This window comes from Canis aureus, chromosome 26, assembly GCF_053574225.1.
Source record: "Canis aureus isolate CA01 chromosome 26, VMU_Caureus_v.1.0, whole genome shotgun sequence".
In the NCBI taxonomy this organism is placed as follows: domain Eukaryota; kingdom Metazoa; phylum Chordata; class Mammalia; order Carnivora; family Canidae; genus Canis; species Canis aureus.
Genome location: NC_135636.1, coordinates 6682873 through 6754961, shown reverse-complemented (window position 1 = coordinate 6754961; position 72089 = coordinate 6682873). Strand labels below are relative to the sequence as shown.

Below are 72089 nucleotides of genomic sequence, written 5' to 3'. Positions count from 1 at the left end.
TAGGTAATTTCACATTAAACCAGATACAGGGGCACCTTCTATAGATTGCAGTTCATAAGTGTTAAATTATTCTTTAAAATTTACAGGAGAAAAATAGAACAGTGAGAAAAACAGATTTTTTTTTTTTTAACACAGGGCTTGAACTCACAACCCTGAAATCAAGACTTGAGCTGAGAGTAAGAGTCAGATGTGTAATGACTGAGCCACCCAGGTGCCTCTCAATTGGTATGACTTTTATGTGACCCAGGAAAAAAGGTCACCACTGAAAATAAGAAACAACAGAAGCCCCGTGTCCAGCTTGGGGACCACTAGTCCTCAGGAAGAGGAGTCTGAGAGATCAGCGCTGGGCCTGGCCCCTGCTCACCACTGGAGAGAAGCTAAGAGGCAGAGAATTGCAGCCCTCTCCTGGAATTCCCTGCTGCTGCCTCCAAGCCTGTAACCACTGAGGTCCCACCGGCCCCGCTATAAATGCCCATCAGAGAAGCAAGTCAGTGACTTTTGTTTTAGATTTTCTCATTTCCTTTTTATACAAGTCACCCACACTTTTTGCTATACATTTAGAAAATGCAGGTAAACAGCAACAACAAAATAAAAACAGGTAAGTTGTGAACATACTCCACTGATACCCCACCACAATAAACATTTTGTAATTTTTGTGCATACACATTCTCTGGGTTTTTATTTTTGCATTCCTGCCTTTCTATGCCAATTAACACATAGCTGCATTTGTGTTTCTCAAAGATGTGTTCCCACCACATGTGCTGCAAATTTCCTGAAATGCATTTTAAAAATGCACAGTCCTAGACTTTTCATTCTACTGAATCAAAAAATCTTGCACAGTATGGAGCCAAGAATCTGTTTTTAACAGAATTTTGGAGTGATTGTTATATGCACTACATGCTGACAGCCATCATCTTTGTCATGTCCCAGAGAATTCCAATATATATTCCAGAGCCTGATTTATTTAGTCAATGCCCTATTGATAGACACTGATGATTTCTGATTTTTTCCCCAAAGATCTCTTCTATATCAATGCACATATCTTTACACATTGCTTTCTTTGTACACATTTTGAAAGTGGGGTTAGTGGATTATGGGGCTTAGGCTTTTTGTGCCTGTTGCTAGTGCCTGGAGCATGAGTACTGATGTGTGGTGCCCCCACCCCCATTTCTACCCCAAAGGCACCCGCATAATGCCCAGAAGACCCAGAAGGTAGCCTGCTGAAAGTTGGAGGCTGCTGAGATGAGGACTCCAGTCTAAGAGCCATGGAACCCAGAGATGAAACTCTGGCATATCCCACCTTGCCTTAGACTGTGTCCTTTGCAGGAGCTGTCACTTCCCATGGTGCCTACACCTGCTGCCCAGAGATGGCCCCAGGCTGACCACTTCCACAGGTCATCTGATGGCTGCAGAATGAGTGTATCTCCAATGGAGGGACTTGGGAAGGGGGTCTTTTGAGTCCTGCACCCCATTCCGATTTGTGGATTTCCCCCACACCAACAAGCAATTCTTGGGACACCAGCTGGGTATCCTACAATTTAATTCAATTCTGACACTATCTTCCTGGAGGTTAAAGGTTTAATCCTACAAGACTGCCCCACCCACTCCCCACACACTTCAGATCTCAGTTGCAAGCAAGTTCAAGCTATGACCCGTTCTTCTGACCAGAGGTTCCCAAGACCACCTCCTCAGGATTAATTAATTTGCTACAGCAACTCACAGAACTCAGAGAGACTTCTTGCTTAGTAGATCATCCCTTTGTTATAAAAGGATATAATTCAGGAACAGCCAGATGGGAGAGAAGTACGGGGCGAGGCGTGGGCAGACGTGTGGAATTTCGATGCCCTCTCTGAGCACGCCACTCTCCCCAAATCTCCGATGTTCACCAAGCCCAGAAGCTCTCTGAACCCAGTCATTTCTGTTTTTTATGGAGGTTTAATTACCTAGGCATGATTGATTACATCATTGGTTTTTGGCCATTGATTCAACTCCCAGCCCCTTCTCTGCATGGAGGTCAGATGTGGGAATGAAAATTCTAACCCTCTAATCACATGGTTGGGTCCCCTGGCAACCAACACCCCCCCCCCCCCATAAGGTCACCTCATTAGCATGACAAGAGTCACATTTATATCTTTCATTCCTTAGGAACATCCAAGAGTTTCAAGAACTCTATACCAGAAATGGGGACAAAGACCAAATACACATTTCTTTTATAAATCACAATACCACAGGGGTCACATGGGGAAGGAGAGCCACTCCCACTGGGAGTTCCCTGGTGGGCTCACATTCCAGACCTGGTGTAGGTTACTGAACTTCTGCACACCTGCCCTTCCATCCCTTCTCCATTCAGCTGACACCATTATATTGCCTGCCTGTGTCTGCAGTCCCAGAGGGGACTTATTCCCTGACCTGGAGTTTCTTACACTCTAGCTTAGGAGACAAATTAGTGAACAACCAGAATTCCCCATGTGTGGAGATACACCAAGGTGTGGCTTGTCATCCAGGGAAGAGGAAGGAGCTGGGATCCCCTGTGAAGTCATCAGACAGGTGACCATTTCTCTATTATCTAAAAGGGAAACCTTTATTATGAGAGGAATGCACCATTACCATAAAATCTGGAGCACATGAAAGCACAGAGCAACTATGTGTATATATATATATATACACAATTAAATATAATGATATATAATGAAATAATACTTTACTGACTCACTAAACTGGTTTTCTCCCTCAAGATTATGGCATGGTCATTTCATGTCAATATATTTTTGACCTCCTTTTAAAATTATTTCCATGACTATTGAGTTGTCTACATTACAGATCCACGAGGTATTCAAGCTTTGGCGCACATCCTTGTTTCAGATCAGTAGTGTATTACAGGTTTTGTGGTCAGGCTCCCCTCCTACCTTATCAGATATCCCACCTTGAGCTGCCCTCCTGGACGCGAGTTCCCTCATCAACACCAAAGTGTCTCCTCATGAAAACTTAGTATCTTAATAGACTGTTGGATTCCTGAATATATTTTCCTATAAGTAAACTTGGAATGTAAATACCAGGAAAATTAAGGGTTATTAATAGCCCCACTAATGCTATAGGTGAGGAAACATTTTTCTGAAGAATGTTCTAGACTTAAAAATGTTGGCAGAGTGGTGGGAACTGCCGCTCAGGGCGCTGACTACTACTGACCTCTAATGGCAGCCTAAGGTACTACATCAAAAGACCCTTTCAAAGCTGGGAAGTTGGTGTTATTTGTAGTAGATCCAACCCCAGTTGTAAATTCCCAAGGTCTTTGAATAGGTGCCAAACTTGCTCATAATTAGAGGTATTTTGACTGAGTGGCATGACATTGAGTCATGCTTCAAAAAGGGGCCACTAATTTTTTGGCTGGAGCAGATGATGATCATTGTCATGGATTTATAATGTTGCATATAGTGTAAAAGTATACAACGCTGAAATGTTTGCATTGACTCACCCACTGGTTATATATTGGGGTCATCTTCATCCTATGGCTTTAAAGCTGCATTGATTTCAAGCACACTTCCAGCTGCAGTCCAGAAATGCCTGTGATCATTCATTGCCTGTCCAGTTAATTTTCCATTCTGGTGGGGATGTCTGGCAGGGGCCTTAAGGCCCTCGGAAAGGCCAAACTGACTTCTGAGGTCAGACATCCCCGGTGCCATGCACCAAGGCTCAAAAGCTCAAGGAGACCTCATTCCGATCAGACCTCATTTCCTTCCACTTGGGAGGAAATTGGCAATAAGTACTCATGGATGTCAAGTGACCTGAACTTGGATGGATCCAAAGCGCCTGCAAAGTTCTCAAGGTGGGTGACTTGCCATGGGACCTGCATTTGCACAAAGACACCAGACAAGTGGAGATATCAAACCTTGGAACTGCATCATATTCAGCTGAAGGGAGGAGAAGAGGAACCAAGAGAAGGTCTAGAGATAAGGCTGAGACCATCATGGAAGCAGAGCCAATAGGAACTGCTCAGGTGAGCAAAGGAGGAATACACAATACATTTTCATAAGATGAGATGGTATTTTAGTGATGTGGATTCTGCTCTAAAAGTTCAGGGTGAGACTACCTGATTTTGTGGTCTGAGTTTCTGTATTCTTTATCATTAGTGAAGGGAAAAGCAGATGGATTTCACCGTGTAGCATTTGAGTGCCACATTTGGACTCCAGAAAGAAGCTCTCTACTCTTCACGTGGCTAAACAAGGCACTGACTGACAAGGAGATCTTTCCCTCCAACTTTGATGAGTTCCCTTCACCTTTTGGCACAAGGGCATGGCCTTGATGTAATCAAAAATTAAGGTGATGCTGAAAGAAACAAACCTTAACGAGTTATAATTGCCATTTTTCTATGTATTTTTAAATGGGACTTTGTATGCTAGACTATGTACTCACTGTAAAAAATTTAAGTACTACCTAAAAATCTAAAAGAATAATTAAACCACTCAACCCTACTACATGACAATAATAACATCCAATATTCTGATATTTTGATGCGTATTTTTATAGTTCTCTTATTTTATTGTTTTAAAAGATTTATTTATTTGAGAGAGAGAAAGCATGAGCAAGAGGGGCATTGGGAGAGAGAGAATCTGAAGCAGACTCCTTGTTTAGCACAGAGCAGTGGAGCTTGATCTCATGAACCTGAGTTCATGACCTGAGTTGATTTTAAATTATTTTTAAAATTGTTTATATCTATTTCCACATTTCTATCTATTTCTTAATCCACACATATATGTATTGAATTGAGAATCAAATCATCTATAGTGTTTTGTTAAACTGGTTTATTTGGGTTAGCAATGGTAAAGATGCTTATTCTTTGTAATATGATTATATATGATTTTAAGGAATGTACAATATTACATCGTGAACTTGTAAAAATTTACCTATCATTTAAGTTATTTCCAGGCTACTGAAAAGAAGCCTGCAATGAACATCCAATAAGTCTTCCTTTGTTTACTTGTTTTATACTTTATTAATAATTCTGTTAGTGGATGAAGATATTTCCATTAAAGGCAATGAGTGGCTTTCCCAAGGTGATATAGAAGTCAGTTAGGGTTATCAAAAATGTTGTTTCAAATGTAATCATATAAGATGACCAATAGGGAGGTGAGAAAGTGCTTTTCATAGATTATTTGCCTGCTACTCTACTGATATTGAACTTGAGAAGGGGGAGTCCTATTGAAAGATGTGATGAAGCTCCAGGTGAACTGGAAGGGTCCATATCATGGCTGGAGGCCATTCCACACCTCACTTCACTTCATCCTCACAATACACCACTTGGGCTGCTATCGATTTATTTCACAGATAAGGAATCTGAGGACCTGGGGCAAAGAAAGGGTGCCCAGGAACAGAACAGAGTTCATGCGCATACATGCCTAATACTCAAAAGTATGACATTATGAGAGGGAAGGACATCTTGGAGATCAGGAAGCCTTTTCATCCACCACCCTCTTTTTTTCCATCATGAACCAGAGGAGAAATAGCTGATCAAGCCCATAAAGCCCAAAGCAGTGCTGACAACAGAGAAGGACCAAGTGAAAACTAAAAATTAGGTCCTCTCCAAAAGATCATCAACCACATCTGGCTGATTTGAATTTGCAAAATTTTGTCCCTGACCCCTTTATTCTCTTTTATGTATTGTCCTCAACCTTAAATTTAGTTAGAAATGCAAATAAGAGGGAGGCCTGGATGGCTCAGCAGTTTAGTGCCGCCTTCAACCCAGGGCCTGATCCTGGAGACCCGGGATCGAGTCCCACATCAGGCTCCCTGCATGGAGCCTGCTTCTTTCTCCCTCGGCCTGTGTCTCTGTCTCTCTCTCTCTCTCTCTGTGTCTCTCATGAATCAATAAATAAGATTTATTTATATAAATCTTTATAAACAAGAAATGCAAATAAGCTAAATAGATGTTAAGGATCTATTTAGACTAAAGTGTGAATGACTATTCAAACCATTGAGTATGCTCATTTACAAAAATTAATTTCCCCATACTTTTGGAGAAAGACTATTTATCTGAGATATTTGAAAAACTGAGATTGTTGGAAACTATCCATTAATGGTGAGGATCTAACTATAAGAAAAAGAAAAAAACTTAGTAAGGACTAAAAAACCAATATAAATGTGAACCAATAAGGAACAATCAGAAATGGGAGACTATAATCAGATAGGAAAAGGGTGGAGTTCCTAATATGGAATGAATTGATAGGCAGCCAATTGGAAAGAACAAACTATGTAACGGGAAATTGAAATTACTACAGGATCATATTTGGCATTTATCGGTCAAAATTCTTTAAAAATATTCCATGAAAGGGACAATCAATGGGATTAAAATTTGCTTATGGTTTTTCCTGATGATAGAATTACATATCTTAATCACTGCAATACCAAATTAATATAGCTGTGATACTCCTTATTTTCATGACCTATGATGCCACGTACTTTATATTGTAATAGAATAAATATTGTTGATAAATATCTTCTGAATTGAAACCGAAATTCACATCTGTGGGACACAAACCTTATTTCATTAAAGTGAATACATATAGCATATTTATATAAAATATAGCATAGTGAGAAAAATGCAAGCTGTGAATTTAGGTGGATTTGAATTCAATACCGACTCTACTATTTACTAGCCAGAACTCTTGGTAAATTACTACACTTCCATTAGTTTCTATCTTGGATTGTGCAATCTAGAAATAATAGAGCATCTACTTTGCAGGACTGTTGTAAAAGTAATTGGTAAGGTGTGCACAGTATTACACAGTACACCATTCATAAATTCATAAGATATTACAACTGAAAGGAGACAATTGCCCTTTCCCTCATTGGATCTCAGGGATTTGGAAGTAAAACTCATCCTGGTATTTCATGGTAGAGTTGAGAACACTCACATAATCCAAAATAGACTGGGTGAAGATGCTGAGCACAGTGTTCCTGATAGCTCCTGAGCAAGAAGAGTCAGCTACAGGCTTTCTGTACAAGCCTCCAACTCTCAAGGAGTAGGGGAAGATGGCCACATTCCTGGCTCTCGTCCCTGAACACTTCAGAAGCTGCCAAGGTGTTTCATTCCTCATTAGCTGGGACTGATGGGATTAATGAACCTAAGGCTCTTTGGCCATTGGCTCAAACAGAGCCCTGTGTGCACTCATCAACCATTTTCCCTGGCAATGGAGATGTGTACTGTCCTTGTTCCAAGTCTCCTTTCGGCTGCCTAAAATTCCTCAGGCTTAAGAACCATTTGGAAAAGGAAAGGAAGACATCAAATCTTGTGACATGTGAGGTGCCTGGGTGTCTCAGTGGGTTAAGTGTCTGCCTTTGGCTCAGGTCGTGATCCCAGGGTCCTGGGATGGAGTCCTGTGTCAGGCTCACCACTCCCTGGGGAGCCTACTTCTCCCTCTCTCTGCCTGCCACTTCCCCTGCTTGTGCTCTCTGTCAAATAAATAGAATCTTAAAAAAAAAAAAAAACACTTTGTGACATATCTGTATACACACACACACACACTTAAATGGAGTGTGAAACATGCAAATGGATAACATTCTGTCAGAATATGAAACCAAACCCTTGGCCAATACTGTCACCCACAGAAGTGAATCAGCAGGAGTTAGCAACACAATTCATCCTCACAATTAATTGTTTGATTTCCAATAGTGAATCTGTTGTATGGTTTCCTTAGCAACACAGGGGCATGGTAGAGGTAACTGTTTTTCTCAAAGCATCTCTGAGAATGAAGCCAGGTTTATGGACTGCCATCTCAACTTCTTTTTTTTTTTTAAGGTTTTATTTATTTATTCATGAAAGACACAGAGAGAGAAAGGCAGAGACATAGGCAGAGGGAGACGCAGGCTCCATGCAGGGAGCCTGATGTGGGACTGGATCCTGATACTGTGGATCATGCCCTGAGCCAGGGGCAGGTGCTCAACTGCTGAGCGACCCAGGCGTCCCCCATCTCAACTTCTATGTGGGGGGATAAAGCTAGAAAAAAAACATGTCCACATTCACAACTGGATCAGAGCATTCAAACACACAACTATAAAACACTCATCAGGATTTAATCAAAATACTGTGGAAAAAGGAAATTCAACTGAGTACATTAGAAGATCTCATTAACTTGATGAAGCAACTCAAGCACAAATCAAGCCATATCCACCCAGCAAGTAGAGAGATGCTTCCTTTGTACAAAATGGAAGGTTTTTATAGGAAGGAGGATGGGGCAAGAAGTGACAGGCAAAGAAAAGAAAGGATTGTTTCAGGCCAGGACATCTTTTTGCGGGGAAGGGAAGACAGGCTTTTTATCATGCAGATAATCTCACTGGTGCTGATCTGGAAATTTCAGAGTGACTAAAAAGGTTCCAAGCCTGGGATAGGTTGAAATCCAAATTAAGTCTTAGTTTGCTGTCCTGGGGGACAAATGACTCCAATTTGGGCTGTGTCTTCTGTTATAACAATTCTATATAGTTGACTAAATTAACCAATAAAAACTGAGCAAAGTGACATAATTGCTCCATAAATAGACTTAACACATGCCTGAAAATACATATTACATTCAGTGAAAAATTATTCAATTTTACTGTACATTAGGGCTTGCTTGCTTTTTGAATACTGCAAATAGGCTACAGAGCTTAAATTTATTTTTTTTAATTTTTATTTATTTATGATAGTCTCACAGAGAGAGAGAGAGGCAGAGACACAGGCAGAGGGAGAAGCAGGCTCCATGCACCAGGAGCCCGACGTGGGATTCGATCCCGGGTCTCCAGGATCGCGCCCTGGGCCAAAGGCAGGCGCCAAACCGCTGTGCCACCCAGGGATCCCTTAAATTTATTTACTATGTACCAGTTTCACTGAGACCCATGCAATCTTTAAGCATATAATTTTATATTTTATACCTTCTGTTTCTTATTATCCAAAATTTATACTATTTCCCATTAGCGAAAATTATAATTTTCTACTGAATTCCAGCATGCAGTCTACTGTAAATATATGAACAAAATTAAATCTTTTTCCTTAATGACGAAAAGAACTTTCACTCTTTTCCACAAAAAGAACATGCCTACATGGCAAATTAACAAATATATTTTCTTTATTGGAAAAATCAAATTGTGCTTTCTCGTGTCACTTGAAGTAGTGACACCAGTGCACTGCTTTGGAACAGCAAATAAACTTTGGTATGAAAAAGTTAACTCCAAAGCAGGTGGTGGTGAACTACAAAACCTAAACTCTTTGTATCTTAATGCTGAACGAGGGGCTCTCAATAAATTACAACAATCATAAAAAGTCTTTTTCTCCTTTCTCTTTGTCTCTCTCTTCTTGTTTCCTTCCCTCCCTCTCCCCTGTCCCCTTCTCCCTCCTCCTTTCCCTCCTCCCCTTCCCTCTCGCTTCCTCTTCCCTCCTCCCTTCTCCTCTCCTTCACTCTTTCTCTACTTCCCCTTCCTCCCCCCCACCCCTTCTTTCTTTTCTCAACCATAACATGCATGGCACATCTCTACTCCTGCTAGAGAGAGCAGAGTTTTAGAGTGAAACCACACATCCCAGATCTTGAACCATGTGGTTGCAGTGGGAGCAGTCATGTTTATAAAATAAGACCTTCCCCTCCCCCACCTGCACTGATTGGACCAGAAAGAAGCACCTGACACAACCTAGGCCTGTGATGCTCTGCATCTGAAACCAGCACTATTGGGAATGGGAGAGTGCATGCTTGCCTGGCTGGCCCTGCAGGACTACCTTGAGTTAGGAAGGTTTTGCCAGTCAGATGTTGCCAGGAATGTTTCTCTCATTGCAGAGTGGGAAACCAAAGGTTTATCAGCGACAGAAAGTAGAATCAGCGACCCCTCAGAGCCACAGAGATAATGTCCTGGGCTCCCGTCAGCACTCCAGACTGTGATTTATGCAGTCCAGAGACCTGGGGCACCCTTGTCGATGATTCCAAAAGCTCCCATCTCCTGATAGCCAACCCCCATCTTTTTATTCCCAAAGCTACCCCTTGGGTTTTTTCCTATGCATACTCAAGAGTTCTGACTGCAAAAACAATACTAAATCTACTTATTTTAATTCCAAAAAGGTTAATAAAACATGTGTAAGGTCTAATAATGAATGGCTGTCCTGCAGTTTGAGGGGCAGAGATTGCAATAGTAATAAAGGCAAGAGAGATTTTTTGTTGAAGCATTTCAGCTCCACTCCATCCACACTGTCATCTATTCCTTGTAATCACCCCATGAAGGTATATGTCATTCAAAAGATGGGGCACTTGGGTGGCTGGCTCAGTGGTTGAGCGTCTGCCTTTGGCTCAGGTCGTGATCCTACATGGGATGGAGTCTCACATCAGGTTCCCCACGGGGAGCCTGCTTCTCCCTCTGCCTGTCTCTGCCTCTTTCTGTGTGTCTCTCATAAATAAATAAATAAAATTTAAAAAAATGAGGCCATCACAAAATTACTTTTAGAACAAGTCATCTGAAATTTTCCCTGATTTCAACATTTGTCTCTCTCCTTATTATGGGAAAGGTAATTATGAATCTCTTACCTCAGCCTTTAGAGCAATTCCAGGATATGGGTATATTTTCTCTTATTTTGGAGATAAAGGAAAAGTGGTTTGCAGAATTCAGTTGCCTCAAATCACACAGCTAGTTAGGGGCAAAGAAGAAATTTGGACTCCATTCTTCCCGGTGATTAAGCAGAACACTTTCGTTTCTGACACATTGCTCTTGCTTCTGTTTGCTAGACAAGTCACATTCCATGTAAAAGTTATCAAAGTGTTTCATGAGTAATCCCATCACTATATGGACCATGATCTTCTTAACAACATAGCTGTAATATGTGGTGTCAGTTGTTATGCACACAGACACAAACATTGATATAAAGAAGAGTTGATAGCTTCCATAGCTTCCATAGCTTGGCTATTGTAAATAATGCTGCATTGAACACAGGGGTGTATCTTCAAATTAGTGTTTACCTGAAACTAATATGACATTGTGTGTTCAACTATACTCATAAATTTTTTTTCAAAAAAATGAATGAATGCTATGAGTATATATATGTATGTATATATATACATATATATATATATATCCACATATGGGATTTGCTATTGGATTATATAATTAAAAAAATCAAAAGCCAGTCACTACCATGTGACAAACTAGAGCCTGTGTTTCTTCCAATATCAGGTTAATGCAGCATTATTGAGTTAATACCACAAGAAAAAAAAGCTTTGATGGCAAAGCAATGCCACATGTCTGAAGCATATAATACTTATCCCAGTGAGTGCTTGAGATGAGTGGAGATTGGGTGCTAATGGTCACACTTCTTGGTATGTTGCAATGTTTTTCTCTCAAAATGTGTAGCTCCCCAAACAATAGTATGACTCAAAAATACTGTAGATTTCCAGAACCCACACTTATGCAAAAAGTGTGACCAATTTAGTCACACAACTGGTGAGTATGTGGAACAAATCCAGTGATACCAATTATATGTTACCATGCAGATCATCCAAACATATAGGCCACTACTGACTTTTCCAGTTAGAATACTGTGACTTTGCAGGTAGAAGAAAAAAAGAAGAATCTCCTGGGAACCCATTTTGCCTCTTGCTCAGAACCTATACAGTGGACAATCTAGTAAAGCAAGAACACCCAGGAGGCTGCCCTCTGTGAGGATAAGCATCAGTTCTGCTGCCTTCTAAATGAATAAGCAGGTCACTGTGTTGTGTCCCTATAAATGGGCAAGGCACAGTGAGAGGTGTGGGTTGGGTCATGGAATCACAGATTCATTACATAATGAACAGAGATCATCACAAGGATGGAGTCTGTCAGAAAATCCTGGATTTTGGTCCTAGATGGAAAGGTAGCAGGGCTTCATTTAAAACAGCCTTTGAAGGAGACTTCATCAAAACAAAACAAAACAAAGCAAAAATAGCTCTTTTTGAGTATATATAAAATATTCACTTGGGAAAATGTTGCCTTTGAACTTTATCTTGAATGCTTTTTGCTCCACAGCAGAGTAAGAGTCTGCCATGAAATGGGGACTGCCCACTGGTATGATCAAAGGGTGTTGCTGGCTATCTAGAGTCACAGTAGAGCTGGCCTGCCTTGCAAGGGCAGTCACTCTATTTCCTCAGCAATGCTACCCATATTTTTTGATGAATGTGCATCTCACTAATAAAATAATTACAAATCAAACAGAGAGGGAAGCATATGGAGACTACTTATACTAAAAAAAAAGAATAAAAAATATTTGTGTTTATCAATGCTATCATTATGACTAATCTAATAGGGAACTCTTCCTTCAAGAATGTAGTATTTCGGTCTCACAAATTTTTTTTTTATTTTATTTATGAGAGACACACAGAGAGAGGCAGAGACATAGGCAGATATAGGCTCCTGCGGGGGAGCCTGATACAGGACTTGATCCCAGGACCCCGGTATCATGACCTGAGCCAAAGGCAGACACCCAACCGCTAAGCCACCCAGGCATGCTGTTCTCACAAAATTCTTAAACCCATGGTGTTTGTGAGTACTTCTATAGTATATTAGGTTTAGCTGTTTTCACTGTTGAGTTGGCTGGCAGCTGTACTGCTAATCTGGGGCCTGGTCCTGCCCTGTCCTGTTAATAATGCATAGCCAGGCTAATAATAAGAGAAAACTTAAATAATGGAAAGGAGTTTTCCCCAGATTGGTGTTCAAATCCATCTGACCATGACTTTTTGGAGGCAAAATACATGACATGACATGACCTGACAATTTCGAAATAAGGAAGCATGGTGCACAACAGCCCACTCCACTCAAAGCTGCATGGATGACTGAGTCATCTGCGTTTTATTCAGTTTATATGAAATGCTTCCTTGATGTTTCTTAATTTGAACTTCCAGCAGGATGTTGACAGTTATGCTGTCTTAGGTTCATAAGAAAGCAGATAGGTAGCACATCACGTGCAAAGCATTTGTATGAAGACCTTCCCTCTGCCCCCACCACCCTTCCCCCCGGCCCACCCCCCCACCCCCCCACCCCACCCCCGTCTTCTCTCCCTCTCCCTCTCCTCTCCCTCTCCCTCTCCGTCTCCCTGTCCCTCTCCCCTCCCTCTCCCTCTCTCTCTCCCTCTCCTCTCCCTCTTCCTCTCCCTCTCCCTCTCCCTCTCCTCTCCCTCTTCCTCTCCCTCTCCCTCTCCCTCTTCCTCTCCTTTTCTCTCCCTCCCTCTCTCTCTCTCTCTCTTTCCTTTACTGTTGGCGACCACCCATGCTTGAGCGGTGTTTTGGCTACTTTCCCACTGATGACTTTTCCAAACCCTGTCAGTGGTGGCTAACAGTTAAATATGCTGCCACCAACTTACAGAAAACACAAGTTGGGTTGCTTTTTTTCTTTTTCTTCAAACTTGCATGTTTATCCTTCTTCACCTTGATTCCTGGAAGAGTCAAACATCTGATCTTCAAGTGAAGCTGGAAGGAAATGGTTGTCCCAGCTGAAAATAGCCTGGATCCCAATTTGCTCTTGAATGCTCTTGCTCAAGATCAATGTTTAATATATTCTTTGTGTGAGGCAATGTCTCTTAAAAACAAAAAGAGGAGTTTGGCTTGAGCTTTAGAAGGTCCAGGAAGCAGCAATGTTCAGTGGAGAGAATATTATTCCATTTGCATGTGCCTGATGAAAGAAATAATTCTGACATTGAATATTTAAGCACAGCTGTGGCGGGAGGACAAGAGGAGAAATGAGGGATAAGTAGGCTGTTCATCCAAGCAAAACCACTCGCCACCAGGCAGTTAACTCCAGATAATATCATGCTGTTATTCCCTCTCTCAGGAAAGATGCTTTACATTATTTAATGAAGAAAGGTAATATTTTGAACTCCAGGAAAATAAAAATGTTACAGCTTTGAGATTTTTATTTTTTATTATTTTTTTTTAGTCTCATAGTATTTGGTGAATAAAGCTAAAAAAATTTAAAAAGCTACTTTTTTAAAAAACTAAAAAGAGAAGTTGTCTCATCTTTTAAGAAGGCAAGTCCAAACATTTGGTACAGATGAAGGCTGGTCTAGCATTTAGCCAAATAATCTCAGTGTCTGATGGTTATGTAATAAAAGGTATTTGATTCAAAACAGTATGCCATGTTGGTCAGCAATATATGCTTCCACTAAATAACTGAAATACACAAATTGAAATAAAGTGAAATTCTTTTTCCAGAGTTAATGAAAGGTTCCTGTTTGTGAATTTTAGGCTTTGAAGTCCAGACCTTCCCGACAGCAGCAAGAATTTACTGGTGATTTATCTCTATTTGGACAAGTGGCGAACAGAGCGTTACTCTATGGAAAGCTGACATTCCCTACCTGTCAAGGCAGCTTTCCTAAAACCCCTTACACCGGCTCCCTTGGCTGCAGCTCCTCCTTGGGCTGTGCTCCAGGTGGGGCCCAAATGGGCAGTGGGGTTTGGCCTGGCATCAGCTCTCCTCTGGGGCCCTCCCCCTTTCATTGCTGTCACTCTGTGCGCGCACCCTAGGTTTGGGCAAAGCCTTATTCCTCTGTGTTGTCTCCTCTGAATCTTTCTTTGTGACAGTCAATACAGGAACTAATTCTAAGGCTAGTTTTGCCTGCATAAATAAAAGAGGCTTTTTCAGACCCTTCTAGAATTTTCCCAGGGGTCTATTCCACATATATAAATAGTGGCTGAACTTCCTTCCCCATCTTTAAGTGCACAATGTCTATCTGGGAGAGGACCATGCACTGGAACTGTCAAGACTGCAGAAACTGTTGGAGACCAGAGAGCTTCACTGGGACAGGTGGTTTCTGGGAAAAAAAACGGGATCCAGTGTCCACAGGTACAGGGACACTGACAGCCATTGCAGGGTAGGATCCAAGCCAGAGACTCAGGGTGGAAGTTAGACTGTGTTTGGACACTCCTTGCATTGGGGTGTCTAGCCAACCCTCCTCCCATATTCCACTACAGTGCAATCATAAAAGAAAAAAAAAACTGATCCAGTCCATTCAGCAAAGCTAATGTGTGTTACTGGATTTTCTTTTCTTATTTTGATACTTGCCTGGAAGCAACACAATTTTAACAACCATTGATATAAGCTAGTGCCAACAAAACATGGAATGATGAAGTTTACTTTCCTATTTTTTGAGTCTCTGGTTTTTATCTATCCTGAATGACCTTTAATCTCAATCAGCTGACATTTCTGATACATTCCTGCACAAATCCTTTTGTGAGGTCGTATCCTGGATGCAGAGAAAGCCCAGGACAAGAACCATCAGCAAGGGCTCCTGGGTCAAGTTGGAGATACATGAACAAGTTAAAGGAATCATGAGCGAAGTTGCTGTGGAGGACAGAAGCACCAGAAAGAGTTGAAGAGCTGGCCACTGGTTGGGGGGCATCAGACCCTGGCTTTGTCCTTTACTAAACTATATGGCTTTGATACAATGGGCAATGACTGGAAACTCTGAGCCCTGGTTTACATGTCTGAAAGGTGAAGATAATGTGACACCTACCTCACAGGTTGCAGGGAACCTTGAATGTGATGACTGTGCCGTGCTTAGCATTCTGTCAAACGTATGGTAGATGTCCATAGTCACCAGTGCTGGAGTGTTCCGGAGTCATGCAGAGGAGGCTTGTTCATGGGACAGGTGTGATTTTAGTTAGGAGGAGAAGAAAATGAGTACAACCTCTTCACCTGACTACATGTCCCAAAATTACATCTTGTATTCAGGTCGTTTGGAAACATTTCTCATTGAAGAGGGGAAAAAAGAAACATATTTGTGCTTTTGGTGGAATATTTCAAATCAGAGGTACCATGCACAACTTTGTTGCATACAAAAAGCCTAAAAGAGAAGAAGAGGAGGGACAGAAAAAATGTTGTTTGTTTAATTTGAATGGAGAGTGAAGGAAAGAGTGATCGTCAAATAGTTTAGAGTCCTGTCATTTGGCTGAAATTCATTTCCAAATAAAACTCTCCACGGCATCATCTCTGCCTTTCCTCCCCTCCCTTCCTGCCCTAACTCACTCTTCACCAGACCGACCATCTCCTTTCCCAAGGCAATGTCAAAAAAACACTGCACTTTTGTATTTCTAGCTGACTTCCTAACTAAAAACTTGAATCCTTAGAACTGAGCTCTGAGTGAGGATTCCAAGCTCTAAGACATGTTCTGAAATAACCAAGCTCGTCAATGACTTATGAATAGTGTTGATTATAACTCAACTACAGAATGGGATCAGGACATTTGAATATAAAATTGACCTGGACGTTTAAATTTGAAATTTATGTTTTCATGATGCCAAATATTTGGAAAGAAAGGTTTTTCTAGAACAAAGGGATGTTTTTTCATTCATATTAGATGAGTTGGAAAAATTCTGAAGATTTCTTAAGATGTTGGCTAAGACACAGAAGAGCAGACATTTGGTTCTACATGGAAATTTGGGTGAGGCAGAATGCATCTACAACATGGTACTCGACCGGCCCCTTTCCAGATGTTGTGTCTGGCTTCACTCTGAATGTAAACGATGAACGCTTTCAGGACTCACTGCTAAGTGAGATGTGCTAATGCCTCAAAAGCACTGCTTACTCAGCTGTTTCTGCACAAGGTACCTGGAACTCTGAGCAGAGTTTTTTTCTTTTTGTGCATCTATGTTGTTATTTTTATTGCCATTTCTGTGGATTATCCCAAGAGATAAGAAGTATGCAAATTAAAAGAAGAAGAAGAAGCATGCAGATTTTGAGCAGGCGCTGCCTCAAGATACTCTAATAGTTGTGCAGGAACCCAAACCCAGCTTGAAGAAATGATAGAAGTTAACTCTGGGATGGTATATTCCTGATCAGAGCATTCATCACCAGTGGCATTCCCATCCACTATTTTTCTCCCAAGATTCTGTTATTCCTCATTAGGACAAAGGCTTCCCAGGAATGTCACTGGAACATCTGGTGGGGCTACAGACCACAGTGTCATTGCAGAAAAATCTGTTGCTGTCCTTGTAAAGAAAATGTTAAATTTAATAAGTCTGGAAAAGTGGAAATGTTAGGTTGACAGTAGAATTCTGGAAAGATTTGCATAGCTGATAATTGATGCCATGACTGTGCATGACATCACCGAAAGAGTAAACAAGGACAGAGAGAAGATGTTCAGGTAGGAAATACCAGACTTGAAAATCTCCAAAATGTCAGATATGGCACTATGTCTGTAATGGATTGGAGGAATAAGAGCATTGGAGAGAGTCCAGCAAGTCCAGCATCAGATACTGTAGGGGAAAGGGTGGAATTGAGAGAAAAATGTGAATTTGGACATCTGTTGACCCTCATAGGTGTTGAGGTGAGTAGTGCTCTGCTGCCTGTATAGAATCTATTCAATTTGTGCTTGGTCATCTCCAGAACACAACTTGAGGGCTTGAAGCCATGTTTCATTTCCCGAGGTGGCACGCATTTCTAATAATCTTTAGGACTTCTCCAGGAAAGTCATTCAGAGCCTTTGGAGGTCAACACAGGAGGTTCATATTCCAGAAAATTCGAGCAGGTACATTCTAAGCCTGATTTAGTATGTTACCAAGAGCACAAACCACAGTTTCTTCACTATGGCAATTTCACATTCTGCGACCATGTTTGTCTATTAAATGCTAGGTGTTTCTGAATCACAGTGGTTTTTTTTATTTTAGACCATGTACCAAAAAATAAAAATAAATAAAAAGTTTATTTAAGACTAATGAGAAAAAGAGAAACTCCTGCTAATATCCACAGTTTATGATATCCCAAAGACATTTTTGCCTTTATCTGCTCATAATTTGAGCCCTACCTCTTCTAAGGCATTGGCCTCTCAGTATTGCTGCAGATAATTCAGTGTTGGCCTCTTATGGTCGTGGCTTCTGAACTCACACTCATCTACAAGCTTGGAAAATTATACTGAAGCTGATGTCTATCATCACACAATTTGGAGATTCCATATCATACTCTGCTACTACCATTAAAGACTTTCACATTGACACAAATGTTTAGCTACTTCTCTCTAATGGTTAAATTGCAAAATAAACCACATGTGGACCTCTGTCTTAACTTGATGTCGAAGGAATAGCTAGCTAGTGGAGGGATTGTTGGATGACCTCGAGTCACCCACCAACATGAATCACCTGTTTTAAAAGATAAGGCAGTTGCATGCCGGTTTCCAAATCCAACTTCTGTTTTGTACATCAGACATCAAGCAGAACACCTGGGGAAGGTCTTTCTAGAGGAATTGTCCTCATTGTTGATGTATCAGCCTGGTTGTGTATCAGAATCACATGGAAAAGCTTGTTTAAAAGTATGGAACCTCTGCAGTTTCCAGTTCAAAACATTTAGCCCAGAGCCTGGGAATCTGTATTTTAACCAGCATTGCTTATCCATGGCTCTGGACTCACATTTAATATGTAGGATCTTACAGTAGATATGTCAAACCAGAGGAAGCATGCACGTGGGCTCACAGACACAAGTCTTCTGTAAATGATGCAGAGTTCCATCACCTGCTTAGGGTTGCATTAATGACTGTCCTGTGCAAAGTCACTGGTCACACATAATTTCCTGGATGTGATCATTACTATATCTACCTCAGTTGACATTAGGACCCTAAAAAATGGCCTTATTGGAACTGTTTTCATTATTCTCTAAAACCTTCAAATAAATGCTAGCTAGAAAAATCAGAGCAGGGATGCCCGAGTGGCTCAGTGTTTGAGCATATGCCTTAGGCTCAGGGTGTGATCCCAGGATTGTGGGATCGAGTCTGCATCCGGCTCCTCTCTCTGCCTGCATCTCTGCCTCTCTCTCTGTGTGTCTCTCATGAATAAAATAAAAGCTTAAAAAAAGAAAAGAAAAATCAGAGCAGGTACCTATGAGACCCTGATATTCTCAATGTTTACCATAAAGTAGCCCTTCAAGGCTGCTCATTTCTTAGCCCATCACTTTGAACTCAACAACCGAGTCCATCTTCTGTTCAGGTAATAACATCCTTGACGTCTCATGGCTTGCTTTAACCAACCCTTCAAAACTGGATGAGCAGAAAAGGAGTGTTCTAAGTGTTGGCTTGGCTTGCTCTATTTATCCTTCTTCCTAATAGGATCTGTTGCCTTTGCTAATAGGCTTGACTCATCTGGGCCAATACCATGAGATCTTTGACATGAGTTATCCAGGTGGGTTGGGCTGATGTCACTGGGTCAACCTAGGAGAAGTGTGTTCTTCGCACATTGTTTTTGATGACAGCAAAACCATTAAGTGCACCTCTTCACAGTAGGGTTTTTCAGTGTGTGGCCCATAGACTCCTTTGCATTAGCATTCCCTAGGTATTTGCTAGGGAACACTCTTTTTTTCGGATCTCTATCCTGGCCCACTGAATCAGAATTTCTGCTGCTTCTGGAGTCTGTATTTTTTTAACAATCTTTTTGGGTAAGTCAAATATACAATAATGTTTTGGAACTAGGGCTCTAATTACGGAGTCACAGAATGAAGGAAACAACCATCTGCCACCTTTCACCGTGTCCAGCTCTGGAATAACACAGAGAAAGCCTTGGAAAGAAGTGTTCCGCTCAAGTGTGTAACTGTTAGTTTAAGGCTATTATTGCCAAGTCCTAAATCTGCCACACCTTCCAGCCCAGTAACCTCAGTAAAAGGTGCCTCCACTCCTCACAGACATCCTTAACTCTCACTTGGACCCAACATCCAGCATTCACTCAGAAATCCTGCCAGTTTTATCACCTTCTCCAGCCTTGGCTATTGCAATGGCCTCTGATGACCTTTCAAACAGTCAAAGTGTTTGTTTTAAAAGTACAAGTTAAGATATGTGGCAACTCTCCCCAAACATGTAGATGATTCCCAATCTCACTAAAGAATAAACTGTAAGATCCTTCCTGTGACCCCCAAGCTCCTATTTTGGGCCACATTGACCGCTCAGCCCAAACCCCTGCCTTCCTTGCTATTCCTGAAGTGCATCAAGCATGCTCCCTTCAGGACCTTTGCATTTGCTGTACCCTTTGCTCTAATGCTTTGTCCCCAGATATCTTCCTGACTCAGTCTCTTGTTTCATTCAGGTCTCTGCTCAAATGGTATTGCATTGCCTCATCCCTGCTGGCCCATCTGGGGAACATAAAACCTCCTTCCTCCTTACCTTGCTTTGCTTTCATTCATACCAACTGCTCTGACATGTATTTTTATTTATCATCCTTTCCCTCACACTGGAGTATAAAATCCATGGAAACAAGGTATTTTTCTATTTTTGTCATTGCTATTTCCTCCATGCCCTAAACAGTGACTGGCACAAATGATTGAGTAAATAAATAAATGAATGGGTGCTTGGACACCATATTTTCAAATTGCATTCCTGGAGGACTTCACGAGGGAGGCACTGAGTGTGGCGGCTGTGCCTAGATCATCTTGCTAATGTGCAGTTCTTGTTACGGTCTCCATAGAGACAAAGTGATTATGACCAAATACTGCCCTTGAAATCTTCCCTCTCCCTTTTGCTTTGCTGATGTTCCTGGAGTGGTGTGTAACAGAGATTGAGAGTTGAACCTGTCCACAGTACATCATACAGCAGTGATCAAGGCCCACCCACCTGGAGGCCTTGGCTCATCTTTTGCCAGCCTTATTTCCACCAACACCACAGATGGCATTTTTCAGCTTATTCCACTCCTAAGCTCATTTCCATGACTCCCTTTCTCACATGACTCATGCTTTCCACTTCCCACTCTGCATTCCTGACACTTTACACCTGTATCATGAGTTCCTTGGTCAAGGGCATCCATATTCCTTCTTCCCATACACTGGTCTCCTCTATCACTGGTCCTACTTCCCCACCTTTACAGCCATTTGCTGAAGCGATTCCCCCACTAACTTTCCAGGATCTGTTCTTTGCTAGGTGAGAGGTGCTCTGTGTCCACCTGCAGGGCCACCACTCACGAGCCATGAGCAGGAGCACTGGTTGTGGAGTATGTAGCTTTTCCAAAGGTTCACTTCTGGGACTGATTTTTAAATCCACTAATTTTAAGTTGCTTTGGTTGGCTTGGACATGTTTTCCCATTTCTAACTCAAGACTCTTTCTAGCACAGGTTTCTGTGCAGCCTTTACCAACATACTTCAGGATATTTAAATTGAATATTTTATTAGGTTATGTAATTTGAAAAAAAATTAAGGAAAAAGTGTGAAGTGGCTTCCTATAGTTCCATCTGTTCTGATTTGCTAAGAAGGAGATAAGATCGGTTCCTTTTCCTCCTCTGTTCCTAGTGTTTGGCCTATGTTCGACATTCCCAACATGAAATGCACTCCGTTCTGCCTGTAGAAACCCAGAACCATGCCAAACAAGAAACACAAACGTGGTTGTGGTGCCCGAGGTCCTAGTCTGTGATCTTTCCCCACAGCTGGCATGTTCCCTCTGAGGCTCTGAGACATTCCTCATTAGCTCAGAATGGGGACTGAAAGGCATATCCAATTAAAGAGAAGGATAAAAGGCCCTCTCTTCTGCTGGTCTTCAAACCAAGTGCCAAAGAATAACCTTTGTACAGAGCAGGATGGGAACTCCTGTCAGGAGCCAACCCCAAGTCTCCCTGGAGGCAATGCCTGCTGAGGCTATGCACCTTACCTGTCCTCTCAGCAAAAGAGCATCTAGGTGGGCCTGCCCAGCATGGTGGCAGCACGAAATCTGGAGCCAGAAGCACAGAGGAGCAGAAAATTCTAGGTAGGGCTAGCAGTCACTCCCTATCCCCACTTAGCTGCTATGCTTCAAGGTGCGTGGGTAAATTTGCAATAGTGTGGCTGTGAATGCTTCTGGTGATTGTTAGTGGTGGTGGGAGCGGGAGTGCTGCTGCTGCAATTTCAATCTTTGTGATCTGACTCAGACTTAGCAGTGCAATGTTTAACTTTTGTTTGTGGGAGGACTGTAAAGGTACCAAACAAACATAAAGGCTATCTGACCTTCAAGAGTGAGGACTGTACTAGTACTCTTCATCTAACTCTACCTACATAGCGCCCATCCTTTGATTCATCATGTCTGTGATGCATGTGTACATGTGTGTGTGTGCATGTGTGTATGTACATGCACACGTGTGTGTATCCCTGTGCACCAGTGTGCCTATGTGCCCATAGGTGTCATCTGTTATGTGCCAGGACATGTTGCTGGAATCTTCTTTTGTCTATCAATACACAAAACACACATATATACAATACCCGTATACATAATCCCCATCCACACAGATTTCTCCTGTCTATAAATCCCCATAAAAGAGATTGCTTTGTTTTATGGCTTGTGTTCTATTCAAGTTATTTTTAAAAATGTGTAAGCACATCTATATTTTTTTAGTTTTATTTGTATTTTTAAAATTTATACTAAGTGTCCCAGCAGGCAATACCACAACACACAGAAGCAAGTATCTTGTGGTTTCTTGTGTTATGATATCCACTCACAGCTTGATCTGACCACAGGGAAAAGGAGTCAGCCACATTTTGGGTTATACACTGCTTTGACATCTACAAACATGACGTTTGGCTATCTCCATTATGTGATTCTTAGGGTCTGGCCTAGGACTTTAGAGTCAGTGAGAACGGAGACCAACTTACTTATTATTCTTTATTAACTCATTCTTTGCACAAATACTTATTGAGTGCCTACTACATGTCAGGTACTGTGCTTCCAGTAGGAAGCAAAAGCAAGAAGTTCCTGCTATTGTGATAACTAAATGCCCCTGCCTCCAGGTAGACTAAGGGAACCACTGTTGGGTTATGTATCCATCATTATTAACAGCCAATGAAATGCAAAACATGATCTGAAAATTTGGTTTTTATAATACCAAAGAGTTAAATATTGAGTCACATTTTAGTTTGTTTTTATTTTTACATCTTATATTGGTGGCTTTTCTTTTCATTTCTTATCGAATCTTTCATTCAACAGATGTTTCTTGCACATTCACTATATGCTGAATCTACAGTAGTGAACAAGCCACATATATATCTTCTATCCTTTGGAGCTGTCCAAACCAATATTTAAATGTTAATATACCACAGAAGCAAAATCAAGGCAAGCACAAGAGCAAGTGTTGTCTATCTAGTGCTTAACCTTTAGATCAGATTATCTGAGTGGGGAATGGGGCATAAGATTGGGAAATACATAAGTGAAACAAGATACCGCACAAATCTTCAGAAAGGCTGAGTCTCAAAATGTATTAGGACAGAAAGATTAGGGAAAGATGGGGGGGGGGAGTTATAGGGTGGAAAGAATCCTGATTTCTGTCAGGGAGCATCATCTTCTATTGGTCAAGGAAAAGAATTCCAAAGCACAGTAGAGGTTGAAAATCAATGTTGATAATGAATAGGTTATAGTCCTCAGGAGGAAAGAAAGCTGGATTCAAAGGCAAAGGCTTCTCATTGAGAAGGAAAGAGATCATTATTCCTTAAATATAGCAGAGAAGGATGGAGTCAGTAATGATAAAAATGATTTGAACTGGAAATAAGCAAAGTTGAGAAAGTTCAAAATAAAAAATAAAAAAAATAAAATTTCAAACTTCCCAGAAATAATAAGCTCATCTTCTGTGAAAAGGGGCTTAGAAATGGGGACCTGAGAAGAAGGAAAAATCTGGTCCATGGCAAACTTGTAAATTGATCACATCAATTATCTGACAAAATAGTGACATTTTTACATTTCACAAATTAAAATGTCCATGACTCTGAGCCATATCTAGCTGGCCTTGGGAAGAACTCACATGATAAAAAGACACACCTAGGACAATCTGCAGGAACAAATGCATATCATAGAAAAATGCACATCATAGCCAACACCAACACATGATTTAGAAGAGCTGGATAAGCTTCAAGTCCCATTGGTAGGGAACCAGAAGCTCAGTGTAGTAGAATGGAAAGATCATGGACTTGGACTCACTCAGACTGGGTGAGAACAAGTTCAGCCATTCACCAACTGAATGACACTGGGCAGAGGGCTTAGTAGCCACCTATCTCCTCAATGAATATTATAGTGCTTACCACATGGGCTTGTGGAAAGAGCTAATGTGGTGGTGGAGTTGAAGCATTCAGCACCAAAGAAGCACATTACATTACTTCTTTGTCTACGATTTTTCAGATTTTGTTATAGGGCAGAAGATGGCCATCAGAAGATGGCTTTAAGTTCAGATTTGTCATTGTTCACAGTAGCCCTGTGAAGACAATGCCTTTACTAATAGTCTATGCTGTACATGTCTTAGATACAACCACTACAAGCTGCTCTGCCTACAACTTAAGTTTATTCAACGTGTCTATCTATCTATCATCTATCATCTATCTATCTATCTATCTATCTATCTATCTATCTATCTATCTATCTATCATCTGTTATCTGTATGTGTCAGGGGTGCTTATTAATGGTTATTTCCCCGATTTGATTACTGTTACACTCTACCTTCTCACTTCCTCTTAAAAAAATAACCATTTTCTCCCCAGGTCTCAGTAATTATGTAAATGAATTATTAAAAGTATAGATAGTAAGCATGTGTTTATAAGCTTCCATGATTGCTGTATTACCCATAATTTACTTTATAATACTTGAGCACAAAGAGAGAAAGAGGGATGTAAAATTATGTGCCTGTTGCTTGGGTTGAGTTACAATTCAAGTACTCATGGTGCTCCCACCAAGGAGCCACACTTCCCTTCCATTAGAGAGGCAGCCAATCTCCAGAGACAGTGATAACAAAAGCTTCTTTTATTTACATTTCAAATACTATCTAAAGCTGGTTATTATAAGTGTATTTTCAGTGAAGTTTGTGGCCTGTTAGTAAGCTGATACACATTAAAAATGTGTTCATATTTGGTGAAATTGAAAGTAACCAAGGTATGTAGATTGGCAAAATCTTGCAGAGGTGTACTCCTGCATAAACAGGGACATGCAACCAGAGGACTGACAATTCTGAGGCTTGACCTTTTTTTGTTCTATATGCAACTAGGGATCCATAGGGTTCTGTCTGCCTGAAATCAGCCACATTATTAGCAAAAGCTTGTCTGTGAGACCTTGGAGGGCCACTTTACACAAACCTTCCAAGTGAGGCTGTGGTCATATTACCTCAAGGACAGAGAGTGAGAAATTCATTGAGCAGCATAACAGCTTATAGGAGCTACTTCTGGGCTTGCCTGACAATAACTGTTTATTTTTAAAAGTCTGTATGTGTGTCAGAATTTTATCTGAAACTGATTTTCATTGTGGCTAGGAGCCAGGTTGTAGGAGGAGTCATCCACATCTAATTTTTTTGGAGGGTACCATTTTCCATCAAAAGACTCCTAACTTCTGCACAATAAAATCACCTAAGGTCAGCTGACAATACTCATAAAGTTAAGTAATAATAACAAAAATAATCATGAAAATACCACTAATCCTACTCGGGTAAAAGTCCCCCTTGAATTTCAGATAGAAAGAGCTTCTCCAATAAGATCAACATTTTGGACAATGTACAAGATCCTTTCACATTCAGGTGTCCATGACCATCAGAAGATTTCAAATTGTTACCTTTATGGTTTAAGTACATGCTACCTGAAATGTGCTTTTGCTTTTCCTTTCCTATCATCTTTCAATCTAGATGGGAACTGCCAGCTAAATGAGAGCCCTGGTTTGTTTTAATATCTGACATTCTCTGTCCAAATCCCTGCTGCAGAGATGCTGATTTGAGTTCTATGGGGGAAGACACAATGACTTTTTTGTTCATCCTTATATTCTCCATGTCCAATATGGTCAGATCCATAAATAATGCTCAGCAAATATAGGTCAAATGAATGAAAGAAATAGTAAATAAGTGAGTATTTTTCTGTCCTTCTCTTCATACTCTTGGGTGGTTGGCTAAATATCTGCTTCATGGGAGTCTGTAGGGGTGGGACCTGACAACTGGATGCTGCAGCCGAGTGCAACAGCGGGATATTGCAGGAACCCCATCTTGAGCAAGTCACTGTTAATGAGTCTTCTCTCTAGTTAGGTCTCCACAGGTTCTTGGACAGAATTTCCCTGAGACTTACCCAAGTCACAGATTTAATGACTTTAAAGAAAATGTGTAGTCTCTGGAAATAATGATGTACTACTTTAAGGGGAAAAACTGAAATTATACAGATGAAGAGCTGCTTAAAATAAAAATAAATATAAGAAAATCCCTATTCCACTCAGTTTTGGAAGTCAAAGCTTTTGTTCATACTATACAAAGAACCAAGGTATGATTTTTCTTGTGGCTTCTTCAAGGAGGGCACAATTTGAAAGGCTCCTCAGGATGGCCCTATAAAATCCCTTGAAGAATACTGTCTCCTAAATCAGAGGTGGCAAATTTATGATGCCTGGCCAAACTCAGCCTGCTGCCTGCTTTTGTAAATAAAGTTTTATTGTCACACAACTACATCCATTCATTTACATTTTGTCTATGGCTGCTTTCCTGCTGCAATACATCATCGAATAGTTGCAACAGAGACTCTCTGGCAGGTGAAGCCTAAAATATTTACTACCTGGACCTTTAAAGAAGTTTGTTGACCTCATCCTAAATGTCTTCAAGACTTATCCTTTAGCCACAAGTAATAATGACCCTCTCTATATAATTAAAGCAACCAAAATAATAGTAGAAGGCATATAATATGCCTTAGAAGTACTGGGATTAATTATTTAGTTATGAAAAGGGTGAGATGTTTTATTGGTTTATTTAAACTTTGCCTTATCCTACAAAAGTTTGAGGTGGTTTATAAAAACATGCAATATGATCACAAAATTAAAGTTCTCACAAAATCCTAAACAGAGAAGATATAAATTAAAATAGAAGGTGAAAATAAAGTAGAAGTTTTTCTCTGCTTGGGTTTTACCCTTTAATTCTGCACTATTTTATATTAATATTACATCCATTGCTTATTTCTATTTGCTGTTCTATCAGATCTTAGTTCTTTCCAAACCTTTTCAATTATTAAATATTTCAGAGTTTACTGATGAATATTACAAGCATCCATGCACATATCACTCACATTTTTCAAAGGAGCTTTCAAAAAAATGGTACCATATTTGCTTGGACAATCTTAAAATAAGACACACAGTGTTCATTGATATCATAACTCACTGCTATCCCATTGGCTTCTTTCACCAAAAAACTTCTATTCTGAAGGTGGTTCACATACCACTGATCTATATCTTAAAATTCACAATATATGTATGTTCCCATAAAGAATGTTTCATTTTTTAATTTATATGAATGAGTTATTATTTGTATATAATATTTCTGCAATTTGCTTTATTTCTCAACATTAGGTTTTACAAAGTCATCTATGCTGAAATAAGTAGATGTAGTTTACCGATTTTAATAACTGTGTAGGAATTAAAATCTACCTCTAGTTCATTGCCAATGAATGGACATTTAGATAATTTCATTTTTGAAACAAGTGCTGCTTCTGTTGAACCACTATGTTGTATACCTGAAAATAATGTAACATTGTGTGTCAACTATACTCAAATAAAAAACATCTAAGCAATCACCAGAAAATAAGAAATAAAAATAAAAAGTGCTTTCAATGAACATTCCTCCTTGTGTGGGATGGGAATGTCTTTAGGGTTTACACCTGAAAGAGTAATAGGCAGATCATAGGGTATATAGTAAAGTTTAACTTTACTAGAAAATTGCCAGGACGCCTGGGTGGCTCAGTGGTTGAGTGTCTGCCTTTGGCTCACGGCATGATCCTGAAGTTCCAGGATCGAGTGCCGCATCGGGGTCCTTGCGTGGAGCCTGCTTCTGTCTCTGCCTCTGTGTGTATGTGTGTGTCTTTCATGAATAAATAAATATAATCTTTAAAAAAATTTTTTTAATTGCCAAATGTTCCTTTGAATTGCTAATATGATTTTATACTTCAACCATTAGACGTATAACCATTGCTCTTTATCCTAAAGAGCAAATCCTCAAAAGGACACAGGAAGTAAACAGAAATAAAAAGCAAGAAATAAAAAAGGAAGTTGCAGCTGGAAATCTGTAAGAAGCCCAACCATGGAAGGTTTTCTGATGCTCCTGTAGAGTTCTGACTGTACTCCGTGAGGAATGGAAAGCCTTCAAAATCCCTGATATGTGCTCCAGCTCACAGGTGGATATTCTTTTTGCTTCTTTCTTGAATCTTAAACACATTGCTAAAGCAAGAGCCTTGAAAATTGGCAATAGTTTCAAATACTTATTGAATAAGATCTTAGAAATGCTAAGAGTCAGGTGTTTGTAGACTCTCTCTGGTCTCAGTTACCAGGAGATAATTTCCTGAATATTCTCTGGCCTTCAACATCTAGTCAGAAATCCTATAAGAAATATTACACATCCCATAAAAAGACTATGTCCAGTACCTTCTTGATCCATGGAGAAGCCACCACAGTAGACTAAAATCTGTTTAAAATGGTGAATGATTGTTTCACCTAGTTTGGGTTCAGATGAGTTTGTCTAATCCAACACAATTCATTGATTGGTCTCTCTTGTCATCATTTCTTCCATTTTATCCTAAAGATCTCTTGACGTGCTGTGCAAAGGCAGATCTAACCTTCTTCTGACATTTTGTGCATCTGTCCTTGTCTTCTGCCAGCCACCTAGAAGGGTGGCTATTTAAACAAGGATGAAATCACAACTCCTGGATGCCTGAGCTGGTTCACCTTCTTAGAGTGTTCTAGAGATGCTATAGGAAGAATGTTCAGCACCTTTCTCTCAATAGGAAAACTCATTTGTTTCTTCCAGCCTTCCTGGGTCAAGCAGCCACAGATGGAAGCAGAGGCAGAGCAATCTAGATCCTGAGGGTGGAATAAACGGCCAATTATTATTCCAAGACCTCTGAGAAGGTGTGTGCCTACACAGAGCAGGAATTCTTTCATTTTGGATTTCTACATTTGCAAATGAAAGAAAGAAACTTTAAAATAGGAGATGGGATAAAAGAACCTCAAACCTCAAGAAAGAAGTTGTAGAGTAGGGGCTGGAGTTGGCCCTAGAGGTGACCAAGGACTAGAACTGTCCGCTGTCCTTGTTCTCTTTGCGTGCTTGCCTCTTCATTCCTGGTTGGCTGTCAGAGGAAGCTGGAGTTAGGGCTTCTTCCAGAATTCTGGGACTTGTCTCCTTGCAATGCTGGGAACATGGAGGAACTAGGACCCTCCATATCAGTGCTAATTAAAAGAATTTTCATAGAAGACTCTGATTGGTTCAGCTTAGGTAGTCCAGCCCACCACTGTCCAGGATATCAAAGAGTCATGACTGATAATTTTAACAGAGCCAGTAATTGAATGGGAGAAATACATATTTCACCTGAAAGACAGACGCAATCATGGGTGACTTCTCCTCATGGTAATACATCTATAAAGATGCCACAAGGACTTTATGCCAAAACATTCCAAAACTTCCAGATTCAGATAGCTTTGCCTTGATCAATATGGCATAGAAAATAATTTTCTTCCATTATATTTTTGTCTTCTAATTCTAATGATCACTTTTTGGGGTCATTTCCAATAACTCTGGATTTTCTTCTTACCTATGAGTCTCCTTAAGCAAACATTTAATACAAATGTCGCCCAAAGCATTAAGGTCTTAGGGCTTTGCTGAGGCCACAGAGCCTTGTCCTCTCCTGTGGTCAGTGAAACCAATTTTCAAGTGCTCCCTTGCTCTATAGTAATGAGGGCCATGCTGCATGGTTCATACCAAAACAAGATGGGGGGAAATACTGTAGGGACACTCTTAGGCCATGCCCACAAGAGGACGTGCTTTCCATGGCAAATACTACTTTAAACTTGAATTGACAGCTGAATTCAACCTATGTGAGTTTCACTGGCTACTTTCCTAGGACAGGTTTGGATTTTATGTTATTTTTTGGAGGAGAAAGAGAAGACCTCATCTTGGAAATATCTCTCATTTTACAAATAAGAAAACCATGGCCCAGAGATGTCACATGACATGGACAGAACAATGCAGGCCACAAAGAGGGACCCAAGGTCCCTTGAGGAACTTCATTATAGGAATATCTATTAGACCCCTGCTGTGTACATCACTTGGGCCTTTGGGTAGGAGAAGTGATATAAAGGAGGCTAAAGCATGACCCCCTTTTTCTGTGAGCCTCCAGATTAGGGTCCCCAACCACATAGATGAAAACTCTGAGAATGCAGATACACAATTGACATTTTTTCCCTAATGGAGGATCTTATGATTAGTTAAATGAATCTCAACATGCAAATTATCACAACTGTTTATCCTATATGTAGATTCTACCACACAGATTAAATAAATTCTTTGCAACACAGAGATCCCTCATGATACTTCTCACATATTACCTATCGTGCTTTGGGCGTGGCTCTGCACATAGAACATCAAATAAATGTTGCTGACTGCCTGACCATCAGTCCCTCCTGACCACAGATGGTGTCAGGGTTGGTAGCTGTGGTCTCCTAAGGGTTAACTGAGAAAGGAGTGTGGGATTCCAGGGCCTGCAGTTGATTTCCAAGAGTCCCTCCTAGCAGGGCGAATGCCAGCACAACATCTGGTGTGCACCTGAATAAATCCAAGTAGTTTCCTTTTCAATATTGTATAAATTCTGCACCTTGACTCATGGCCATTAAACCCATTGTGGTAAGATATCCAGCAAGCATGGCAGTATTTCATTCATGAGGGAGGACCACTCCAAGAAGAGCAGCATGAAGCCATCTCCACCCACCCTGCACCCCAAAGCCTCTGGAGAAAGCTGTTGTCTAGGCTCCTTCTGCTCATAATTCCATTTAGCTCATTCAGTTTTTAAGGCAGGTTTTCCATTTGAAGATATACTGTCTCTTACTCTCTCCTGCCCCCAGGTTCCTTCTTTTCCTCCTCCAGACTCAGTTTCCCCCCTCCAAAGTCACAGCCATCAACAGCCTGTCTACCCCTTCTTGTGTATTCTGATCAACTGAGACTTATCACCAATGTGGCTTAAATTAAAAGCAGGCCCTTTGGAGGGATGCTGGCTGTCTGCCCTCCCTCTTTCTCCTTTGCTCCTACTTCGTGCTGCTAAACATAATTCTTTGAAGGGCTCCTGGCAGAGTCGGTAGTCCACAGTCCTGGCCTCTGTCACTTTCCCCGAGTGAGAGCTCAAGCTGGAATTACAAAATATACTAGGGATCAACAGGTTCTAGAAGGTTATTTGGCCCTGTACCCCCACTGTGCAGAGGAAATAAATGAAGCCTCCAATAGGATCTTGTTGCTCCTCAGGTCAACAAGGGTCCTCATGCCGTATGGCCTTGCATCCTCTCTCCTCTATTTCTGCATACCCCTCTCATCTTTGCAACTGTGTGGTGAACTCCAACTCATCATGTCTCACTAAGCTGTAATGGTACCACATCTGAGAAATTTACTTTGCACTCCCTGCCCCCCACCTCATCACTCTGCCCTGGAAATTGTTACTCTCTCTTTGGGCTTCCTAGTTTTGCATAACACAACCATTACAGCTTCTCACAGTGCATGACAGATGATGCTTACTTCCTCATCTCACCCTTCCCCCATTAAAACAGGCTGTGAAACAAAGATTCTAATGCTTAACACTTAACTTGGGACAGAACTTGGGGAGCCACCAGTGGGAGATGGGAAGAAAGGAGGAACATTAAAAGGTGAGCACTACTCAGTTTCTGCCTGTGGATAGTGGGGCTCATTGTAAGGACACACCTCAGAGAACTATCCCACTAAAAAGCAAGGAAGCTGGTCCATTGATCTACTGAACAATGAACTAGGTGCCTCATTTTTAGGAGGTTGCTTCTGAAACATGAACTCCCTGGCATGTCTCGCCCCCTTCAAACTTCGGGCAAAGCACACTCTCAGCCAGAGGAAGTTCTTAGGCAGAAAGACCTGGAACTAACCACTGGGGACCTCCAGCATGGGCCAAGGGTCCAGTGGTGTATTCTAGGGCACCCGCTTTTCTGTGCCCAGAGAAGCAGAGCCTGGATGATACTCTCTCAGCATCGCCAAGATATGGCCCATTAGAGGCATACTCCTTATTTTAGTTGAACTCAAAAATGAATTTATAACCTTACAAAACTAAGGGACAGATGTAAACTTGAAGCTGGAAGCTGGGCTCTCGGCTCAATACTTTTCCAGAGAACTTTTTAGAATTTTCACTCAAATATCCCTCTTCTAACGTCAGAGGATTTGGATGTATAATATTCTCTAGAGTCTTGAGCATTTAGTCTGGGGTAGCCTGCGACCACCAGAGCACTTCTTTGGTGCTTATTTTTTAAATTTCTACAAATTACATTCTATTCCATAGCACATCCACATTTCCTTTTGTATTATTTAAACATTTCAATTACCAGGTAAATTATTACCTGTTGCTTGTGCGTTTTTGGTGAGAGATTAATGTTCCAGGGTACTTTTCTTGGGCTTCATGTATCTCCCAGCTCATGCCACCACTCCCACCCCCCACCTCCCAGTGAGGGTCATAGTACCTCTTTCATGAGGCAACTACATGTGATGATTGCCCTGAACTCTGCCACCTAGGACATTACCTAGGACATTTCTAGGCCTCCTGCCCTCAGCCCTGGGCTCCATGCATGTATGCATATATATATGTGCATATGTATTATATAAATAAGACCTGCAGAAAGGAAGCTCATGGAGCTCATTCTCTGCTTTATGTGCCTGCATTTTCTCATCTTCAAAATCTTCAGTGACCGTTCTTCCCTCAATTCTGATGTCACCACCTCCAGGAGGTCTTCTTTGGAACTCCCTGTAAGTGAAATTCACTGTTACCTCTTTGTGCTTTCGGTATTTCCTTGGTGCCTGCATAATGGTACAGTAGAGGTAGATGCCATCTCAGATTGAATTCTCCCAAAAAAGAGATCATGAAATAAGGATTCCAGTGCAAGTAGTTTATTTGACAGTGAGTGATCCCAGGAAGTTTACTCAACACTTTCATACATACTGCTCTGTTGCTTTAGTCCCTCTGAGAAACAGACCCTAGCACAGCTGTTCTACCCTCCAGTGTTTTGCTGCCCACAGGCCACTTAATCCAGGCTCATTGCCTCTACCTTTGAGGTTACTCTGGGGTGCTACAGGGAAAATTTGCTTTGTAACTATTCTCCCTTGCCTGTATAGGACTGCAAGTCACTTGGTTCTGTGGATTTCTCTCAATATAGTCCGATCTTCTCTTCATCTTTCAGAATTGTCTCAGTCCTGGTATGCCCAAAGCCCCATCCCTGCATTGCAGAGCCAAAGGGGATTTTGTTGAGTAGACACTCCCTATGAGTCAGGTGGGGAATCCACTGAATTGGGGGAAAGAAAGGTGTCAGGAATAGAAAAAAATATGCCAAGATAGTAAATTTAGACAAAAGCATGCAGGTAAAGCAGACTTTGGGGATAATAGTCACTATTTAGAGAGTTGGCTGGTAGACTTATCAATGATTTTACCTTCCTACAACCCTTAGTATTAAGAGAGCCCAGTACCCAGTATTTTACTGAGTAGAGTATAAAGTTTTGTTAAATACAATTTTCACTGACTACCTCCCTGGTTACTCTGATACTCTGTCCCTGTATTATAATTAGAAGAAACCAAACATGTAAATAGAGTTAAGAGTCCCTGGTGGCAGGACAAAACTTGTTCTTGCTTTAAAAGAAAGTTCAGAGATTTGTGCAAGATGGAACATGAGAGCAAAGGTGGGAGAATGAAGAACAAACATTTGGATTTTGTATAAATAGAAAATGAGATTTTTCAGGCAGGGGAGCATCTGGGGAAAGTGCATGCATGTCTCTGATCCTTCTACCTGGGTGGTGGCTACCAGAGCCAATCAAACAGGTAGTCGAATATTGGCATTCTTTCATCTGTTCTAACTCATCTTTCCTGAGAGAGTGCCTAAGGATAAAATTAATATGTGGAAGCAGGGCCAAGTGATGGAGGCACACATCAAAATGGTGTCATTTGAGAACTTAAATCCTGATGACAACTGGTCGTGGTCATCCCACTTCTATGAATCAGTACATTTGTCTCTTTGCTTAGGCCTATTTGAATTGGGATTTCTATCCTTCGCTATTGGAAGATTCTATCTTATATATTCTCAATTTGTGTGGAGGTTCTTGATGGATAGTGATGGTTCTTGGTAAAATCAAGAGATTTCAGTAAAATGTGATGAAAGAAGCACAAGATTTGATATAAAGTGCACAGCTTCTTAATATCAGGAAGTCCCAGTTTTCTGTAAAGTACAACATCTAGATCATAGGATTAGCTGAAGATTAAGACTATATATATATATATATATATATATATATATATACACGTGTTTATATATAGATATGTGTACATACATGTATCATACATGCTTGTGTGTGTAGCTGGACCCAAATAAAATAATCCATGATCCCTTGTGTTCTACTATCTGCATGAGGTAAACTCAAGGAACACCAGCCCAGTCAGTGCAGTGATCAGAGAGGAATTCAATGGTTGTTTGAGTCTACCATTTTACCATTGAAGGGGATCAAATTCATTCCCTGCGGCAACATTTGTCAAAATCTTCAGAAATTCCCTCAAAGTCCTCTGGAAGCTCACATGCCATACTTCAATTCAAATCCTGGTATGTGACTTTTCGCCTTTTTTCCCCCCCTCTACCTCCATTGCATTCTAATCCAGAGCTATATTTCAGAGATAGTTAGTGTTCATTTATTGAGTGAACAGAGGCTCAAAATAGCAGTCTTAATAGGCCATCTTAACAAGAACAGAAATTATGACCTTTCCCTATAAAAATGTCAGAGATTGTCATTGTTATTGTTGGTATGGGGAGACTGCATGATTACTAAGAATTTCATCAAGAGCAGTGCCTTTCCCAAGGAAATCAGAGAGAGCAGCCTCTAGGATCTCGCATAATCCTGGGGGATGCTGCAAGCTTCCTGAGGAGCAGGCAAGAAATCAACATGACAGTCAGCACTGAGGACTGCCATGAGGAATGAATGCCTTGCTAATTGCACACCTAGCTGTTCCTCAGTATAGATTTAGGCTCTGTTGTCTCCATATCATTAGTAGTACTTGTCCCTAGAAGGTGGGCTTTAATTCTGATCAAAGAATGGTGGGGTAGAGAAACAATGAAAATGCAAAGGAGAAAAAGAGATGCATTCCACCTCACATGACTACACTGCCCCTCCATCTCCCAGGGTTGTGAGGGAGGAGACACCCACAATGCCAATTATGATGTATCCGGCCATGCTGCACCACGTGTGACTCAAATTTTGAGGTAAATGAAGAGAGAGGTCTCCTAAGGCAGAAAGTAGATATTCAAAGACAAACTTCAGTAGTTAGGGATGCAGAGAGCCCTCTACTGCCTCCTTTCTCCCATTCCCCACCTCCTGCCTGCCACACCTTGCGCCTCCACATCAGGGGCTGCAGAGCTGAGTGAGATTTGAGATGTTTCTACAGAAAACCCTGGAGCAGATGCTGCTGGTGGCTGATCCAGAGCCCCCCAGGGGTACGTTTTACTGGATGCCTGGGGGCCTGTTGGAAGGGCTCTCCATGACAAAATTTCTGGGAATCTGTTCCTGCGCCAGCTTCCCAGAGGGTCTCTGGGCTGTGTCTTGTCACCCCAGAGCAACCTGGAGCCATGACAGACTGATAAGATGTCTCCAAGCCCAGCTCCCTGGCCTTCAGGCAGGACAGACTCTCTGTAGAACTTAAGCTCCCCGTGGGGACCAGAGACTGCTGGGATTATGTTACTAAGACCCTCAAACTACAGCCATATATTTTTTGACACCTCTATCTGCACATAGGCACAGTCAAAAATGGGATCTGTGAACTACCAGTTACAATGGGTCCTTCATTACTTAGAAAATGGGGCTGCAAAGTCAACAAAATAATTTTTATTCTTGGTGGTTACACCATTCCCATGGCTATTTGAAAAATGTTAGTTGTGTTACCAGCCTTCATGGGAATCTGACGACAGAACATTGCTCAATGGCACATGCTCACTAATATTTGTCAGTTGGCACCAATTACAGAACACTTGCTGATATGGGCCTTTCCTCTACCCCCAATGGAGACTCTAGTTTTACTTTTACTCCCATGGTTTTGAGATGCCTAGCCAGTCAGGTTTGTTTTCTTTATATGATTCTAAAAATAACAACTATCTTCTTTTATGTTTTATTGAAAGCTGTCCCACCAATTCACAAAGAGGCACCTCCTTTTAATGGGTGTTAATTCAGTTCCCCAATAGCAATACCAGAAAAGATAAGTATTTTGACATATGTTATTTTAAAAGTCTTAGGATCTGAGAAGCCACAGGCAAAATATGCTCAGAAATGAATGAAAACATGTGAAGCTAAAATATGCATTCTGGCCTCTGAGTCTGAGTCTGTTTCTCGGAATGCCCTATCAAATACCCTCCTCGCCAAAGGATCCCTCCACGCCAAACTTCCAAGAAACACCATCTGGTCATTCCAATCCCCAACATTCCTGCTATGTATGATCACATATTAATTACATTGCATATTTGCTGTTTAATAATATCACGTAGAAAAGTCACATGGAATAGCTTCATAGAACCCTGGCCCCAGGGTTTACTGTGATTCTGAGCCTGTTTCTTCCTCAGCTATGTGATCCTATATTTTACAGGGCTGTGTATAGGATTATGTAAAACATTGTTCTGGAAATCCAACAAAGTAAACTCTCAGTATAGATTTTCTCTCCCTTGTCCTTGTCTTCCTCATGGTTTTGTTTTGTTTTTTAAAGATTTTATTTATTTATTCATGAGAGACACAGAGAGAGAGAGAGAGAGAGAGAGAAAGAGAGTGAGAAATAGGCAGAGACACAGGCAGAGGGAGAAGCAGGCTCCAAGGAGGGCTCCAGGATCAGGCCCTGGGCTGAAGGTGGTGCTAAACTGCTGAGGCACCTGGGCTGCCCTTGTTGTTGTTGTTGTTGTTGTTGTTGTTGTTGTTTTGAGAGAGAGAGAGCATACAAGCTTTGGGGGGGGGGGCGAGGGAGAGGGAAAGAGAATCTCAAGGAGGCCTCCTGCCCAGCACAGAACCCAATGTGGGGTTCAGTTTCACAACCCTGAAATCTTGACCTGAGCTGAAATCAAGTGTTGGACACATCACAGTGAGCTACCCAGGAGCCCTTGCCTTCCTCATATTACTCCTTATCTTGTATATGGAGGATATGAGTGTTGTGGTTTTCAATTCTATAGCAAGCTACTCATGAGTAGGGGATCTGAGCACAAGTGTCTATTTGAAAGGTGATCCCAGGAGACCCCGGGAGGGAAGTGAGAAGGGAAAGAGTTATAAGAGAGCTACCAAGCAAGTTGCTGCTTTGGGTAACTGGGCCCTAATGCTGCAAAGAAACTCTAGAATGTGGCATGAAACATGCATCTTGGTTTTTCAATCTCAGGGGCTGGGGGTGGAGTATTAGTGCATCAACCCCTTTAGTCTTTGGTTAAAGGCTGTCCCCAGTGCCCTTCCAGCCTTTTCTGTTCTCAGACACAGTCAACCTTCAAGGCTCCAGAGAAAGTAAAGAGATTCAGCACTTCTCCCCTAAAGCGGTCAGGCCAGGAGAAAATGGGTAGACACTGTCCATATCTGCTACAGGTGACTTTGGCTGAGAAAAAAAGAGAAAAAAAGTTTATGATTGTGACTGGCTCCAAAAGAAAAGTTGGAATGTAAATATTGACCTTTATGCAATGCATGAGGTTACAGTGCGGACTGCTTTTGCTGACAAGAAGGGAGGTTTCAACCCCACGTCAAAGATCTTAAATCTAGCCAGAGGACTTCTCTAAAAGCCCAGTTATCTTGACTACATACTAAAGTGCATGTGTATGTATCTTTATATGTGGACATTTGTATTCACATAAGACACTGATTGCAAAACCTTCTCGTAGAAGTTTAGCCAAGAAACCAGTCAGACTACCCAGTATTATTACAAGGAAAAGGATAAGTACATACTGAGAAGGATGATAAAAGGTGGAATTGTGAATCCTGACTGGTGCAAAGGGGCATCCTCGGAGAAGGGAACACGGGCCTGATCATGGAGGGATGCATGGCAGTTACCTGGGTGAAAGGTGAAGATGGAGATGGGGTCAGGGGAAGAGAGGTCATGGTGTGAGAAACCTCATGGCAGGAGGGAATGTGGAAGGAAGCCAACATGAGAAATGACTCCAGGAGTTTTGACTCAAGAGTCTCAAGGTAACATGCATTGGCAATGTGACCTTGGCTAAGTTGTTTAGTGTGTCTGCATCGAATGAAAAAAAAAATCCTACCTTAGGACAGTACTGTCCAATAGAAGCTTCTGAAATGATGGAAATGTCCTAAATCTGTGCTAAGTACAGTAGTCACTGGCCACCTGTGACTAGTGAGCCCAAGAAATCTGTCTACTGAACCTAAGAAACTGGTTTTTAGATTTTATTTAATTTCAATTAATATAAATTTAAATAGCCACAGATGATCAGTGGTTGCGGTATTGGATAGTGTTGCTTTAGTGTGTGGTTTCAGGGACCATTATACCTGAAGCATCTGACACAGAATATCCACCCTTATACCCCCGCCAATGGTGAGATTCTGATCTCATAAGCCACGTCTCTCTATCCGATGCTAATTTAAAATTGCCTCTTAAACGAAAATGTGTTTGGTTCCAAAGTGGCTGCTGCCAATAATCCCCACTGGTAGTAATGACTACCCTGGCATTGTTCCAGCACCATGATGGACTTGGCCAGTTGAAGACAAAGTTCAATGAGTCACTAAACAATATGAAATATCTCAATTTTAACCAAAACTTTAGGCAAGAACTGTCTCCAAGGCTGCAGAAGCAGGACTCAGCAGATGACCCAGAAGACAAGAAGAAAAGCCCAGTTTAAAGAATAACAATCAGTGGCTGAAAGCTATTAAGTTCGCTCTTCTAGTTCAAAGAGATTTGAAATGGCAATTTGTCAGGCAACTGTTGTCACTTTAGATGCCCCTAGTTGCTTTCTTTGAAGCCCTTGATTGACTACAGGAGGCTATGCCAGATTCTTCTAAAGACAGGATTTCCACAGTTGAACACATTTATGTCACAGTAATTATGACTCTTCCCAAATTTAATCAACAAAAGGCAAAAGAGTGCAAGTTTCAGAAAATATGCATGTGCTCTGCAGAGTCCAGGGGATGGCCTGGTGACCATGAATAGGCTCAAACAACCAGCTAGACAGTTTCAGGCTCTGACTTGTGCTGATTAGATGCTAGAGAAAGTTTCTTTGTTGGCGAGGGAAAGAGGGATCACCAGTCACCCTGAGGATGTCTTCCTGAGTTCTGCTTCTTCTAGCCAACAGGCAAACAAACTTTAACTTGACTTGAATAACTTCTGGGAGAAAACAGGCAACTGGGAAATAAGCGACCTAACAGTATTATCTCTCTAGCTAGCAGAGGTAGGCTCTAGAAGGAAATTGTTGCTAATTGTTTCTGAAAGTAGGTGCAAGGGAAGTGTGCACCTGTGAAACAATGGAGCCATGAGTGGAAATGGGTGCAAAGGGAAATAAACAAGCAAGTGTGAAAGGGAACTGTAGCTACCACCCTCCTGACTCAGACTTTCTTCTGGAAATCTGCAGAAATGTGGGAAAATGGAATTAGCCCTCAGAAGCATTTTCACACTAGAAAGAACTATTTCCAAGTTAATTTGCTACTGGTGGGGCTCTCCATAACCTACTCATCAGTGATGGGAAGTGTGCCCAAGGGTGTGCATGGTGAGAACTGCCAGGATGACAGTCTATCCTAAGCATCACAAGGAAGGTCACACCAGCAGGATTGAGGCTCAAGGGATGCAAACTGTCCTCATAGCCCAACTTCTTTCCAAACATCTACATGTTCTATAACTCAGGCAACAGCAGTGTCCTAGACAGAAAGAGGGGGAGTGATACAGACAGTAAAGATAGGATGTCAGAGGCCCTGAGGAGAGGGCCAGCAAGGTGGACTCTTGCCCGGCAGCTGTATGCCAGATGTCCCTGCTAGGCAGCCTTGGGGACACATTCATGGCAAATAACTAAAGAGAAACTCTGGCAGAAAAAAAAACTATGATATCTGCATACGAAATGTGGGGACAGGGCCAGGAGCAAGGTCATAAAAAGAAACTCGCCAAAAGCAGGGATAAACAGATGCAAAGTAGGTGAAGCAAGGAGAGTTCTGGAAAGCTGTGATGGGAGAAAATCACACTTCTAGATGCTTCACAGGTGTACACTCCCAGGTACAGGGAGCCAAGTCACAACATTTGCAATGAGAAAGCACAAGAGCACCCAGTAGGAGGCTCAGAGGTCAAACCCCTCCCCGCCCCCAACATTTAGCCATTCAGTCTGTAATGTGTGGGTTCTGTTTGCACAAGGAGTGTACCTCGCAGCATGATGTCACACAGGCCATGTGAGTGACCTGAGGACTGCTGACCAGTGCATCTCAAGTGTTCAAACAGCATTCACTCTATCTGAACAAACCAAGAAGAAATTAACCCCAACATGAAAAAAAACAAAAAACAAAAAACCCAACATAGGTTCTGCCTAAATCACTCAGGCAAAAGAAAATAAATGACTGTGTAGATAGGCAGTAAGAGTCACGTGACCTCAACATTTAATCCAATTAGTAGGCTGTAAAAGATATTTAGAAGAAGAAATGTAATGACTTTCATGTTGACGAGCTAACTGGTCTTCGTTCTGGAAAAATTGTGTCTTCCAAGTAAGAAAAGGTGATAGGAAAATATTTTTCCAGGAGTTTCCATCATCACTTCTAGGCAAGAAAGTTGCCAAGAACCTGAATTGGTGAGGCCAAGAGCAGCCTTGTACAGAATTTTGAAGGTGAGTGAAAGATGCTAACCTCCTCACAGATAGGCGTGTATCCCAAGACATTTGCAGCATGGCCCCTGGTTAATGGAGAAAGTGATAGCTTTGCTCAAAGTAAAAATGTAAAATGTTACAGGCCCATGAAGGAGGTATAATCTATTATTATTATTATTATTATTATTATTATTATTATTTGCAATAAAATACACATACAAATAAACTCAGAAAATACACATAAAATTTACCATTTTAACCATTTTAAGTGTGAGGTTCAGTGGCAGAAAGTTAGGCAAACATCACATTGCTAGGCAAACATTACCGCTATTCATCTCCAGAGCTCTTTTCATCTTATAAAACTGAAATTTCAGTCCCATCAAACAAAGCTCCCCATTCCTTCCTTCTCCCAGACTCTGGAAACCACCATTTTGCTCTCTGTCTCTATGAATTTAACACCTCTAAGTGCGTGATATAAATAATATCATATAGTATTTGTCTTCTTGTGACTACCTTATTTCACTTAGTGTAATGTCCTCAAGTTTCATCCATGTTGCAGCAGGTGTCAGAACTTCCTTCCTTTGTAAACCTGAACAATAATCCACGTATGTATATAACAAGTTTATCATTTCATCTGTCTGTGGGATGCTCGGTTTGCTTCCACTTCTTGCTTATTGTGAATAATGCTGCTATGGACATTGCTGTGCAATATCTCTTCAAGACTCTGCTTTCAACACTTTTGGGTATAAACCCAGAAGTGGAATTGCTGGATCATATGCTAATCTTACTTTTAATTTTTTGAGGCCCTATTTTACTGTTTTCCATAGCAGCTGCCCGTTTGCATTCCTACCAGCAGTTCACAAGTGTTCCAACTTCTCTGCAACTTCTCCAACATTTGTCATTTTCTGGTTTAGTTTCATTTAATTTGGTTTTTCTGTTTGTTTTAAATAGCTGCCATACTAATCGATGTGAAGTGATGTGAAGGCAATATCTTTAATCATATGAAACTTCCAGAATTTTCTCATTCATTCATTGATTTATTCATTCCTATGCTCAACTACATATTTATTTTTAGGGTCCCATCTATTGTTTATAGTTTTCAAACAGTTGCTAATTCAGAAAAAGCATAGGTTTTGTGCATCAAGAAAATAAAAAGTAAATAAATGATACATTATCTGACAGAGATAAGAACTATTAAATAATAGGTTAGAATAACATCACAGAGAGGGAGATAATTAGGGGACATTTTAAATTAAGAGGTCAAGATAGACCTCTTGGATGAGGAGCCTGTCTTGGAAATAGCCCAAAGAAAAGGTTTCCAGGGGAGGGAATAGTAAATGCAAAAGCTACAAAGGGGGAAAACTGCTGGCTGTCTTGAATTTCCAGACTTAATAATGATTTTTATCAGGATTTTCTTGTTTAGGCATTTGTGTTCATAAGGATTTGGAATCATAACCAATGAATGGCATTGTGTTGACATATTAATATCTTTATATATATGTATATATGTGGAACTGTATGTGCACATGTATATACACATGTCTTTCCCTTGATGTGAGCTACTTGGTCTGCTTGACCAGTGTACTTTTGTGGGCAAGTCAGAGCTCTTCCCTATGCTGGAGAGCATGATGGCATAATGTGGCCTGGGAGCCGGATTGCCAGGGTTCAATTCCAGCTCTGAGCACTCCAATTCATGAGTGCTGGCTATGTGGTCATGAGCAAATTACTTATTTTCTCTGTGCCTTGATTTCCTCATCTGTAAAAGAAGGATAATGACAGTACCTCTGTCGTAGGGTTATCATGATGATTAAATGAGTGAGTACATGCAAAATGTTTAGAACAATGCCAACTATAGTAATAGTGCAGGATTTAACTCTTTTTTTTTTTTTAATGCTCATCATGCTACTAGCACACTTATGCAAGGATAGGGGGATTAAAGACTTTAAAGGCAGTTTATTTTTATGCTGCTTGAATTCTTGCAACTTCACCTCTTAAGTGATCTTCTAGATTTTAGCATTCCAACAACAAAGAGTTTACTGCAACCTGGGAAACTTTTATGTCTCTTGGGAAAATCTTTTATATATTAAGTGAAAACCTATGTCTTCATTCCCAGTTATCTCTCTCTTCTTTGGATTCTATCCCTGGTGGACACACCAAACAAAGATGGTCCTACTTGGACAGGAGAGTATTTCAAGTACTTCAAGATGGCTGGCAAGGCCTTTGAACCTTGTCTTTTTCAGGTTAAATATCCTACAAGGTTTCTCAATACTTCTTAAATGTGTCTTGCATAACTTCCATTTCTTTTTTTTAATTTTTTTTTATTTATTTATGATAGTCACACACACACACACAGAGAGAGAGAGAGAGAGAGAGAGGCAGAGACACAGGCAGAGGGAGAACCAGGCTCCATGCACCGGGAGCCCGATGTGGGATTCGATCCCGGGTCTCCAGGATCGCTAAACCGCTGTTCCACCCAGGGATCCCATAACTTCCATTTCTTGACCAGTGTCTTTTAAATGTGCTCCCACTGATATGCATACCAATTAAAATATGGTGCCCAGACTGAGTGTAATTCTGTAAGTGTGATCTGAGCAAGGCAAACTTAATGACCTTCATTTAAGACCCAATAGTTCCGGTAAAGAAATCAAATATTGAAGTCAAATGTGTGGCTGCCATGTCTCATGATTCCTCCTTTAGGAAGAATATTTATATTTTTTCAATATATTTTTAATATATTTTCAAATATATTTTTTAAAGAATATATTTTCAATATATTTTCAAATATATTTGAAATATGTTTCAGTATATTTCTAATATATTTTTCAATATATTTTTAAAAAGTATTATTTTTAAAAAATAACAAATATATTTTTTCAAATATATTTTTTCAAATATATTTTCAATATATTTATATTTATATTTTATGGTAACAAATACCATTGAGAATTCTTTGCAAACATAGTTTCTGAGTCAACTCATCACCATTTTTTTTTTTCTTTTACTTAGGGTCATCACATTACAGTCTCCAACATAAAAAAATGTAAAAAAACCATGCTCATCACTCAAAACAAAAGCATTCCTGCCAACAGTCTGCAGCAGTTTATCAGTGTTTTGAATCCTAATTTTGTTAGACAATGTCATCAATTAACTTTGTGAATTATTAGATAATCTGAGAGACATATCATGAGAATTTCTATGTAGGTTAGTAATAAAACACATAAATCAATGAGGCAGGGTTTGGAGCCATGAGTCAACTGCTGGAGTCCTCTATATGGGTTGATAGTGCTCTCAGTATATATGGTATTTAGTCTGTCATCTCATTACTGATCCAAATAATTGTCATATTTTCCAAAATTTTTCATTTCCCCATATTTTCCAAAATGCATCATTAAATACCCTGTCAAATATCTAACTGTAGTCTAGCAGGCCACAGGGACCTCTTGGCCATTTATTTGTCGGGTGAAAATGCCTTCTTTAGCAATGGACAAAGAGGAATTATTGGACTCTTGCTAACAGCAGATTCCAACAGGACCAGGCCTTTCCACTATACAAGATAACTTACATAAGTATCCCATGGTGTCTGTGACTATAGAGTTGTGGCTCTCTGACTCAGAGGGATCAGAATCTGCTGGAGGGCTCATTGACATACAGATTGCAAGGCCTCCACCTCAGAGTGTCTTGCTCAGCAGGTCTGGGGTAGAGCCTGAGAATATGTATTTCTAACAGGCTTCTAGGTAATTTGGATGCTGCAGGTCAGGAGTCCACACTCTGAGAACCACTGCCTTAGGTGAACTTCTTCCTTCCTTCCTTCTTTGTTTCCTTCCTTCCTTCCTTCCTTCCTTCCTTCCTTCCTTCCTTCCTTTCTTCTTCCTTCCTCTTTTCTTTCTTTCTTACATTCTTAGGATGGAAAGGAGTAAAGGTAGGAGGTAAAGTCAGCCCCAAGTTTTGCTCACACCTTTGAGAACATCAAATAGGAATATCTCTCTAACAGAGGGCTAAGTATTTATTAATATCATCTTTAAATTATATTGGAAAGGATTGTGATTTGTTATCTATTTTTTATTAGAATTGTGATTTTTTAAATGTATTATTTATTCACCCCCTGATAAATAAAGCCTATTGATTAATTTAGGTTTTAGCAAGAAAAGAGGGATCTTCTCTGATCTTTGGCCAAAAGTTTCCTTAAAATATAATGACCACTATATGGTTTAATCCAGTATTCCTTTAAAGAAACAGAAATAAGGGTTAGTGTGAAATTGCTATTTCTCAGTAAACCCATGCTAGCTTCTTGTGATCAGATTCCTTTTAAAAGGGAAGCAGAATGAGTAATCTATTCCAGAATCTTGCCTGCACCAAACATTCTAGGTGTCTGCTCCCCTAACCAGTGTTCACTCTGAAGCAAAATAAAATTTAAAAAATTCTCTTTCCTTCAAGTTGTCTATCAACTTTACGTCATCATTTCTGAGCAATGAGTTTGTGTCTTTGATCATTCTTTTGCTTTTGTCCTGTCCTCAGACCCCCTATTTGTCTGGCATGCAAAGTCCTCTGCTCATTCAGGGTTACAGATCCACCTACCCTCACAAGAATCTTCTTTGTATTCTAGTCCATGTTCCAGTGGCAGGGAGCATTTCATTGCCAGGGAATCTCCCTGGGCTCTGGCTTGTTTCTCCACATTCTCAAAGAGTGTCACATTCTTCAGAGCAAGCAGCCCAAAGGGTAACATCTCTCCAACTAACTCCATGACTGACAAGCACAAACCCAAAGATGTGAAGTCCTGCTGGACCGTCTTCTGACTGAGGTCCACCTAGCAATGGCAGTCTTGGTGAAATGCATGGCACTCTCCCAGTTGGTTCTACTGGGCAAGATCCCAAAGTAAAAGGATGCTCTGTGAGAGTGGATAATGCTTCCCCAGAAGCTCTTCTCTTCCTTCCAGTGAGTTCCTCAGTTAGACCCATGCTCATCCCTGAACACACACAGATTCTGCACCTTCTCTCACGGATTGTCTTATCCCAGAAATCTGCAGGCAGGCACCTTCACTTCATTAGGGTCTTTACTCAGATGTCCCTCTCTCAGTGAGATCTTTTCCAAATGTTCTATCTAAAATTACAACTTCCCCTCCCCTGCCAGTTCTTCCAATCCCCCCTCCCCTGCTTCATTTTTCCTCCTTAGTATGTGTCTCCATGGAAAAAGCAACTGATTTTACTGGTTTTAACTCATTTATTGTCTGTCTTCTCATAGGGATTATTGTCTACTCTTGTGTTCGAACATTTTAAAAGATATTTATTTTATTTAGAGTGAGTGAGGGTAGGGGCAGAGGAATAGGAGATAGAGAATCTCAAGCAGGCCCCACACTAAGCATGGAGCCCAATTTGGGGCTTGATCTCACAACCCTGAGATCATGACCTGAGCTGAAATCAAGAATTGGATGCTTAGCAATCTGAGCCACCCAGGCACCCTGTGTCCTGAACATTTAGAAAGTGTCTGAGGTTACTCCTCAGTGGATACTGAATGCATGAATTTCCTCTGAAAGGAAATGTGGGAATGGTAAGCATGGTAAGCTTACCAGCAGGTTTACTCTCATGCATACTGATTTTTAGCTAAGAGCTCACATGTAAATCAGGAATTGAACTTGATTAATCATAAAAGTCTCCATGCCTATATCCTCCATCAAAAGACACTGGGTACCTCCTGGAGTTACCACTACTCTAGTTTGAGGGCATTTAGTCTAGTTAGCCTCAAAAGGCCTTCTAGCTATTAAATTTCCTGGGTCTATAGGCACACAGATGAGGGCAATATAGTATGAACTGGCCCACAGAGAGGCAGAGGCCACTATTTACCCTTCCCTCACCAGCCTGTGTAAACTAAAATCATTTCTTTTTCCTACTGAATACACAAAACCTCCTTAAAATTCTCATCAGGATTCACACAACAAATGTGGTCCATCCCTACAATGTCAGACCATTAGTAAGAATGTAATTCCATTAGCCCTGCTAGTTATCAGTAATTACTATGTGACAGGCTCTTGCTAAGTGCTCTCAGATATCATCCATTTGATTGGTTGGGTAGTATAACATCCATTTTAAAGATTAAGACACTGAGACTCAGAGATGTCACATCACTTTCCCAAACATGTGCAGTTAGCAAGTTAGTTAAGTTACCCTGACCTCACAGTTCATGCTGTGTAAGCTCTGTGTCCAAACTTCAGCTCACCAATCATAGGGGATAAGTAAATTTTGAGTCATTATTACTAAAGACGTGGTTCTGCAGTGCATCTGGGCTTGCACATGGGGCTAGTTTCAGGAAGACAAGCCAGGACTGTGTGATCTAAATTGAGGCACCATGTCCTTTCAGGAGCCCATCTAGGGGCCCGTGATTGAAATGACTTGGGGTCTAAGGAAAATGTCTTCCCTTCTTCTCCATAAAGATTTGGGACCTACATTTTTCACACTGAATAAGGCCAATGGGCCCAAAGGCACATCTGTGTTTCTACACAGCCTCCTCTCCATGTACACAAATAAAATAAGGGATCACCAAGTAGACACCTGTATATACAGTCACCTTCTTTGACCAGACAGATATTTATTTGCTGTTGTATAAATGAGGGAAATTTGCACTCAGCCCTGAAAATTTGGCTACCCTGGTCCATCCCTCCTCCTCCCCAGTGATTTCTTCACTGAGAATGGCCACAGTCCGTGACACTTCACTGTACTCTGCTTAAAGCCCGGCTCACAGTCCAGGGAAGATCTGTTTTGCACCTGTACTCAGGCCTCATAAGGTACTCAGACTGTCAGGGAAATCCTGTGCCTCGGTGCTAAATCAAGTCCTACATGACAGGGAGGAAGTGCTTTTAAAGGCAGGTGTTCTAATCCTGTCACACATTGTTTTATGGGATGGCCCTTTAAAATAGACCTTGTGTAATGGGGCTTGCTTTTAAGGGGTGGGCTCATCTCACTGGACTGAGAGTGGAAAAGATGTAAAAACAAGGCAAGGACGTAAACTAGGAATGTCAAGTTCTATCCCTACTTCCATATCTTTACCTCACACACACAAACACCAATGGAGAAATGTTCGTATTCTCCTTCAACAAACTGTAAATGTTTGATTTGTGAGCTGTCATTAAAATGTTAGCAAAATATCTTACGAGCATCGCAGAACATTTCAGACCATTTCAAAACAGCATTTCAGAATTGCTAGAAAGCAAATTAATTGTCTTAACTGGTGGTATTTTAAAATGAAAATATTTAAATCAACTCCCATTTAAATGCATGACTTCTAAACCAGTAGAAGTGATGGTGTTTTTTTAAGTATCTTTGTTTTATTTCATTTATTTGTTTTTGTTTTTTTTTTTTAAGGCTGACTGCCACATGCAGTGCCCATTGGATATGTATGGAGACTTGGAAGCTTGACTACTCTACATTCTCCCACAAACGGACCTTGAGAACTTATTTGGATATTCTAGCAGGGGGGCACTGGTATACCTTTCGTCAAAGAACAGTTCACATCTATTGGGGAAGGTGATCCTCTTTGACAAAGCACACAGGCTTAGGAGGGATGCACATGGAGCAGCGAAGGAGAAAGGGGACACTCACCCAGCCAGCCAAATTGGCTGAATCAACCTGGCAATCAGTAGGTTAACAAACATCTTGGCAGATAACCCTCACATCCTAAGAGTATCAAAAAAAAAAAAAAAAAAAAAACCAAAAAACGACAACAAAAAACTATTTACTGTGTTTACAAACATCAGTCACATACCATGTCATCAGAAACCCAGGAATGATTGAGGAGCTGAGATGAGAAGAATGTACTGCTGGTTAACTCTTGAACACTTGAAGCAAAATAAGAAAAAAAAAAAAAAAAAGCAAGACAGCACATGACATCAGGTTTTGGGTCTAAGTCCCGTCCCTTCGGGGAACATTGTCCACCACATAGCTGCATGGCGTGTGCCATATAGACACTCACATGCCATTGTTAAGTGATCCAACCTCTTGAAATGGCTCATGCTATTTCGGAGCTCTGCTTGGAAATTAAATAATTATTCCTTGGGTTTATCTGTAGCTTACCCCACATATGAAAAGATCATTTCCTTCTACTACATGGATCCCTATTTTAGAAACACATCTAATACACTTCTTCCTTACTTTCCAATCTTCTTCTTGCAAATTCTCTGCTACTGTCAATCACTTGTTTAATTCATGCATTTGCACTTTTTCTCTAACTTGTTTCATTCTGCTTTGGACAGACATCTGTTCACCACATTTCTGCCCACATCACCATCGTTACCCACTGAGCCATGCCCTTGCCCATTCAGTGCTGGATTTTTCCATGCTCTAAGGAGTCTGCTAGTGTTTGCCCACAGAAGAGCCCACAAGCAAGCTGGGTAAGATGGACATGGGAGGAACTTTGCTTATTTACCACTGGAGTAAATAAGTATGACTCACCAGGTGACACAGCAAGAATGGGTCACACTGCATCTCACTCAGGACTCTCATCTTCAGTGTCTCTGTCCTCCGAGCTGTGACAGAGGGGAGCAGGGACCACATAATGGAGCCAATGAGACCAGGGTTCCTTATCTGTGGTCAGGCACTGGATTCCAAAGAAAGGACACCTGAGCGTCTGGTAGATTTCCCTGGAGAGATATGGAGGATGCATTGAAAGGGCACAGGCTGGCATCAAAGAAATCACTGGAGAGGCTAGATTTAATGACAGTTATCTGTGCTGCCATTTGCTTTTTTTAAAAAAGATTTTATTTATTTATTCATGAGAGAAGTGGAGAGAGAGGCAGAGACACAGGCAGAGGGAGAAGCAGGTTGCCCTTGGGGAGCCCAATGCAGGGCTTGATCCCAGGACCCCGGGATCATGCCCTGAGCTGAAGGCAGATGCACAACCACCGAGCCACCCAGGTGCCCCTCAATTTCTTATTAATATTACTTTGTTGGGCAGCCCAGGTGGTTCAGCGGTTTAGCGCTGCCTACAGCCCAGGGCCTGATCCTGGAGACCCGGGATCGAGTCCCACGTCAGGCTCCCTGCACGGAGCCTGCTTCTCCCTCTGCCTGTGTCTCTGCCTCTCTCTCTCTCTCTCTCTCTCTCTCTCATGAATAAATAAATAAAATCTTTTTTTAAAATATTACTTTGTAATTAAACTATAACTGAATGATTCTCTCTCCTTATAATTTGTGCTTCTTGAAAATTAAGAACTATGTACTCCAAGGTCATACAGATATTCTCTTATATTATTTGCTAAAGAATGTGTTTTACATTTCCCACTTAAATCTTTAACCCATCTTTTGTTTTTAGTACGGCGCAAGGTTGTTTTAACTTCATTTTCCTATGAAGGACTAATCATCCTGCACCATTTGTTGAAAGCCCTTTCTGTCACCTCTGATCCACAGAACCAGCTCTGCCTCAAATTAAGTTGCTTATAGATGCATAGGTATGTTTCTGGGAACTCATTCATGGTGGGTGTTTTGCTTTCGTTTTTGTTCTCTGTCTATCCCTGCAGTGATACAACATTTTCTTAGTTACTATAGCTTTAAGTAGGCATTATTTTCTAATGGGGCAATTTTTCCCACATAAGACTGTATAGTTGTTTCGAGGTTTTGTTTTCTTTTTTATAGCTCTGCATGGATTTTAGATTCAGCTTTTCAAGTTCCTGTGGTAATTTCGAGTGGGATTGCATTGCACCAGTAGGTTCTCAGAGGGTATGATTGCTTCTTCCCAATCTAAATTGATCTGCTAGTGAAGATTCTAACAAAGTTTTCCTTTAAAGCAAAAGTGAATGGTGGGCCACATGATAACAGCCATGGCTCCAAGCTATGTAGAAAAATTTGTATACCTCAGATCCCCAAAACTATGAGTGATTATACAATGACTTCAAGCCTTGTTTGTATCAACCTGAAGCAAGCCTTCATCAGTGTCACAGCCTCATGTTTTGTAGAAATAGAGAAAAATACAAGAAAAAGCCAATATTCAAAAGAGAATAGTGTAAGGGATATGAGATGAAGGTAGTTTATGAAAATTAATATAGTCATCTTGTTAATAGAAAATATTTGTTTTATAAATCATGAATAGCAAATCAAGCTAATATTAAGTCATGCTAAATTCAAATTTCATTATATATTTTATGGAAATCATTTCCATAGGCTATATCACACAAAAATAATATTTTTTCAGTATACAATACCATTTTTAGAAAAATGTTTGAATAATATGTCTGGCAGATGGAAGTTATTGGAACTTTTATTGTCTGGCAGTAGAATGTATTTACTGTGTATGAAATTTAGTTTCTTCATTTGGAAAATGGGGTTAATAATATCCAACTCATGAAAGAGTGATACTAGCATAAGCTAATGATTTCAAATACTTCTTGGTGATAGGAGCTTTTGTCCAAATGACTTCCCCTGAGCTCAGTATGTACATTAGATGTGCCCCGTGTTGCATTATTCAGCTTCCTCTGCTCTCCTGCTCCACCTGCACCGGTGTCTGAATCGTCCCAGAGCTTCTTGGAACTGGTCAGTGTAGAAGAATCAGAGTACTGAGTAGAGCTCAGAGCAGCCGATGAGGCTAATTTAATGGGAACAAGGTAAAATTATTGGTCAAAAATAAAAGAATGGATCAAAAAAGTAAATAAGGCAGGGAAGAAAAGACATGAATCCACTTTGTATTCAGGAAAGAATTTTTTTCAGACAAGAGAGGCTCTGAGTAACTACTGTTGAGGAAAGTGAGAAGGATGAGAACTAGGTTTTAAAGAAATATATATTTTTAAAGAAATATATATTATATATTTCTAATATATAGATAGTCTCCAACTTATAATGGTTAAGTAGTTTTTTGTTTTTGTTTTTGTTTTTGTTTTTGCTTTACAATAGTGCAAAAGCAAAACACATTCAGTAGAAACCACACTTCGATTTTTGAATGTGGATCATTTCCGGGGGTTCGACACTCTCATGATCCTGGGCAGTGGCCTGAGCTCCAGCTCTCCATCAGCCCTGCCATCACGAGGGTCAAAGCCAATATGTTTACAACCATTCTGTTTTTCACTTTTGGTACAGTATTCAGTCAATTATGTGAGATAATCAACATTTTATAATAAACCAACTTCTGTGTTAGATGATTTTGCCTTAAAAGCACTGTAAACTTGAAAGTGACATGCCCATGAGGCATGATCAATTATAAGAAGTGGCTACTGCTTAAAGCAGTCTTACACATCCTGGTATGCATGTTAAAATGCAGCTTCCTGGGCCTGTCCACCCAAATCAACACAGTAAGGCTCTACCTTTTCTGCAGGTTCCTTGTATCATTCTTATATGCTCCAAACTTTGAGAACCACAATGTTTGTAGAATAGGAGATATGGAAGCAGATAGAACTTGCAAAGGTCTATACTCCTTAACAAAGAGCAAGTTTGGGGACTTTTTTAATCTTGAAATAATGAGTATTGACTTACTACTAACTGTCACTTAACTCAAATGAAAAATATTGTTCTTAGTCCTCAATATCCCTGGTGAAGCAAAAGTTACTGGTAGAATTGCACATCCATTTGTGCATTTGAGGGTCTGAATCAGTCCTTGGATTTGCATATATATATATATATATATATATTATCATTTGTCAAATATAAAAGGATTTTGTTGTTATTCATCTTAAAATTATCAAAATATTAATAGTTATTTATAGTAATAGAACCAAAAGTTATTTGTTTCCATTACAATAACATGAGGGTTTAGGGAGGAAAAAAGGACTCATGAGGTTTTTTTATTTCATTAAGAAATTTTTGGGATGCCTGGGTGGCTCAGTGGTTGAGCATCTGCCTTCGGTCCAGTGTATGATCCTGGAGTCCGGAGATCAAGTCCCACAACGGGTTCCCTGCATGAAGCCTGCTTCTCTCTCTGCCTGTGTCTCTGCCTCTCTGTGTGTCTCTCATGAATAAATAAATGAAATTTTTAAAAACAATTTTTATTTATTTATTTATTTATTTATTTATTTATTTATTTATGTTTCTTTCTTTCTTTCTCTTTTCTAAGCTATTGGCCAAGACCAAAGTCCTAACATAGTCCGAAACATTGCTCTCTAGTGTCTGAACTGCTGAGGTGACTTTGTAGTTGGGCCTGCAAAGTGTTCCATGGATTTGTACAGAATTGCCTGGCCATGTGATCTTGGCAGAGAGATTACTGTATTGTTACTCCATCGCTTCGAGTCTCCTTCTGTACCACTTCGGGGGTGCAGTGAGTGGCCTGCCACAGAAATTCTGAGAACGACTTACTTCCCTATTTAAGTGGCTCCTATGACATCATCATCAGAAGTCAAGAATATGAGCAACACTCAGCAAATACAACATAATCTGGTCCATACCTTGCTCTGGACATTATGTACGAGATTTCTAGTACCTTTGAACTTTGGCCAAGCTTTAAATGGCATTTATAAAAGCCAGCTTAAATAGTACGGTGACATCTTATGAATAGATTCGTCCTTGATTTTTACAGTTTTCAGTGTGCGAGAAGCAAAACCAGGCGAAAGAAAAGCATCAGGCAGGAGAATTCTGCCACTTACGTTAGAAGCATGAGAATTCAGTTTGCCGACTTTTAATAATTAATAATTAGTTACAGATTCTCTCACACCCACAACACAAATTATTACAGGTTAAAGACTCAGCGTTTCCATGAGACTTTAGTGTGGATGGGACAGGGATCTTGGAAAGACTTTCTGTTCTCCCTTGTCCCCTCCTGTAAACCCCAACCCCCCCCCAACTAGCGCTTGGTCCCACGTATGAAACAGGACTTTCCAGTATTTCCAGGCTTCTTTTCTGTTTTGTATTTCTTTACCTCCAAAACAGAGGCAAAACATCTCCAAATATTTAAACACTACATTTCCACTGTGTCCCTTATATTCTTTTCCCCCTCTTTTTAATCACACATCTAAATATTTACATTGTCTAAATTTGGAATCAGAGTAAGGGAGGAAGGAAGCATTCTCATGGAAAGGAATCCAACCCCAGCTCAAAATGTACGCAAGGAGAGGTTCTCACAAACCAATTACTCTCTTTAGGTGCAGAGAGCTGAGTTGACTTCTTGAGCAACTAGGGTTTTCTACTTAGCAAGAGAATTTCCCAGAGGGGCCCTTGCTGATAAAACTACTGGAGCCAGTGTGCCACCTAATGGTCTTTCCACACATTGCAGTTTACTAGGAAAAAGTAGGGGGGTTGAGGAAAGAAACCTTGGAAATTTTCTTTAGCAAATGCACTGTACCTGCGTCAGGTTAGAGTCTCATAGAATATTAAAATTTGCTGCTTATCCTAAATATTCATCCATTTAAAAAATAAAACCATTTTATATATGGCCTTCAAACTGTCCTTTATTAGACCATCTATCTAATTTGTCAAGAAATACTAAGCAAAGGGGATCCCTGGGTGGCGCAGTGGTTTGGCGCCTGCCTTTGGCCCAGGGCGCGATCCTGGAGACCTGGGATCGAATCCCACATCAGGCTCCTGGTGCATGGAGCCTGCTTCTCCCTCTGCCTGTGTCTCTGCCTCTCTCTCTCTCTCTCTGTGACTATCATAAATAAATAAAATTAAAAAAAAAAAAAGAAATACTAAGCGAATCTGGTTTGCTGTTAATCTTTATTTTTCTTCTTTAGTTACTAGCAAATATTTGAAAGGTATACATCAAAGGCAAAGGGGCATCCACTTGATAGTGTTCCTAACCCTCAAAGTAAAAAAGCCCACAGAGTATCCAGAATCAGCCTTCTAAATGTGGGAACTGCACAAGGTCATTTCATCCAGCATGAACCGCACACTAAGTAAGCTCAAAGTTAATACCATCACTCTTGGGACAGATGGACATCCTGTAGGTCCTACCAAGATGATCTGAGTAGGACACCAGGTTGCTTCTGTGATTCTCCTGCCCGAAATGAAAGGCATTGGAGAAAATTGAGTGGCATTCTACAAAATAACTGGCCTCTATTCATCAAAAACATTAGGGCAAGAGAAGCAAAGATAGGCTGAAGGACTCCATCACATTAAAGCGGTCTAAAGAAACATGATGAATGGATGCAAGTGTGATTAGACCATGGGTGGACTAAAGGAAATAGCTTAGAAGGACATTGTTTGGACAGGTGACGACCTTTGAAAGTAGACTTTGAACTGCATAAAAGCATGGTATCATTGTTAAATTTTCTTACTTTATAGTAACATTGTGGATATATAGGACAATTTTTTCAGTCATAGGAAATGCACATCTTAAGAAAGCCTGTAAGAATTGAATCAATATACAGACCCAGAGCAGAAAGGTGAGCTTGCTTGTAGGTGGTGCTCTTGCACAGCTAGTCAGGGAATCCTGGGTCTGTGGCTCACTCTCCCTGCCCTGGTCTAGGGCTGTCTGACCTGGGGTTTGAATCCCTTGTGTCTTGACTTCTTTATGATAAGAGGAGACCAAATTTCTTCAACTTGTTCTATTTAACTTCGTTCCCAGGGATGCCCGAAGATCGAATTAGATCACAGTCTCAGAGTTAGTTGAGTGTGTTAGGCCCCTGCCTGCAGAAAGGGGTATAGACCCCCTCTGCTGGTGAGAGTGAGAGTAGCGGGTAGAGACAACAGGTTCTTCTTTGACTAAAGGCAGATGACTGACGGGACAGACCTGGTTATCAGTCATTTCCCTCACCTATGTCGACAATGTTCTCAGTTTCTGCGCATTTCCCTCCATACTATCTCATCAGACTTGTACAAGACTTTACAAAACACGAAGACAAAACATGAGAGACTCCTGACTCTGGGAAACGAACAAGGAGTAGTGGAAGGGGAGGTTGGCAGGGAGACGGGGGACTGGGTGACAGGCACTGAGGGGGGCACTTGATGGGATGAGCTCTGGGTGTTATACTACATGTTGGCAAATCGAACTCCAATAAAAATTAGCAAAAATTATTTATATATATAACAAAAAAAGTTAAAAATAGAAAACTGAAAAAGAATATCGATGGCATTTACAGAGCTCACATATGAATAGTGATGCCTCAGTTTTATTTTATGATTTAGCTCTGAGTAGAGTCGGGGTGAGTTCATAGGCTAGTTGTCTCGTGGGCATTCACTGCTCCTTGGTTTGATGCAACATACCTACTTAGCACAGTCATCGTGTATTGCAGAAAGGCCCTGTCTTTGAAATGTATCAGATGATGATTGCCATCTCAATTTCAGCCTGAGTGAGTTGTTTTACCTCTCCAAGCCTCAGTTTTTATGCTTAACCACACACACACATGTCCATCAATGATACATAGCGTTGGTTAGTGTATTTATTCATGTAATGTACTATAACCTTCTGAAAGTATAATGCAGATGTGGAAAAGTGCCCTTTCCAAGTATACACTTGCATGTACCTTCACAAAAGGAGCACCCTCATATAGACACTACTAGGTCATGAAAATGAACGCTGCCAGCACCTGAAAGCCCTTCTCATGTATTTTTAATTCCATAAATGGTATTCCTGTGTTTGCATCCTTTTACAGCTTGCTTTTTTCTTTTATTTTTTTTTAAGATTATATTTATTTATTTGAAAGAGAGAGAGCAGGAGGAAGGGCAAAAGGACAAACAGACTCCCTGCTGAGTGGGGAATGAAACCTGGGGTTTGATCCCAGGACCCTGAGATCATGACCTGAGCTGAAGTCAGATGCTTAACTGGCTGAGCCACCCAGGTGCCCCTACAGCTTGCTCTTTTCAATGAGCATCACGTTTTTGAGCTTCAACTGCTTGATTGAATTTAGTGTAAAATGAAAACAATGATTTTCTATGGAACATTGTTAGCAATTTGTCATTTGATGAAATAAGCTCATGCCCAGAGGAAAGAAGGAGTGAAAGAAAGAAGAAATGGGGAAGAGGTTGGTGGTGGAGGGCATGGATATCCCAAGGCATTCCACCGCCCCCCCCCCCCGCCCCCGTGCCAGCACAGTGAGTGACCAAACTCAGGGATGACCTGACCTGTAATCATTTCCACATGAATGGTTCTGCATCTTTGTACTTTGTTCATGCGACAGGGAATGTTCTGGGATGTCCATGCATATGAGTGTTCTCCAGCAGGTCATTTCTAGTACCCAAAACCACCAAGAAGGGACATTCATTCCCTGCCTTTTCATTGTAACTCATTTGCAGATTCCAGTGGATGTTCACTAAGCATTTTATTATATTTATTTTCCTTCTTGGCTAATCTTGTTGCTTTCTCAAAGTGTAAGAGATAAAAATTCTGCCAGTGGTCCCAGTCACCCATACTGGAGGGCAGTGGGGTCATTTAACTGCAGCTGAAGTGGAGATTTGACCCCCTGACCAATTTCAAAGCAGATATAAGACCCTCTTAAAAACAAACTGCCTAGGATAGCCTGGATGGCTCAGCGGTTTAGCGCTGCCTTCAGGCCAGGGTGCAATCCTGGAGACCCAGGATCCAGTCCCACGTCTGGCTCCCTACATGGAGCCTGCGTCTCCCTTTGCCTGTGTCTCTGCCTCTCTCCCTCTCTCCCTCTCTCTGTGTGTCTCTCATGAATAAATAAATAAAATCTTTAAAAATAAAAATAAAATAAAACTGCCTAAATGCTGCCTAAAACCCCATCTAAAACAAACATTATTGGATATTTCTGATCATCCCTTGAATTTTCTCCTGTCTGAAAGCTCAGCTGTGATGATACCAGTTTCATCCATCCTTCCTTCAGTAGCTCAAGGTCCTCTGTGAGCTGGGGGTGTGGGGGCAGCCAGACCCTACAGGATATGTTTGGTCTGTTGTCCCTTCACCAAGAGCACAGACTTCTGTCTACCAGTTCCTGGCTTCCTCTTCCACTTCCTCTTCTTTTTGGAATGAGTGCTAGAAAAACCATGGGCAGCTTGGAGCCAGAACAGGTAGGGATCAAATCAGGGGCATCCTAGTAGCTGGATGACTTTGGGAAACCAAGAAGTAATTTCTTCACCTGCTCCCATCTTGTATGAGAATTCAATGAGGCAGAGAAGAGAAAGCACAGATCCTAGAACCTGACCCACGTTGGTTACTAAGATATGTTATTTCCTTTTCTATCTTTAAAATTTTCACCTGCCTTCCCTTTTCTTCTCTCCCTCTTTTCTTCCTTTCTTCTTTCCCTAGTCTACAGCAGATGATTATGTCACTAAATCTAGGTGGTAGGTTGATGCATACATGTTATATATTAACCATGTATCTCTATATGTTTGGAATATTTCTTAATTAAAAGACAAAATATGAAAACAATATCCAATGGGGAAAATGCCTAAAGGCCCATACCCAACAAATTGAGGCAGAATCTTTGGGGCTGGAACCATTTACATTTTTCAGAAGGTTAGAGATAATTCCATTATGTAGACAAAGTTGTAGATCATTGGTCAGTCCCTCTATCACAACTGCTAATTTTTGAGGAGAGTGCTTTTGTTTGGTACAGGTTGGGTTAGAGAATGGGGCCCAGGTCAGCTTGTGTAAGCTGACACAGGCAAGAGCCAGAGGAATAGTTGGAGCAGATCTTTGAAGATCCTCATGGTAGCAAAGGTAGAAGATGTCCACCCACTTCTCTGGGCCAGAGAAAAGGGGAGAATTTATCATAATGAACACAAAAACAAATATAAGTCTAGTTATATTATGTCCACCCAACCCCCACGTGCAGGTATGGGGATGAGAAGTATGGGAAACATGTGGGTGAAATTCCATTCTGGGTGTCTTGGGAATGAACAAAGGCTTGAGATCAGTCTCAGAGCCAAAGTCTCCTGTGTTCTGCCCCAGCATGGTCCTAAATTCCCAGGTCAGGCCCACAACTCCCCACATCTCAGCCTGGCCATGTGCCACATGCCAGGGCCCAAGATACACCTTGATATTTTTCTGGACTCCCAGTGTCAGAAGATATGGGAGACACTAGGAACTGACTCAGAGGTTGAGATGCAAGGCAGAATTTTATTTTTTGTACAATGGGCTTCCAGAGAAAAACAAACAACAGTTCCATGTGTATTCAGGAAAAAATATTTATCCTATAGTAGACTTGATTTGAGCAAAATCGGGTAAGAGTGATCTGTTGCATGCAGCCCCACTAACCATCACCACAGGGGTTGTTATAGAAAAGCCGGGACCAAGTTCAGGAATGACAGGGTACAGGTGATAAGGAATGGGGGACTTCTAAGCAAAATCTTGGAGGTGAAGAATAATGCCTGTAATGAGCTGGTAGTCTCAATTCAAACCAACTAGAACATTGTTAACAAAAATATAAACCTCATTAAAATACGGGTGTTGTTCACAATGGTTTCTGGATTCTTGGATCTGGACATTTTGAGAACAAATTTATGTACCTTTGCATGGTATTGGTGAGAGTGGTGATCACATTCAAACATAGCAGATAGAAAAGCTGTGTATGGGGGCACCTGGGTGACTCAATCGGTTAACCATCTGACTCTTGATTTCAGCTCAAGTCTTAATCTCAGGGTTGAGATTGAGCACCACGTCAGGTTCCATACTGAGCTTGGAGTCTGCTTGAGATTCTCTCTCTCCTTCTCCCTCTGCTGCTTCCACCCCTTCCCCCAAAAAGGCTGCGTACGTCTGTGCATTTTCATATGCATGGTTTTGGGAGCAGGCACCACAGTTTTCCAAGGGCCCTACCCTTCTCTTCAATAGAGAAGTGATAAAACTAAGTCACCAATCCTTTGTTTCTGTTATTATCAGTCCTGAGGTAATTGTCCCCTGATACTCTTGGCTGGAAGTGAGCAGGTAACTTCAGGTGTGCTCCCACAGTTGAAGATGTCTGATCCCAGTAGCTGTCAAGTCAAGTTCCTAGAGGTCCTCGCTGTATGTGATATCTTCTCCTCCAGACAAAGCCATACCCTGCAAGTTATCCCTTTCTAAGCCAAACCTGACAATGTGGACAACTTGAGCATTTTATAACTTCCTTTCTTTTCCACTCCCAGATTGGACTTTCCTGTGCTCCTATTCTCATAAGATCCTTCTCTATTTTTTTCACCTATTTCAACAACATTTAAATCTGTCAGCATCTGACAATGCCTCCTGCTAGTGTATGATATTTGGATTTTCAAATGTAGAGGGAATGTTTGACTAAAAAGTAAATAAATAGGGGATCCCTGGGTGGCTCAGCGTTTTGGCGCCTGCCTTCAGCCCAGGGTGCAATCCTGGAGTCCCGGGATCGAGTCCCACGTTGGGCTCCCTGCATGGAGCCTGCTTCTCCTTCTGCCCGTCTCTCTCTCTCTCTCTCTCTATCATGAATAAATAATAAATAAAATCTTTAAAAAAAATAAAAAGTAAATAAATAAATTCCCTACTGCCTCTCCAACTGGATTTGTGTAATTGTGTCAGACAAAATTGAGTGTGTATTTAAATGTATAGTGTGTATGTGTTGAGAGATTTCCACACACGCTGAACATAAGGGTTGAACTCTTTATGATATGATAAGTGAGAAATTAGCAGAACCAACTGAAGACTCAGAACCTCATACATCACTGCAAGAAACTAAAGTTGAGAAGATTTAAGCATGTGTGAGGAGATCTTCATTTGAAAGAGCATAGATGTGCCCTATCTCTGTTCACTGGGAAGGCCTTAGAGCAATGGTTTTCCCATAGTATTAGACATACCTAGCACCCAGATCTCAGATATAACCATCATTTTCTACTAAAAGGAATCCAGAATCTTCAGAGGAATGATTGGGTGAAGAAAGGTCAAAATGAGCCTGAAATATGAGCTAGAAGGTAAAGAAGTACTCAAAGAATGATGGGGGGCATGCTGTGTTAGTCTGCTCTGGACACCATAAGAAATTACCACAGACTGTGCAGCTAAAAGAATAGGATTTTATTTTCCCATGGTTCTGGACTCTGGAAAGTCCAAGATGAGGGCACCAACAGAGTTGATTTCCAGTAAGGTCTTTTTCCTTGAGTTGCAGATGACCACCTTCTTGGGTACACTCTCACATGGCTTTTTCTCTATGTTTGCATGGAGAGAAAGAGACAGCATGCTGTGGAGTCTCCCCTTCCTCTTATAAGGCCACCAGTCCTTCTAGACTAAGACTCCACTCTCATAAGTTCACTTAACTTTATTCCCTTAAAGGCCTTCTTGTGTCCAAACAGAGTCACAATGGGGCTTAGAGCTTCACTGTATAAATTTTGAGAGGACACAGTTCAGTCCATAACACATGCCAAAAGCACACAGGAATTTGTATGAGGGGGTTCCCCCTGGCCAAATATCATAACACTTGACTATCAAAATTAATACTGGCAGCTACGAAGTGTAACTTCGAATAAAATAAGAATCTACACTCTTGTGCTGGTATAATTAAATGAATGAATAATTTTTTTTAAATTGAGGAAGAAGAGAATTCTTCTTTACAATAGAAAAGCAGTTAATAAATGCATTAAGAATGATGGATTTAGACAACCATAACCAGCATTTAGCAACCATCTTAGTAACACCTAATTCAGGCAAAAATTGCCAAAGCTGGGGAGGGGGAGGAGCAAGATGGCGGAAGAGTAGGGTCCCCAAATCACCTGTCTCCACTAAATTACCTAGAAAACCTTCAAATCATCCTGAAAATCTATCAATTCGGCCTGAGATTTAAAGAGAGACCAGCTGGAATGCTACAGTGAGAAGAGTTCGCGCATCTATCAAGGTAGGAAGACGGGGGGGGGGAGGGGGGGGGGGGAAGAAATAAAGAAACAAAGGCCTCCAAGGGGGAGGGGCCCCGCGAGGAGCCGGGCTGAGGCCGGGGCGAGTGTCCCCAGGACAGGAGAGCCCCGACCCGGAGGAGCAGGAGCTGCACCGACCTTCCCGGGCGGAAAGGGGCTCGCAGGGAGGTGGAGCAGGACCCAGGAGGGCGGGGATGCCCTCGGGCTCCCCGGGACAGTAACAGACACCTGCGCCCCGGGAGAGTGCGCCGAGCTCCCTAAGGGCTGCAGCGCGCACGGCGGGACCCGGAGCAGCTCGGGGGCTCGGGGGCGGCTCCGCGGAGGGGGTTGCGGGGCGGGAGCGCGAATCCACCAGCGCAGGCCCCGGAGCACAGGGCGCCGGGACACAGCCCAGGATCCGGCCTCCCCCGGGACAGGCAGAGGCCGGGAGGGCCCAGGACAGCAAGGACGCTCCTGCCCCGAGCTGAGCAGAGCAGCGGCCCCGCCTGGAGCCTCCAGGCCCTGCAGACGGAGAGCTCTGGAGTTACTGCGGGGGCTGACTCCAGGGCTCCAGAGCTGGCCGCCGCCACTGGGGCTCTTCCTCCTGGGGCCTCACGGGGTAAACAACCCCCACTGAGCCCTGCACCAGGCAGGGGCACAGCAGCTCCCCCAACTGCTAACACCTGAAAATCAGCACAACAGGCCCCTCCCCCAGAAGACCAGCTAGACGGACAACTTCCAGGAGAAGCCAAGGGACTTAAAGAACACAGAATCAGAAGATACTCCCCGGTGGTTCTTTTTTTTGTTTGTTTTGTTTTGTTTTGTTTTGTTTTGTTTTGCTTTTTGATTTGTTTCCTTCCCCCACCCCCTTTTTTTCTCCTTTCTTTTTCTTTCTCTTTTTCTTCTTTTTTTTCTTTCGTTTTTTTCTTCCCTTTTTTTTCTCTTTCTCTTTTCTTTCCTTCTTTCTCTCCTCTCTTTTTCTCTTTTTCCCAATACAACTTGCTTTTGGCCACTCTGCAGTGACCAAAATGACTAGAAGGAAAACCTCACCTCAAAAGAAAGAATCAGAAACAGTCCTCTCTCCCACAGAGTTACAAAATCTGGAGTACAATTCAATGTCAGAAAGCCAATTCAGAAGCACTATTATACAGCTACTGGTGGCTCTAGAAAAAAGTATAAAGGACTCAAGAGACTTCATGACTGCAGAATTTAGAGCTAATCAGGCAGAAATTAAAAATCAATTGAGAGATGCAATCCAAACTAGAAGTCCTAACGACGAGGGTTAACGAGGTGGAAGAACGAGTGAGTGACATAGAAGACAAGTAGATGGCAAAGAGGGAAACTGAGGAAAAAAGAGACAAACAATCAAAAATTGCCAAAGCTGATAAAAGTAGTGAGTAAAAATTTGAGGAGCAGAATATTCACATGATCTCAAAGTATCTCCCCCCAAAATATATACCTTACAAAGGGAAAAATAGTACTTGGCAGGGGAGACACCATGGTAAGCCAGTGATCAGAGCTAACTGATATTGAAACAAATGGCATCATGCGCCTCCTGACATGACGCACCAAGAACAAGACGTCATTTCTGGGATACACCTGTTAAAATATGCATAACTAATTTCCTCATGAGGAAATATCAGACAAACCCAAACTGAGCAACATTTTACAAAACAAGTTGCCTGGAATTCAAAAATGACAAGATCATGAAAGACAAAGATAAGACTGAAAAAACATTCCAGATTTTAAAAGATTCAAGAGACATGACAACTGCATGCAATGTATGATCTTGCATTGGATTCTGGAGTGGTGAATAAATAGACACACATGTTCATGTACACACGCACACACACAGAGGTCTTAAAGGATATTAGAACAGCTGATGAAATTTGAATGTGGACTGTGGGGTAGATAGCAGTGTTGTATAAATATTTGATACCTTAATTTTAATCATTATATTATGATTATGTAAGAGAATGCCCTTGTTCTTGGAAAATATATCTTATAGTATTTAGAGATAAAAGGAAATGATGTCTGTAACCTACTCTCAAGTGAATTAGAAAAATGTATGCATATTTAAATAGATATATGGGTAGATAGATATATAGATGATGGATGGATGGATGGATGGATAGATTGATAGATAATGTAAATGGAACCAAATATGAACTACTAGTGAACTTGACTAAAGGGTATATGAGAGTTCTTTGCATTATTCTTGAAACATTTGTAAATTTGAAATTACATCAATTTATTTTATAAGAAACTTGAGTCCCAAGAGTGACTTAGAATCACAGAGCTGAATAGTGGCAAAATGGGGACTGGAACTCAGATAACATGCCTTTGGGTTTCCCAGCTTCATTCCTCACTTGGATGAAACAGGTGTATAGAAATCTGCTATCTGGTTCCATGTCTACCCCACTTCAACCACCCAGTAACTCCTAGGCAGTCTGAAACACTCTAACCTTTCCATTTGGGGAATCAAAACACTAAACAAAAGTAGTCATTTTACTGCAAACCTACTTGCTTCATGGGAATCACACTGACCTAAGGGCTCAACCACCAATATGATACAGCCTCAACCACCAATTCTTCCTGAAGTGGGTTCCGTGATGGCCTGCCTTCCACCAAAGCACACTTCATAGCAATTTGTCTATACCATAACTTCATGAATAGCATCACTCTGATCTGATTTCAGATTGAAATAAATTTTCAGAGAAGTAAAATTGTTACGTTCATGTTAATGAAGAATCTCATCAGGAGACTTGGGGGTTTCCTCCAACACAGATGTATAGTTCAACAAACCATTCCATGCCCAGTGTGTAACAAATATCATCTTCCTAAAGTGAAACAAAGCCAGGAAGTTAAGATAGCCAAACACTAGTGGTTGTTGTCATAATACGTGAGAGGGATTTTGGTAAGGCTTTTGTCAAAAATTTTGGTTATCAACGTCAACCATTCCACCATTATTGCTTTATACTTTTAGTTGTGTGGGTCTTAAGTATCTCCTTTAAACTACAATCCCCAGACATTCCCCTTACAAATCTAATTAGCCAGGACGTATCTCAGTTAATAACCTCATAATGAGTTAGTATCAAACCAGTAGGGTTGGAGTAACAGCTAGTTGAAAATAAGTATGAAAGGGACGCCTGTGTGGCTCAGCAGTTGAGGGTCTGCCTTTGGCTCAGGGTGTGATCCCAGATTCCCGGCTTTGAGTCCCACATTGGGCTTCTTGCATGGAGCCTGCTTCTCCCTCTGCCTGTTTCTCTGTCTCTGTCTCTGTCTCTGTCTCTCTCTCTCTCTGTCTCTCATGAATAAATAAATAAAATATTTTTTAAAAAGAAAATAAGTATGAAAGATGGAGATATGACAGAGAAACTGGTCTCCGATTGAGGGGGTGGGAAGGCTTGATAAACCAATTCCCTGGATTTTCATGATTTCATTTATGCCAGGTTTGGAATGGGCTGAAACAAATACATGTGTTTTCAGGTGTATGTATTTGTCAGAATTCAACAAGTGATCCACTTAGGATTTGTTTTTTTTATTCTATGTAAATTTTACCTCAAAGAAGAAGGAGGAGGAAGAAGAGGAAGAGAAAGGAGAGGAGGAAAAATGTGAGGAAGAGAGGAAAGAGAATTGTGAACAGATAGACTCCATATGCATGACATACATGCTGAAGTGTTTAAGGGTGTTTGCAAATTAGTTTGAATGCACACAAAAAACATGATGGATTGGTGGAGGAACAGATATGTGATACAGCAAACAAGTCTATCAAAATGTTAATTATAGAATATATGTGGTAGGTAGATCTGTATAATATTATAACTAATATTTTTATGGCTGAATATTTACTGTAATTTTAAATCATCTTTGAAATTTCCATATTGAGGAAAATAGGTGTTCTACAAAGGTATAATACCAAAAGTTTATAGTTTGGGAATATTCCAGCCTCAAGCAATATGTATCATTTGTCCAGAAGCAATCCATCCACACGGGTCTCTTTCCCTAATATCAAATCTTTCTTTCTCTGTTTAGATGTATAATGAAATTCTAAAGCCAACCCTATATATTTTATGGTATTTTGACCCTAATTGGAACCAGGTGAAGTCATGTATCTTTATCCAATAAACTTCATTTCTAGTATAAATAACACCCCATTAAAATGTCTGTGCCAATGACAAGATTTCCTGTCTGCTTTGTTCCAGCTGGATCCCTCATGCCTAGAACAAAATCTGGAACCCAATAGATGCTGAGAAATACTTCTTGGGAAGATGAATTGAAACTTAAAAAATAAATGAAAGCATTAAAAATGTGATTCTTAATAGAACCCACATGACATTTGTTAAACCAAAGTGACAATTATAAGTTTGTCTGGTTGAGGCATCAAGACGAATTATGATTTGAACTTAACACAGTCTCTAAAAGTTTCTTATATAATCATGTTAGTAGGTATGCTATTCTGCACAAGGCAACTCCTGTGGTTCACTGTCATGAGACAGGTCTGGACTTAAGCTCTTATCCAGTTTCTCGCTGTATGATCTTGGGTGAGCTAATTAACCCCTGTGCAGCAATTTCCTCACCTGCATAATGGAAGCAATGAGAACTACCATAAAAGGCTGTTAAAAGATCCATGAGTTATTTCTGAGAACTTGGAAGAACCAGAGAGAGAAGGCGTTCAAAACCAATAGCTCTTCTTATATAATGAACATATATCAGAATTCAGACTGATGGAGGTGACTACATGGTTCCAAAGATGAGCCTGGGTGAATCATTCAGAACGACACTTATAGTTAGAGGGCCTGCACTGTGTGTTTAGCCAACCCTGGTAACAGAATTGCAAGAACTCCAGGCAATGGCCATATGCCACAGCCAATTTGTCATCACATCATCATCATCAGGAGCCTCTGTTATGCAGTGTGGAGATGCTGCTGGTTATCATCACACCTTGGCACAGCTCCACCACATTCTTAGAAATCACTACTTCAAATATCACATTCACACATGGACAATCATCAGTACAACAGTTTAAATTCATCTGTGGCATTTCTCATCTTCCCATTCACGTCTGCTTTCTTTTTCTTTCCATACTCCTTGCCCTGAGGACCAAACACATCAATGGAAAATATTGGTTTTCTAAAGCACAAACCCTAGAGCAATGGTGCCATGCACTGTACAGAAGTGACCATCAAACTGGGGTACTCAGACTCCTTGGAGGAATGTGAGTACTCTCCCACAGATAGTCAAGCCAGGGTTGTGTAAGAAAATCTATTTATGTCTTAATTCCTAGCACAGTATTTCCTAACATTGATCTACATTCTCATTTCAATAGCATGCATATCCCACTCTTCAGGAAGATAGGCCCCTCAAGGATCCTTCATCAATCTGTCCTACACTTCTCCAGGGCACCCCATGCGAGGGGAGTGCTCCTTAATGATTAACACAGCCCTTGTAAAAGTCAGGGAGGATTCCTGTCTTTGACTAGCTTCTCTTAAGAGCAAAACATGTCATTAAACACACACATTTGGGCACTAGTTGGGATATTCTGAATTACATATGACAGATAAACATAATACCCTGATGGAAGTGACCTGATGGTACAGATATTTAAACAAGTGGGTCATAATATAATTTATGTTGCCAAATTTGACAATTCCAAATGAAAAACCCTTTTCCCATAAAGATTGGTTATATTATTTGCTTAGGTCCTTCCAATTACAGCTTCAAGTGCCATTTTTCTTACAAAGACTGGCAACTCAGGAAAAGTCTACTTCTGCTCTTTGCTACTGATGTTACTCAGTGCTTGATGCAGTTATCATAATGCCAAAATCTATTAATTTGCCACTCTAATTTGATTGACAAAAGAGGTAGACCAGTTGTTTGTGTGCACATAAATTTTATGTTTGGTCTAAGTGGTTTGTGTTAATTAGATATGGAACAAAACAAACTCCAAGTCCCTTGAAATGATTTGTTTTATTTCACTTGGTTGCTGCCCCCACACTTGGCCCTCAATATGCTGTTGTTAACGGAATGAATTAGTGAACAAATATATTACCAAACAGCAGTGTGTCTGAGTCACCATCACGCAATCCTGGCTCTGCAGAGGGTAACTGAAATAGTCTTCCAGTTCAGTCTCATTTGGCTTTAACATATGACCCCCCATTTTAACTACCAGTTTAGTGCTCTCTGCTCATTTTTGTTACACATGCTATGTTCTATTTCTGCTAATAAGCATTATTGATCTATTGTTTCATTTCCAATGGCTAAGGTGTTGTTGGAAAAGGTACAAGCTCTTCATTACTTGCTGCTATATCATCTCTTAGTTGAAATGTCTTAGAGATCAGCTGGGAGTCACTCTCAGTAGAGAACATTGCAGATATGAGAAACAAACTATGAGGCATAAACCACAGTCCAGACAAGAAACGGAAGGGAATGGTGAAGGATTGGAGGGGGAGGGCAGTAAAAGAACATTTCTCCAAGATCTACTGGGTTATAGCACTCTTCTGGGTCCTTGGGGTTTTTGAAACAACCAGGGCATTTATTTTGTTTGATGCTTTTCTATATGAGCCACCACATAGCCATAGGAAGAGCACGGATTTTGCAACCCTTAAATCTCTATCTGAAAATCACCCTGGACTTAATAGTGAACTAGCAGAGTGGTTAGAAGAAGGTGACTAGGTCTAGAATTCGAGCTCAACCACTTAAATTCCTTTGTGAGCTTGGGTGTGTTTTTAAACCTTTCCAGTCCCTGGTGTCCTCACCTGTAAAGTGGGGGTAAATGGCACAGGTTCCCAAAAGACTTGGTTGTTACTATTGAATTTAATACTAGCACATTTTAATATTATTATTCGTTTTTAATGAATATTAGTTCTAGTTGCATATATATATGAAAAGCATCAGTGCTTGATATGAAGATGCAAGTCAACTCCCTGATCTGGTCAAGTGAATATCAAAAGTGTATTTTATTATTTTGCATTTTTTAAATCAAATGAAAATCTCCCATGACTCTAATCTCTTCTGTTCTCTTTTCTGCCCTTTGGAGGCCATTAATCTCCTATTTTCAGATTGATTTTAAAAAAGCAAGCCACAGCACCAGTGCCTGCCCTCATTTCTCAGCTGAAGTGATTTCAGTTTCCTCTAAAATATTAAATTTTTCCCTTGCTCGTATTTACTATGCACAGATGCAGAAGGAGAATTACTCAAGTTTTGCAATAAAAATAAGTTTGGCTTTGCGAGCACCTGCTTTCTGCCGTTTAATAATGCCGAGCTCCCTTCTTCTGTGTGCTTCTGTTTACTCTTCTGCAAATTATTTTTGTTCTCAGTTGACAAAGATAAATGATGGGATTAATATATATTGAAGAAGTCTCTGTGAACAGTATGCCGGCCCAGAGGAAGGGTGGGTATTATTTCCCTCAGGTAAGGCAACACAGCAAACTGGATTAAGAGTAATTTGCTATGGGGTTTATAGATGATCACGATCTATTAGTGGTACACCATTTATGAAAATTGCTTTTTCTTAAATAAAAATTAGAATGACTTTCATTACCCTGTCAGGACTGAGCCATGCCAACGGCGTTTCCCCCAAGGAAAAACAAAACACCAATGACAAGGTTTAGATTTTTTATTTTACCTCTAAGCAATCTCCAAACTGTTGAAAGTAACAACAGAGGAAAAAAATATGTGGCAAGGAACTTTGGTTTGTAAGGTTCAGGGATACTGTTGTATAATTAGAGTTGAAAACTGTAGAAGAAATTACTTGTAAGGAAAATGAGTGAAGTGAATCCAATGTCGTATGTTTTGATGGTTGTTTTAAAATCATACAAACTTATGTGATTTAAGCAGAGATTTTGCAAAATGATATCAAGACTTTCAGTGTCATGGTGTTTTTATTCAACATTACAGAATCTTTTTGAGTAAGAAAGGCAATTTTCAACCAATTGATTCAAATTTTATCTCAACATCCCCCTTATTTGGGCACCCACCAGCATCTAGCCCAATAACTCACACAATTGCCATAATGTGTAATAAACCCTTATTTACATTCTTGGCTGTTCTATGACAGAACATTTTCCCCTTGTTAGGAAGGTACTCCTTTATTGTTGTTTCTAAAATAATTGTTAAGACGTTTTGACATTTGAGCAGTTTTTTTTTTTAATGCACTAATAATGATAACAAAAGGTATGAAAAGTGCTCATTATTTATGACTAAGTTTGGAATATTTTTTTACCTTTTTGATGTGTGAGTGAAATAATTGTACTCTTTGTTTTATATTTCCAATTTGCATCTTAGAGTGGGAGTTACTATCAGGCCAACATCTTCAAAGAGAAACAAAAGGAATATAGGGACCAGCCATGCCCCCAACATTTTGCTCACACCAACCCTCAGTCATGCCAAGATCAAAGGCAGCTGTGGAATTGGTACAAGATTATGTCATGGGTGGTTGCAAAGTCATGGATTCCCTACAAGAGAATTGAGGTGTGGATCACATGCCTGATTCAGGAATGAAAAAGGAAGACTTATGTGTTCAAGGCATTTGGGTGAGGTTAGAATAACACACCTTTCTGCATCAAGTTAACCAACTGCACATTGGACTTCTCTTGAAGCTAGAAAAGTTACCAAAAAAATGCATTTTAAAAATAGAGACTCTAAAGCTTTCACTGAATCTGACACCTTGGGCCAGGATTGATCTAGTATGACCTCCATAGTTCTACTAAATGGACTGTACTGGTTTGCAAGAGTGGCCTTAGGAATGGTGATGAGGCCTCCTTGTGCAGTGCCTTCTTCCCACCTCCCTCCATTTATGCAGATCATAGACACACCAGTGAACCCTGAGATCACCAACATCTGCTTTGTTTCTTGGGCCTGAGTGAGCACAGATCATATAAACACTGGGTAAGAGACTCAATCAACAAGGAGAACTGGGTGAAATGATCAATCAAATTATAAACTCCACACAAAATAGCTTTATTGATTCAGTAATTTTTACTGCATCCAAGTGAACAAAGTTTTGGCTGGAGCCTTAAGAATATCACACCAAAGCAAATTCCACATGGGCCTACACATAATCAGTCTTCTCAATCCCAAATGTCCACAGCTGAGATTTCCAAGGCTGTGCTAGATGTGGTCAAGGCCCAAGTGAATCAGATACCTTCCTGCTCACTGGAGGCCAACTGCTGACCAATAAAGAACTCATAAACAATCAGGTGGTATTAAGCTCATACTCACCTTGTCCCCTCCTCCATACAGTCATAAAAGGCAGGTTGCTTAGTGCTGCATGTAAACAACATCTAAGGAAAGACTGGTGTGAAAGAACAGAGCCTTGCTCAGGGAAACAAGATGGGAACTATAGCCTTAAACCAATTCAGGGTGTTCCACCCAGGAAGCTAGGAGTCCCTTGGTGTGCTTCCCCAGAGAAACAACATTCTGAACGGGGATCATGAGACTCAATAGATGACATGAGTTCCCCTGAAGCCCTAGAGTTCCTAAGATTGTCACTCAGTGGCTGAATGGTGGTAGAAACGTGGGTTTCCTGGGAGTGTCTTTATTGTCATTACTCCTTTCAATACTGAGGTTAAATTTCATGGTGAAACTTGCCTCCAAGAATCCTATAAATGTTGGTTGAGGGAATGAGGGATTAATCATGCCATCTTGAGTAGTTGGGATTCAGATTAATGGAGGGACAAGATCTGGGAGACATGCATCAAAAGGGGCCCTGTCATAAAGAACAACAACAGAAAAAAAAAAAAAAACACACTTCTGAAAGGTTGGGAGAACGATGTGATGTCAATTGTGGGAGGCTATGGTCTTAAGCACAGGGAAAGGAACCAGTTTTTAAAATTCCTTTGCCAGGACACCTCAGGAAGTAGTTTGAACATTATATAAAGCAAATCATCTTCAATACTGTCTTCTATATATCTTGTATAAAATAAAAATGCATACCAATGGGTGTTCTGAGCCAAACTACATGCACAAAAGTAATTTTGCTCAGGACAGAGAAATCCAGTTGCCACTATGTTGTCATTTTTTGGTCTATTTTAATTTCTTTACCCATCATCTACTTCTCTGTCTTACTCAAAAAGGTACACCTTTAAAAAGTAAAATATGTTAATTTTGCCTTTTTGCCCTTTCTTTTGGTCTTTGTCTTCCTTTTCAAGGCTAGCCCCTTGTTCACTCCCTTTTTCCCAAAGCTAACTCCTGGCTGTGCTCATTTTGATTTTTGGTGACACAGAGCTGAGTTGTATTCTCCAACAGACAGCCACAGTCCTCTGTCTTATCTGGATTTTCCTCTCTATATAGCCAAGCAGAGGTCCTGCTCCCACAGCCATTTCCTAGCACCTGCTGAGCAGATAAGGGAATACTTTTGCTAAATGCAAAAATGTATTGAGCTTGTATTATGATAATTAATGTATATTAAAGCTTTTAGTACTTAATTTTTAAAAGTGCTTTCATATGTTAAAATCCATGGTTATTGTCTTACATATCCTAGGTATCCCCTTCTGGTAACCTAAGTCCCTTTGTCCTTTAGGAGGGCTTGTGGTTTGACTGGGTCTGGCTCACCTACTGGGACTTAGCTGCCTATTCGGGCCTGGCCACCTTCAGCCCACAGTCAGGAGTCTTTTGCTGGAAAGAAATGTGTTCTCTTGGCTAACTGAGCAGGCAAATCAAGCCTCAGGCTATTGGTAGTCATCCTTCCTATACGTGGAAGAACCTGTCTGATGAATCCAATAGGGTAAAAGTAGAAGTGAATGATGGGGAAAGAGAGTAGCATCCTTGAGCTACTG

The 72089-nt window shown here is 40.8% G+C and overlaps 2 long non-coding RNA genes across 4 annotated transcripts; one reads left to right on the top strand and one right to left on the bottom strand.

Annotated features, from left to right (window-relative positions):
- Nucleotides 1-12764: 12764 nt before the first annotated feature.
- LOC144298770 (uncharacterized) lies at nucleotides 12765-32390 on the bottom strand. Its single transcript, XR_013365655.1, has 4 exons — nucleotides 32270-32390; nucleotides 15482-15811; nucleotides 13334-13641; nucleotides 12765-12898 (listed from the first exon to the last, which is right to left on the bottom strand). It is a non-coding gene; the product is annotated as an uncharacterized LOC144298770 (long non-coding RNA).
- Nucleotides 32391-32442: 52 nt separating this feature from the next.
- On the top strand, nucleotides 32443-65626 carry LOC144297833 (uncharacterized). Of its 3 annotated transcripts, XR_013364690.1 has the most exons (4): nucleotides 32443-32672; nucleotides 48049-48322; nucleotides 49991-50126; nucleotides 52459-52604. It is a non-coding gene; the product is annotated as an uncharacterized LOC144297833 (long non-coding RNA). The 3 variants fall into 3 exon arrangements; XR_013364691.1 differs by lacking the exons at nucleotides 49991-50126; nucleotides 52459-52604 and adding an exon at nucleotides 65517-65626; XR_013364689.1 differs by lacking the exons at nucleotides 49991-50126; nucleotides 52459-52604 and having other exon boundaries at nucleotides 48049-48565.
- Nucleotides 65627-72089: the final 6463 nt, after the last annotated feature.